The 60,948-nt window shown below is 36.3% G+C and overlaps 1 protein-coding gene across 3 annotated transcripts; it reads left to right on the plus strand.

Moving 5' to 3' along the window:
- Nucleotides 1–15,540: 15,540 nt before the first annotated feature.
- LOC131507508 (transmembrane protease serine 11E-like) lies at nucleotides 15,541–58,621 on the plus strand. Of its 3 annotated transcripts, none has more exons than XM_058722381.1 (11): nucleotides 15,541–15,651; nucleotides 31,265–31,389; nucleotides 35,664–35,785; nucleotides 38,128–38,195; nucleotides 41,051–41,214; nucleotides 43,012–43,071; nucleotides 44,848–44,886; nucleotides 47,021–47,198; nucleotides 48,308–48,567; nucleotides 49,157–49,299; nucleotides 55,002–58,621. In XM_058722381.1, exons 1-11 carry the CDS (start codon nucleotides 15,644–15,646, stop codon nucleotides 55,161–55,163), a joined length of 1,329 nt encoding a protein of 442 aa, XP_058578364.1. In that variant the 5' UTR covers nucleotides 15,541–15,643; the 3' UTR covers nucleotides 55,164–58,621. The 3 variants fall into 3 exon arrangements, with proteins under 3 accessions (XP_058578364.1, XP_058578366.1, XP_058578367.1); XM_058722383.1 differs by having other exon boundaries at nucleotides 43,027–43,071; XM_058722384.1 differs by lacking the exon at nucleotides 43,012–43,071.
- The last annotated feature ends 2,327 nt before the right edge of the window (nucleotides 58,622–60,948 follow it).

Consider the following 60,948-nt stretch of genomic DNA (forward strand, 5'->3'; position numbering starts at 1 on the left):
TTTTATAGCTAAAATTATTAGATTTATTCATTCAATTCATCAAGCACAGATGTAGGACACCCTTCAGGGTTGGTGGATTCAGTGACCCAATGATGTTATCAAGGAACCAGGTGGTTTTACTTTGCACTGTCATCCAAATTATGCATCATCCTACAACTGATTCTCCAAATATGAGATAGATTCCAGGTGCAATTAAGAATTGCTTGCTTCCTCATTCATATTCAGATAGAGAAGTAAAGAATGGCTTTCATTTGCTGTAAATACTGGAAGAGGTACTTTTCTAGAAGTCTCTAGCAAATGTTTCCTCATATATCATTGGCTAGAATTACATCATTTGCTAGTAAAGGGACTGTGATTCTCTTTAGATCAGTCACGCTCACACAGAGTTAAGTAAGGTTGATTTCTGAAACCAGAGTGCTGCTATTCAATGGAGAGTAAGGTAGAATGAGTTTGGAGAGTCAAACACAATTTTTAAAATATCCATATAATCTCTATCTATGAGTAGCTAGAAAATTAATGCTAAAATATGGTAGTGTCTGAACAATAAAATTATATTTCTTATAGATTTAAAAAAAATTATCTATCTCTATGTATAGATAGTCTAGAAAAATAATACTACAAAATGGTAGTATCTGGGTGATGGAATTGTATTTTTGTACATTTTCTTCCTTTTGCTTATCGGCACATTAATTTATAACTAAGCACCTTAGTTTCTTTACATTTTTAGTATGAGAACTTTCAAATAAATAAAAGAATAAAGGAAATAGTATAATGAAGCCTCAGAGTATCTATTACCTAGTTTCAACAATGATCAATTTGTGGCAAATCTTGTTTTATGGATTGCTTTGTAATTGTTTGTAAGAAACACTTGATTTTAGTTAAAAAAAACTTAGGATCTAGTCACCTATTTAACATTTTCTCTAATTCATAGAATTCACCTTTATGCAAATCAGAAAAACCAAGCTACGGATAGCCCAATACTGTTCTTGTAAATTGCTCAAGATCCCTCTTGAATTGGGCCCAATGTATCTGAAAGTTTGGTTTTGTTTAGCATCTTACCCTACCTATGCTTCTCAGAAATTTGTACTGCTGGATCCCCAATATGAGGGGGAAAAGCATATGCCTCTAGGAACCTGGGCATACAAATGAAGTGTCTCACTGAAAGCTAGAGCTATTTTGAAATCTCATTTTTATTTGTAAAATCTGTGAATATTGGCATTTCACTCTCTATATATTTAACAGAAATAGAATGTTTTAATTTACTCACCATTGAATAAATCTGACTTAGTAGGAAGTTGGTCCATGTTGGTCTTATGGCTTCCTGTCCTCCAAGGCACCCTGACAAATACTCCTGTGAACACAAGGTCCTCAGTTTGAGAGGCACAGCCTAGGATTTCTTTTCATTTAAGACTCTGATTCTGCCATTAGATTTTTGTTTTCTTGACTGTGAAACTCCATTCTTTTTAAGGACTTTGGCTTGAATTTAGTCCTCTTGCTTTTTCTACCACAGACCTCCTCAGTTAGTGTGTCCTTTCCTGGGAAGTAATCCTCAGTTGCCAGCCCTATTGACTCCTGTCCTGGCCAGGCCTGATCCAGTACCCCACAAGAGGATGTTGGGGCCATAAACCCCAAACAATGCAACACTCATTCATTTAATAGATTTTTATTGAGTGCCACCTATGGGTCCAGCACTTGGGCAGGCCTTGGGAATACTGTGGTTAAACACAATCCTGTCTTTAAGGAGCCTACACTGTCATGGGGATACAGATGTACAGACAGTTACAAAGTGGGCTAAGAAGTACAACACTATGTGAAGTACTGTGTCCTATGAAGCACAGAGCAGGGTCCCTTAAGTGGCTCAGGAATGTCTTCCAAGGGGCGCCTGGGTGGCTCAGTCGGCTGAGCGTCAGACTTCGGCTCAGGTCATGATCTCACAGCTCATGAGTTCGAGCCCCGCATCGGGCTCTGTGCTGACAGCTCAGAGCCTGGAGCCTGCTTCTGCTTCTGCTTCTGTGTCTCCCTCTCTCTCTGCCCCTAAACCACTTGCATTCTGTCGCCGTCTCTCTCAAAAATAAATAAACATTAAAAAAAAAAAAATTAAAAAAAAAAAAAAAAAAAGGAATGTCTTCCAAGAATGCAATGTAGTATAATGACAGGAAAGACAAGGAAGGGAGTGGCTAGGTGGTAATTTTCTATATTTGAAAGAAAACTTAGTCTTATACAACCATGCAAAATGTTTTCTGAGAAGTAAAGGGATTGTTAAAAAAGAATTCAATATGGGAACTTATTTCCAGGGTTACTGATTACGCTGAACCAACAAGAAGGGACTGGCACAAAGAGTTTGATCACTTAGGGGTATGGATTAGGAAAAAAAATTGTATTTCTTTCAGATGGAGTCTTTTTTTGGGTGAACTGTAGTTCAGTTATACAGTTATAACTGTAGTGTGTATTTTATCCGTCTCAGTACTTTTGCTCATGAACTTTCTTTGTTATCCTGGTGAAATCTTCATTATTTGTGAGTTTTTGGCTTTCTGTAAAATCTCTGCCAAACAGAATCAATTGCTCCGTTGTCTCCCTTCCCTTAGCCCTTGTTTCCATACCGCACATGGAGCATCTTCATTTGCCTCTCCTGCTATGTCTTCCTGCCAGTGGAAAGCAATTGATCATTCCACCTCTAACCTCAGAACTCAGTATAGCACTTAGATACAATAGATATTTTCACAAATATATGGATTAAATATATTCAAATTTTATTTTATTTTCATAGTCTACTGATTATTTTGATCACTTTATCATTAAAAGTCTATACTATCTCAGGATTCAAAAATTTTAGGTTTATTTTCTCTTTCTTGTTTCTCAATACAAGAATGAGGTATTGGTGGTGACATTGGCATTTGTTCTGAAATTGTCTTGATTGGGTGAATATGATGTGAGACTCATTTCCTACTGAGTAATTCAGCAACAATCATTCCCAATCAATGGTGAGCTCCTTTAAGGTGGAGAGAGAGGGATAGGGCTCATCCACACACAGTGGATCAGGGCTGGGTAATAAAACTGAAAGAGAAAACAGATGAAGAAAGGCCTGTGCCTACCCTTTCCAGGCCCTCTATGGATGTATAGCCCTGCACCTCAAATTACTTAGGCAAAAGACTGTTTGATGTTTAGACTTTTATTTTCCAACTTTAGCCCTCCTTTCTTTTCCATTTCAGGTATATATCAGACACAAATATACTATAAGTTGACTCTTGACACTGGATATTTACCTTGAAATATTTTCAGACCATGAAAAAAATGGCACATCCATTCTGACAGCCTGTTTGGGGGTTCCAGTTTTAATAATTTACATCCTATACTTCCAGAAATTCTACACATAGGGCAGGGTCTCATTATCATTTGTGTGTTTTGTTTTAACTTTATTAGGCCCAAACAAACTAAGAGTCACTAATAGGTAGAAAAACATATCACGGTAGTATATTAGGATTTGGGTTGGTAACAGGAAGTTGTGGCTCCCAGAGATCAAAATAGCCTTGTTTGTGACATTAAAAGGAAATCAAAAGAGTTGTTCATCTTAGGTCAGGTTTTAAACAAGTAGAACAACATATTTTATGATAATATTTCTGGTCACTCTGTAAATACTTTTGGGTGAGTCTGTTGTTCTAGGCATTATGCTAGATGCTTTGAAGAATAAAAGATGAATAAAAACAAAATTATTTCCTTAAAAGAGACTGCAATAACAGTTAGCCTTTCCATTCATTATCAACAAGATAATTTTGTAACTCCCAGAGGCATTGTGCCAAACACAACTTGCTAGAACTTATTCGGTCATTGCTAGGTTCTGCAGTCCAACTTTGATTAATTTAGCACCACTTAACCTCCTTTAACCTGGACACTTCTGGTATTAGAAATGTCAGGGGCTCCTGAGTGGCTCAGTGGTTGGGTGTCTGACTTTGGCTCAGGTCATGATCTCACGGCTCATGGGTTTGTGCTGACAGCTCAGGGCCTGGTGCCTGCTTTGAATTTTGTGTCTCCCTCTCTGCACCTCTCCCACTTGCATTCTATCTCTCTTTCTCAAAAATAAATAAAAATTAAAAAAAGTCTTTTATATTATCATCCACCAAATAATTAATATTGTTAAATATTCAGTCCTATCTCTTTTTTTAGAATGAGGCATTACATAAAAATACAAGTAGGTAAGTTTAAAAAAGAAACCAACTAAGACATTGTATCTTTGGATGTTGAGTAGTGATTGCCTTCCCACAGATAATTTAGATAATTTACATATATTCTTTTTCTGGTTAGCCTTATAGATTCAAAAGGGGCAGTCTTTCAGGTCTTGAGTTTAATTACTTATCAAAAATACTTTAATGCTGGAAAACCACCAATCTAGAAGTTAAAAATGCACTATTAAAGTATGGTAGCTAACAACCCAGCCTATAACCTAGAACTAGACTGATTGCGCTCAAACCCCAGCTTGGACACTTACTAGTGTGTCACTTAGGTTGTTATTTAAGTCCTGGCAAAACAAAAATGAAAAAGGGGCACCTGGAGACTCAGTCGGTTAAGCGTCCCACTCTTGATTTAGGCTCAGGTCATGATCTCACCATTAGTGAGATCAAGTCCCTCATCAGGTTCTGCACTCGCAGCACGGAGGCTGCTTAGGATTCTGTCCATGTCTCTTTCCTTCTCTCTCTCAAAATGAATAAATAAAAATAGAAAAAACAAAATCAAAACCAAAACAAAAAAACAACCAAATAAACAATAAACAAGTGGGGATACCCAAACTAAAAACTTCTGCCCAGCAAAAGAAATCATCACTAGAGTCAAAAGGCAGCTTATAAAATAGGAGAAAATATTTGCAAACCACTTATCTGATATAGGGTTAATCTTCAAAATATATAAAGAACTCCTACAACTCCAGCAAAAACACTAATAACCTGATTTTTAAAATGGGCTAAGAATTTAAATAGACATTTCTCCGAAGATTTACAAATGCTTCCCCCACCGCCCCCCAAAAAATTCTATATCAATATCAGGGAAATGCAAATCAAAACCAGAATGAGATATCATCTCAAGCCTGTAAGGATGGTTATTATTAAAAACAAACAAAACAAAACAAACAAACCAACAAAAAATATTGGTGAGAATGTGAAGAAAGGAAACTCTTGCACGCTGTTGGTGGGAATGCAAAATGGTGTAGCTACTATGGAAAATAGTATGGAGTTTCCTCAAAAAATTAAAAATAGAACTACCACATGATCCAGCAATCACATTTCTGGGTATTTATCCCCAAGAATTAAAATTAGGAGTTTGAAGTGATATTAGTACTCCTATTTCATTACAGCATTATTCACAATAGCTAAGACATGGAAACAAATTAAATGTCCACGAACAGATGACTGGGCAAAGAAAATGTGGTATATAAAAACACCATTTTTCACAGAACTAGAACAAATAATACTAAAATTTCTATAGAACTACAAAATACCCCAAATAGCCAAAACATTTTTGAGAAAGAGGAACAAAGCCGGAGGTTTAAATTCCAGATTTCAAAATACACTGCAAAGCTATACTAATCAAAAAAAAAAAAAAAAAAAAAGATGGTAGTGGCACAGAAACAGACACACAGGTCAATGAAACAGAATAGAGAGCTCATAAATAAAACCACATATATATGGTCAATTAATCTCTGACAAAGACATAAAAATATACAATGAGGAAAAGACAGTCTCTTCAACAAATGGCATTGGGAAACTAGACAGCTACATGCAAAAGAATGAAACTAGACCAATTTCCTACACTACACACAAAAATAAACTCTAGCTGGGTTAAAGACCTAAATGTGAGATCTAAAACCATAAAAATCCTAGAAGAGAACACAGGCAGTAATTTCTCTGACATTGGCAGTAGCAAATGTTTTCTAGATATGTCTCCCAAGGAAGGGAAACAAAAGCAAAATTCAACTATTGAGATTACATCTACATAAGAAGATTTTGCACAGTAAAGGAAACCATCAACAAAACAAAAAGGCAATCTACTGAATGGGAGAAGATATTTGCAAATGATATATCTGAGAAAGGGTTTGTATCCAAAATATATAAATAACTTACACATCTCAACACCAATAATAATAATAATAATAATAATTTAATTAAAAAATGGGCGAGGACTTGAACAGATAGTTCTCCAAAGAAGACATACAGATGGCCAACAGACACATGAAAAGATGCTCAACATCACTGGTCATTAGAGAAATACATATCAAAACCAAATGAGACATCACCTTATACCTGTCAAAATGGCTAGAATGAAAAACATAAGAAATAACAAGTGTTGGGGCGCCTGGGTGGCGCAGTCGGTTAAGCGTCCGACTTCAGCCAGGTCACGATCTCGCAGTCCGTGAGTTCGAGCCCCGCGTCAGGCTCTGGGCTGATGGCTCGGAGCCTGGAGCCTGTTTCCGATTCTGTGTCTCCCTCTCTCTCTGCCCCTCCCCCGTTCATGCTCTGTCTCTCTCTGTCCCAAAAATAAATAAAAAAATGTTGAAAAAAAAAAAAATTAAAAAAAAAAAAAAAAAAGAAATAACAAGTGTTTGCAAATATGTAGAGAAAAAGGAACTCTTGTGCATTGTTGGTAGGAATGTAAATTGGTGCAGCCACTGTGGAAAATAGTATAAAGATGCCTTCAAAAATTAAAAATAGAAATAGTATATCATCTAATAATTCTACTATTGGGTATTTACCAAAAGAAAATGAAACACCAGGGGCGCCTGGGTGGCGCAGTCGGTTAAGCGTCCGACTTCAGCCAGGTCACGAACTCGCGGTCCGTGAGTTCGAGCCCCGCGTCAGGCTCTGGGCTGATGGCTCGGAGCCTGGAGCCTGTTTCTGATTCTGTGTCTCCCTCTCTCTCTGCCCCTCCCCCGTTCAGGCTCTGTCTCTCTCTGTCCCAAAATAAATAAAAAAACGTTGAAAAAAAAAATTTAAAAGAAAATGAAACACCAGTTTGAAAAGATATGTGCATGCTATGTTTATTGTGGCATTATTTACAATAGTTAAGATATGGGAGCAATGTAAGTGTTTATCTATAGATAAATGGATAAGAAAGATTGGTACACACACTCACACATGAATACTATGCAGCCATAAATAAAGAATGAGATCTTGCCATTTATGACAATGTGGATGGACCTAGAGGGCATTATGCTGAGTGAAAGAAGTCAGAGTGAGAAAGACAAATACCATATGATTCCACTCATATGGAGAATCTAAAAAACAAAACAAATGAATAAGCAAACAAAAAGCAGAATCAGACCTATAAATACAGAGAACAAACTCATGGTTGCCAGAGGAAAAGGGGTTGGGAGGATGGGAAAAATCAATGAAGGGCATAGGAGATGCAGGCTTCCAGTTATGGAATGAATAAGTCATAGGAATAAAAGGTACACATTGAGAATATAGTCAATGATGTTGTAATAGTGTTGCATGGTGACAGATGGTAGCTACATTTGTGGTGAGCATAGAATAATATACAGAGTTACTGAATCACCAGGTTGTACCTTGGAAACTAATGTAATGTTATATGTCAGCCATACTCAAAATTTTTTTACACATTAAAAACTTTTAAAAAATTAAAGAGGTTATACTAATACCATCCCTTTTGCTGAGATGAAATAAGTATTCATATTTTTAAAGGTTATGGTGTAATATGTTTCCTGATGAATGTGTTTTAAATTTAGCTTAAAAAAGACAAACTACAGTATATCAACATATTGAAATGCGATTTAGCCTTAAAAAAGGAGGGAAATCTGAAATATGTGACAACACGGATGGACCCTGAGAACATTATGTTAAGTGAAATAAGCAGTCACAGAAGGATAAATATTACATGATTCCAATTATATGAGGTATCTAAAATAGCCAAATCCATGGAATCAAAGAGAATGGTGGCTTCCAGGGACTGAGGGGAGAAACAGGGAGTTACTAATCAATGGGCATAAAGTTTCAGTTACACACAAGTTGAATAACCTAGAGATCTGCTCTGCGATATTGTACTTATAGTCAACAATAATGTATATTCAAAATTTTGTTCAAAGAGTAAGTTTCACATTAACTGTTCTTACCAAAATAAAGATTTTTAAAAATTACATAAATCTTTGTACCATAGTTCCCTTCTCTGCAAGATGGACATAAAAATGATGCTTGCTTTACAGGCTTGTTGTGAAGATTAAAACATACATGAAGTGTCTTGAAGAGGATATGACACAGGTAAACATTTCATAAATGTTACCTATTATTATTTTTTACTTGAAGATAAAAACCTGCTACCTAATTATACCAGTAGTCTCCTATTGGGACACAAAGAGATTGGGTACAAAGAAATGCTCAGTAAATAATTCAATCAATGAGTATTTTTGAATGCCATGTTTCAGGTGCTGTCTAGGTAATAGGATAGAGCCAAAGAAAACAATATAAAGATCTTAGTCTTAAGGGTTTTCATCCTAATGGAAGAAACTGTAAATGATTTTAACTATTAATAAATATTTTGAAGAAAAAGATGGCAGGCTAACAGGATGGAGACAGATGGGAGATATTAGTGGCACAGACTGTTTTAAATAGAATTGTCAGGACTCCCTGGAGGAAATAATATTTGAGCATAGACAAGAGTGAAGTGATAGTGTAAGTTCTGGGAAAATCAATGAGAATTCTAGGAAGTGAGAACAGCCAGTGTAAAGACAATGAGGCAGAACTAAATTCAGGGGTCAAGAGCAAACAGAAGGAGTGACATGTAGCATTTGGAGATAAGGTGGGAGTAGCCAAATAATTTTGGATTAATAGTAGATACCTTCAATGGATCAATAGAAATGATGGAACTGATTTAAAAAATACTCCAAGAAATATAAAATATTATGGAAATTAGGGACCGCAATAAGATATGTTTTTTTTTTAATTTTTTAATGTTTATTTATTTTTGAGAGACAGAGAGACAGAGCATGAGTGGGGGAGGAGCTGAGAAAGAGGGAGACACAGAATCTGAAGCAGGTTCCAGACTCTGAGCTGTCAGCACAGAGCCCAACATAGGGCTTGAACCCATGAACCATGAGATCATGACCTGAGCTGAACTGGACACTTTAAGCAACTAAGCCACCCAGGTGTCCCTACCATTAGTTAAGTTTGTAAGAAAGACTTTAGGATATTGAATAGAAGGAGTTTTTCTCTTGTTCATAACTGAAAAGAAGAACTAAGTCCCACCCTTCCTATGAGAAACTGCAAAGAGATACCAAAAATTGGGGCCAGACCCCATCCCTCACCAAGAGTAGACACACTGTGGGAAGAAATAACTTGTTCTCCTAACAGTACCCAGTACTCAACTCTCAACATGTATAAAGAGGAAACTAGGGAAAAGAGTGGTGAAATTCAACAAACTCTTGGACACCACAGTATTCATAGGAAAAGGTTATTCCTCTTTCTCTTCCTGAAGCTCAATGATAAAAGCACATTGGGAGAATCACATGTAAAGATCACATGTGTGTCCACATGTGTGCAAGTGGGGAGATTGGTTTCTCTTTCCTCAGCTGGATGGATGATAGGCTATTGAACACACAAGTCTTCCTGGAGCTTCTATGGCAGAGTCGTGTGGTGAGAGTCTTCTTGGAGAATTTAAGAACTTGGCACTGAAGTTGGGGAGCCACTTGTGAATCAAACATAGCTGCTCACTTCTAGTCTTCAGATTTGAATAAGAGTTCACTGGAGTAGCTCACACTAACAGGGTAGGAAAGGACTGTGGTCCAGAATTTGTTCCTGACAGGGAATAAATAGCCTCCTCTACCTAAGGCTGTTATTCTGTGGTTTTTGAAGGTTCAAAAGGTGGTTATCAATGGTTACCATAGCTATATGCAGAGCAGCATGAAGGAAAGGAAAAGGGCAGGATAGCTTCTAAGTGAAAGGAAACTCTAGCTAGAGAAGGAATTAGGGGTAGAACTGGTATCAGAGCCCAGAATGGACATGACAGATTCTCTCTGAGGCATTCCTCAATAGCTGAGAGAGCTAGAGAAAAGATGAAAATCATCCAAATAAAAACAAGCACATCACCAGCACCGAGCTCTCAATTGTAGAATCTAATAGCCATAGACAAACTGGACTGAACCAGAGAAAGACCTGGGACACTGTCCCACACCAACAGGCCTGATTATGTAAGATTTCTTACCTCTATCTCCCCCTCTGACCCCAAAACTAGAGGAACTAAGTAGTGAGGAGAGAGGAGCCAGATCTTCCAACTTCTCTACTCCAAGCAGTCAGTGTCACAGTTTAAGCTTATGTTGAGGGGAAAGAGAAGGCAAACTTATTTATATTAGATTCACAGTTGAAATTTTATACTAGACAAAAATTCTAGCAACTGAAATTAGTAGAAAATGATCACATGTGCCAAGATTTTATGAAGAGTTATGAAAAGGAGATTCAATCCATCATGGTTGGAAGCTTTCACTAGAATAAAAATAAAATGATTTAGCGTTTATGCTCCTGTTGAGATGTAACCAAGCAATAAAACATAATAATACAAAGCACACAGGATCTACTAAGGAGGCAAATGCACTAATCTAAAATCATAATCTTGTGGAATTTTTAAAACATTGAAATGTAAATTTTCATCCAGCTCCTCAGTTTTGATAAAGCATTGATTCTGTCAACTGTCTTTTTGGTTTAACAAAGTAAATGTGAACTTCCCTCAATCAGCGACAGTAAGATGGAGCCCTGAGACAGGCTCTGCACTGATAGCTTGGAGCCTGTTTGGGATTCTCCCTCTGCTTCTCTCTCTCCCCTTCCCCTGCTCACGCGCTCTTTCTTTCTCTCAAAGTGAATAAATTAAAAAAAAAAAAAAAGATCAAAAGTCTTCCAAGAGAAATGATGTTTCAGAAATTCATCTAAGGAACATGGGTACCTCTAATCTAGGGACTTTGAGTTCTACCCTTGGGTCAAGCTAGACCAGTGGAAGTATACCCTCATTTATGAGTATACCCTCATAAATATATTTCCTATACAAATCTGTCACCAACCTTAACTTCAAAGTTATGTTCTCAGTCTTCTTTGAATTTATTATTAAAAACAGCTATAAAAAATTCTCTTCTGTTTTTTGGTAAAAATATTGCTGGTATTATTCAATGCATTGCTCAGTATAGCCCCTCTCTGGGAAATGTCTTCATCAACTTAGTGGCAGAAAAAAATCTCTCTGGATGTGATTTTTTCTTCCAAAGATGAGAATTGTAAAACTTTCTAAGTTTCCTTTGTTTTCCCTGTTGCCAGGATGTTCAGAGCCATTTTCATCTTTATCAGAGCAAGTATGTCAAACGATATATAGAACATACGTGCATTTGTACTTTTTTCTTGAATTTGATCCCCATTTTATCAATTTATTGTATGTTTGGGGGAATGTCTACTTGTAGAGATTCATATCCCAGAAAGGGTTTGCTTCATATCCCAGAAAGGGTTTGTTTAGAAGACTGAAAGCTGATCTCCTAACATGAAATCAATTAACCTTAAAAATGTTTTTCAAAGACTAATTGCAAAAAATTGTTTTAAAAGAAAATGGGTCCAAAAATCTTCATTCATTCACTAGTGTAACAACACTAACTAATCTGTATTGTATATTCTAACAAATTAAACAATGAAAAGATTGTTTTAGCTTGTTATTGTGTATTAATTATAAAAATTCATGTCTTATTTTTACTATAAGCATCATTAGGTACTGTAAAGCTTAGTAAAACCTCACATCAATACCCAGAAAAATTATTCCTAGCATCATGAAGATAGTTGTACCAGATGCAGAATATCTCATGGAGGAATTTATTTTTTCATTTTATAATACTTTTTATTTGAAAGAATTTGCCTTCTTTGTGTACACTGGAATGTTATATTCTCTATGTATTTTACAGGAATTAAAAACATGTCTCATTTTAAATATTATCCCAAAAATAATTTAAGGGAGAAAAAGTTTTTGTGAAACTAAACTTTAAAAAAATCCTCTGGGTAAGCACCTCTCAAACAAAAGACTGATAATAAAATAATCTAGATTAATAGGATTTCTTGCCTACCTAACTACATGACAGGTTTCTTGTCCTTCCCCTTCCTGAAACACCTCAAAAAACATGTAGAAACCAAGCTAGAGATAAGGATTCTTCCCTGATACAGGTAATGCAAAGGAAAGGACCAGAAATTTCTTTGGCAAACGATTCCATCTCTGGCCATTTGTGTGTGGCTGCTTTAATGCCAGGAACCCCACGAAGTGCGATACTGGGTTAAAAGCCAACCCTGGGCTAGCTGATGTAGTCTTCTCTGTTGAAAAAGTAGTGGATGAGATAGGCTGAGAAACAACCATCACATAGTGACACTCGCTAGGAAAGACATAGAGGCAAAAAAGGGTTTCACAGACAGGTACAGATAGGTTAATGAAAAATCACATTTTGGTTAAGAAAATAAGACAGAAAAAAGGAGAGTCGGTGATCCAGCAGCATTTTTACATGATCTCCTTACTGAGATAGAGTCCAAAGGTTAATTATATTGATGTTCTTTGTTTTCTCAGCTTGAACAAATTAAGGTGCATGAGTAGCTTCAAAACAATACATGATAGGAGGAAATGGAAACACAACTGACAATAGCTGTGTGTATTCTGATAACTCGCTCATTCACGGGTTTAACATTAGTCAATCTGTAATGCTAACCCAATAAATTGACCAACAAAAGGATTGCTTTAGCATTACAGAGACGTAACCTAGGTATAATTTTGAGGGCTTCCATAAATTAATTATATTATTATGCATAAACATCCATATATTATCAAGCATAAAAGAACTTGACTCAAGCTAGGGGATATTTAAACAGTGATAAAAATCATCCATGACTAGCCATGCTGGCACTATACTTCTTCAGCATACTCATGCTTATGGCTATTAGATGCCTCATTGCTATGACATTGCTAAGTATAGGAAGGACTACGGAAAAGTTTGTTGGCTGGTAAAAATACCTGTGGTTCAAGTTATTATTTTACTAATTATGCAATGTAACATATCTATTGTGGGTTTCCAAGAGACTCAAGTGGACAAATATATTTCATCTTGACTCTGCCTCCACTTGGCACAGAAGGACACAGGGAAGACAGACTGCTCTGATCTCAGTCATGAAAAGGAGGGTAACTCATTGAATACATCTTCTTTCTTTCTTTTTTTTTTTTTTTTTTAATTTTTTTTCAACGTTTTTTGTTTATTTTTGGGACAGAGAGAGACAGAGCATGAACGGGGGAGGGGCAGAGAGAGAGGGAGACACAGAGTCGGAAACAGGCTCCAGGCTCCGAGCCATCGGCCCAGCGCCTGACGCGGGGCTCAAACTCACGGACCGCGAGATCGTGACCTGGCTGAAGTCGGACGCTTAACCGACTGCGCCACCCAGGCGCCCCGTGAATACATCTTCTTTCTGCCACAGTTTAGGGCAAAAGGATCACAAAATAAAATTTATGATTTAAGGAAACAGCAATGGAGAAAATAAATATTTGAATAAAAGACAAACTTTTGCTCTAAAATCCTTTTTCCACCCTCTTAGATATCAATTAACTTAAAAATGATTGACTTTGCTTTTGTACCCTACCTCTAAGAATAACTGTTAAGGAAATGCCTAAATACATGAAAAGCTCTATTTGGTGGATAATTTAGTCTAATGTTTTATTCCTCCCTCTTTCTCTGTCACTCTTCAAATGTCTACTGAAGTATAAGCAGTACCATGAAATTTGATGACACATACAAATGCTCTCTGAGTAGACTGAATGAAGGTCATTAATACAGGAAGGGTATACTTAGACTTATCTTTTGGTTGATAACCACTCATCCTCTATTCACATATCCTTAATCTCTGGTTTTCTATAATTCTAGGATTTATCCATGGGTTTTTAAAAAATCATGAAGCCCTCTTATTTTTTGCATCTACATCTTTAGATGTACATAACCCTAAGTTTACACGACCATCGGACCTTATAAAGAATTTGAGTTGGAATCTGGATTTTAGTAAAGAAAAAAGTCATGAGATTCTGTTAAAATGAGTCTGACCTGGTCTTGGCCCAAAGTTATACTAGAGAGGAAACTTTTTTCTTTTGAAAGCAAGAGTATAGTCAATATTTTCACAAAATATGAAATAAAATAGAATATAGCATTATTAAGCCAGTATTAACATTTTATTAATGAGGATTTCACTTTTTAAAGGCTGTGTAATAGGACAACTTAATCTCATAACCTGGAAGTTTTTACTTCATTATTATTGCCTCTTTATTTTTGGCTAAATTGTACTTTCAAGTGAGTAGACAAAAACCTGATACTATAACTTCAAGTAAATATACATGCTATTCTTCAGTGTTAAGTGATCTATTGGGCTGAATAAAAAGGGTAGATATGACGGTCTCTCTAGTCCCTAGAACAGTTTGCCCCAACATAGAGGTTTCTTGGGTTATTGCTAAGGAATGATTCCAGTTCTTGGTAGCCTTACTACAGATCCCAATTTCTGCATCTGTTGAGATAAGCCAGTGGCTAAATGGATGTTTGGTAATATTAAACAGTACCAATCTGCCTTCTGTATGGTGATTTTTAGGACTGGTCACACATACCCTCTTCCTCTTTCCTTTCTGTCCTCTTTCCATGTATATTTTTGAGATCCCATACATGTTAAGAATGGGGTTACTGTCTGTTAAGAATTCAGCCTAGTGGAGTTGAGATACAAGAAAACAAAAAGTTCTAGCTCAATACAGTAAGTGCTATGATACCATGAAAGTACAGATGAGATACACCTAGTGTCATTTATGGGGATTAGGGAAGGCAGTTTAAAGATTATACCTGACACAAATACACAGATATTTGTATATACATGTATGAAAACACATTTTTTAAATACATCACTTCCTTTGCAGAAGTAAGACAGTAATGACTGTGTTGGCTGATATGCCTTTCTCCAGTATAATGAAAGACATATACTATCTCAATTGGGGGTAATATCTATAAACTACTTGGTTTTTCTAGAAGAATGATGCCACATAATTTTAAGGTATTAATACTTTTTTAATCTCTACTATATTTTCAACAGATGACTTACAGTCAATACCAAAGGAGAATTTTCATTATATGCATGGTAGAGTGGAAAGCATGTTAGATAAATTAAAAAATATAGCTGTTACTCCTGGGTTGGTGGGTCATAAACAATGTGATTTTGACCAAATCATTTAACTTAATTAAATGATTCTTCACTGAAAACATGAGGAGGCTGAGCAATATGATTTAAAATTTCTTCCTAGATTTAAACTTCTGAACTTTACAAAACTCCTGGTGCACGTTAACACTTTTAAGCTATTATGATCTTAAGGCAATAACTTTTAAGTTTCCACTCTTAGAAAGTGCTTATAAATTATTTATGTTCTCATGCTTCCTATAAAATTGACTTAGTCCTGCTCCCCATACAAACAGTCCCCACTACACTTGCCAAGACCCGTCAGACTGGTTTTATTTACATCATTAGTGACTTCTTTCTTCACCTCAATCCAGCCCATGAAATTGCTGATATAGTTTGGATGCACACACTTGATTGCAGACCTCGGTCTCCACAGGGCTCTTCCCTGTTGGTCAGCGATGTATCGGTGAGTTCCTTTTTTCTTTGTCTTAAATTAACTTGTAGTTCAAAATGGCAAAAACCACACCACAGAATGTGTAGATCTCTAATTTATTATTTGTTTAAGAAAATATTTTTGATTTTAACATAAAATTATGTCAAGAAATACATTTCTCTTCTTTCTGCATTAGTGTTCCCTGGGATGTAAGGCTTCATCCCCAAATATTTTTGTATATATTTTCAGATGGATTCAATAAATGATAAATGTAGATGCGGTTTGACAGCTGTCTTTTAGTTAACTGGTTAGTTAGTTTCAAGAATAGAATGTGTTCTTAGCTTGGGCTTTGTGCTATTGAGAAAATATTCTTATTTTCAAAGGTATACGTGAGAAAAAATAAATCTGAAATCATGCAGTTCAAAATTACATTCATTTCTAGAAGTAAATAATTTAAATTTCAAAATTATAGATGTTTTGAAAGGAAAAAAATAATTTAAGGAGACAGTCTGATCAAATTATTAGAGTTGGATTTAAAAAATAAATCCAGTGATATACCTGGCCACAATCACTTCTCTAACAGATAAATCATAATTATTTTGAAGTTGTTTTCATTCAAAGTTAGAAACTAAACAGTAACAAAGTTTCTATGTACTAGTTTGGACTCTGAAAAATAATTTTATCTTCAGATTAAGATTTTATTTTCTCTAAGTGATATATTGGCATGTCATTTTTTTTTTTTTTTCTTTTTTTGATTCTACTTTGAGAAGGAAACAGTTCGGAAAAACTTCCAGTAGAATCTTAATAGGGGCAAACACTCAGTCTCTGTCATTGATAGAAAGCTCCACATACTTATGAAAAGTTTAATACTCTTCTATACACATTGATGAAGCAACTAAGAGCTACAGACATAAATTTAGTCAGACTTCAAGGCTCCCTACCTTTTGCAAGTACTTCCCTATAATCCATGATGATTCTTCTGTCCTACACTTTTTACTACATTATCTTTAAGAATATTACTGTAAAAAAGAGTGCTTTTATTTAAACATATAATCTCTATCAAACTTAAGGTACTAAATAGATTTCAGACTTTGTCTATGCTAGATATGAGTGAGTCTAGAAATTGTATAGAGGAGCTATAACATGGGGGTATTGGAATGCATTTTTCTGAGTAGAGTCTCTAATTTGAAGGAAAAGATGTATCTATTTTTTGGTCCTACTTCAGAGCAGAGGGAAGATATCTCTCAGGGAAAAACAAAATAAACAAACAAAAAACTCCTCCCTGATCTAAAACTGTAAAAAAAGGGGAGCATATCTATGTTTGTCAGCCTAGGAGGTGTTAAGAGAATGGGCTAGAGTGGAAAGGGACTAAATTTACTATGCACATTTGCACCAACAGGAACGCTTTGAAGAAAGAGGTGTAATTGAAATACGTTCTTTCTAAGGACATTGGTTCATAGCTGGGCAAACATATAAGAAACACTGGAGGGTTTTATCAAATGTCACATTCCTTCCTTGTTAGCCAAATTTCTGAGAGCCCCCTCACTCACTGCACCTGTTCTAAATGAGAACCACTATTTTAGAATTAAAAGGTAAAAAGAAATTTGGACCAGGTAAATATTATTTTTCATATGCTACCGTTTCCCCCAAATTCTTATTTTATACTATCCTTTGAGCACGAAGAGAATAACCCATGGATTTTATAAACATACACACAGAGAGCAGAAGGTTAAAGAAAAATTTACTAGGAATAAGTTCATAGGGAAGAGATTGGGAAGAGAAGAATATATTTATTAAATATATTTATTTATGATGGGATGTATGCTAACTGTAGTTATCCGCAACCACTGATAAGAATGAAAGATAAACAGACTGAATTTATAGACAGTATCTACACAAATTTAGATGCACAAAGGCGAAATGAGTAATATTCAAATTAAAAAAATGGACAACTTTAGTTTTTACTCAGTAGGGTGAGAACTACCTCTCAGTTTGTGTGTGGCCCATGGTCCCTTTCCATTAGATTCAATGGGGGCTTATTAAAAATAGAAAAGCCCAATTCTCATCCTAGAAATTCTCATCAATCTCTGGTTGAGGCATGGGAATCACATTTTTTAAAAGTTACACCAGGTAACTCTTATTCACTCTAAAGTTTGAGAAGTACTGATTACAGTGTAAAGCTATAAAAAAGAAAGGAACTTGTAAGGTGGAATGGAATTAAAGCACAAATGAAATAGGTCAGCTTTTAAGAGAGCTATAGCCCTTTGTTTTATTTAAATTGGTATAATTATATCATAATGGGAGGTAATCTCTCCCTAGTCACTTTTCCCTCCAAGGGAGAAGAGTACTCATTTATGCAATGTAGTGATGATTAAGGAAGAGAAGATAATTTCAGAAGGTATGGGAAACTGAAGGGTGGATACAGACATGATTTGGGTAGTTTGTGTCCAACAGGGAGGGTCTTAATATGGATCAAAAATATGTTTGTTTAGAGGGAAACCTTAACGTAAAACCAATCAAGCATATCCCCCTCCCCCACCCTCTAACCCAAATCAATTCAGAGATAGTGATACTGAAAGGTCACCAAATTGAGGTTTAGGCCCAGAGTTGCTATGGGATCCTGAAGAAAGAAAACTATCTGTTGAGCACCTATTATGTGTTGTACATTTTCTAAAATACTATCTTATTTAATTCTGGAAATACCTTGAGAAACACTTATTGAGTGGCACCTGGGTGGCTCAGTTTGTTGAGCGTCTGACTTTGGCTCAGATCACGATCTCCCAGTTTGTGGATTTGAAGCCTGCGTGGGGCTATGTGCTGACAACTCAGAGCCTGGAGCCTGCTTCGGATTCTGTGTCTCCTTCTCTGTCTCTATCCCTCCCCACTTGCACTCTGTCTCTGTCTCTGTCTCTCTGTCTCTCTCTCGAAAGAAAAACAAACAACAACAAAAAAAACCACACAACTTCCCCCTCTCCCCAACTTATTGTGATTGCTCCTTTAAGAGTTGAAATAAGTGTGGCTCAGATTGTCCAGGGTTAGTAAATATTGAATCAGATAAGAATCTGATCTTAGCCTTCTTGGCTCTAAAGTCTATGCTGTTACTGCCATAACACATTGTCTATCATGTGCGGGGAGCTAAAAGAAGAGTCTTTGGAAAGTTTGCATTCTAATAGAGAAAGGGAAAACATGCACACACACCCATATACAGATCTGGAGAAAATGTGCATGTATGTGTAGGCATATATGGCTATACAATGTCCTAGGCAAAGAAACAGATCGTATACAGATTGATATGAAATAATGTACACAAATGCTGAAGGAGGAAAGGTGGTGGCATGTATTTTACTTTCATTGGTACATTTTTAGAAACATTTTAAAGAATGCATGGACTGCCCTTATTTAATTTTCTTAAAACTATCTTTGTACTAAAACAAGACGAAAATGTGACCTAACTTTTCCACACTGTTTCAAAGGTGAGCAGTGACTGAGAGTATAATACCTCAATTACATCATCACTGTTTTCTAAAAAGGATTACAACATTTGCTATTGCATGAAAATCAAGTTCAATTCGAGCGGCATATCATGGAAAGAAGTCACCTGTCTGTTGTAACTATAACTGTCTGAAGGGACCTTTGTTATTTTTTTCATTGTTGTCGGCTTTCCTCCAAAAATATGCCATTGTTTCAATACAAAGAGGGAATAAGTAGAAACATTCAAGAAAAAAAGCAACAGCATGTGCTTCAGTATCGTCATTGAGCTTTATAAGTATGCCTGATGGCTTTAGTAATCGAGAATGGGGTGAGTTGGGTAGCTGTGGAGCAGGTCTTCTAAGACAGAAGGTGGTGAAATGGGTGCTCTGGCTGCTTTCCATGGCTTTGTCAGCATTAGGATTTAGAGGAACTGCATGAAGAACTTCATAAAGCACACTCCTTTGGACATATTCTCATCAAAGACGGTGGGTGAGAATTAGGAAGAATGCCCTCACAACTGCAAGCATAATTTAATATATTTGAAATGAGTGGATTAGAGAATAGGAAAGTATTAAGAGGTTGAGAAAAAAAAAAATGGGTTGCAGAGATATCAAGTTATGCCAGAATCTGCAAGCCCGAACTTCTCCCACTTACTTACATGGCCTGTGTGGTTGGGCAATTTGTGAGACTTTTAGAATAGTAGCTCTGAAATAATAGAACTAAGCTAGGGAAATCAGAAGTACCATACATCATCACTAAATTCTCTCTTGCAATCTTTTGTCTAAAGATGTCAGGTGATGTCTCTTTTTTGAAGCTGCAAAAGGAGATACAGAAGAATTTAGCACTTTGTTTCAAGTCAACCTGTGAGTCAGTGAAGAACAAAATAATGATTGCCATCATTTGTTTTACATGTCCTATGTGCCAACTACCGTTTTATTTTATTTATTTATTTTTTTTTTCAACGTTTTTTATTTATTTTTGGGACAGAGAGAGACAGAGCATGAACGGGGGAGGGGCACAGAGAGAGGGAGACACAGAATCAGAAACAGGCTCCAGGCTCCGAGCCATCAGCCCAGAGCCTGACGCGGGGCTCGAACTCACGGACCGCGAGATCGTGACCTGGCTGAAGTCGGACGCTTAACCGACTGCGCCACCCAGGCGCCCCTACCGTTTTAAAATATCATGAGTATTTAATCTTTATAACAACCTATGATTATATTATTATACCCATTTTATGGGTGAAGAAATTGAGGCTCAGTTGGTAACATTATTTGCTCAGAGGTAACACATGGCAGAACTGGGAGTTAACCTAGATCTACCTCTCTCTAAACCTATGCTATTAACCACAATGTTGTACCATCCTCCCGTCTCCTGTATCTACCACAATGGTTCTACAGCAAGGATGATTTAACTGTCTCATTGTGTCAAAAGCTATAGAAGCTATAATTATAAGCAACAGTGTTATTATTCAATGGGTAGTCTTCTCAGTTTTCCTCCTGGTAGACAGGCAGCATTGCTATCTGTGTTCTATAAAGTAGGGGATTCAATGTTCAAAGATTAGGTAATTTGCATGTGGTTACAGGAATGGGTGAGTCAGTCAATAGTAGAGAGAGGATCTGTTTTTCCTGTTCACCTGTAAACTGAATCCAATATTGTCAAGTAGAAGAGTTAAATTAACACAGGTGTCTACATTATCTAGGAAATACTACTGTTATTATTATTATTTCCATTTGAATATGTACAGAAATGTATGACCTTTTAAAAATTAGTTGTTTACTTTAAAAGCTTGTCAGGTTGCATTTAGCAAAATTCAGAGAGGGTACATAGAGCAGGAAAAAATATATATAGATGATTCCACCATATATTTTCTTATTTGGTACTTATCAACTACCCTGTAAGGTAGATAATTTTAATAGTACCATGAATTTACAGGTAGGGAAACCAAAGATTAGGAAGACCGAGACTTCCAAATCTCTGAGTAAGTGATTGGTAGAGCTGGAGTTTAATTCATCAGTTGAATTTCTTTTTACACATGAGGCCTAAGCAAACTCCTGATACATGGAGCAGAGTTGCTGTGGGTGAAGTGGCACTAAGGCTTGGGAGCCTTACTTGCTTTGTCTTCTTATCCCCTTAGGCATGCATGAGGCAACTTGAGGGATTTTTCAGCCCACTTTTAAAACAAATTAATTTCTCATTATTATGGTGGAAATAATGACAAGAGCCAACAGTTGTTGAACCTTTATTATGTGCCTGGTCTGATGCCAATTGCTCTATAGGTGTTATTTTGTTTAACCCTCAGAAGAACCCTATACTTAGGTCCTATCATTAGCCCCATTTATAGGTGGGGACATGTAGACTTAGAGAGAGTGAGTAATTTCAGAGCCACTTAGCTAGTGAGAGGCAGAGCCAGGACTAAATCCAAACTCATGGATGCCAATGAGTTTGATGCCAAAGCCCAGACATGGAAATGGAAGTCCTTTGTTTAAAGTCATAGAGCATAATCAAGAGTATCTTAAAATCAGCTGCTAGACAATATTAACTAAAAGTATTTTATCATCTTTTCCATATACAGAAACTATAAAAAAGTTAGTAATATATTTCTTGATGTTCTCTTTTCACAAAGATAATTACATAAAAGTGGCAATTTACCTTGACTGCAATTAATCTGTTTTACATATTTTAATAGCATTGGATTTCTCTATGTAGGAGTGACAAGAAATTTAGGGTAACAGAGGTTTATATAAAAGGGAAATAATATAAACAAGTCTGGAGGCAAACAGGTAAACCTGTGAGGAGATTAACAAAGTAATCAGGAATTTAGGCTCCTGCTGTTGTGCTGTCCCACTAGCAATGAAAATACATCCTCTAAATCACGGTCCAATATGATTGCCTGAGCTCCAACTAGCACATATGCATTCTAGCTATGAAATGCACATCAGGATTCCACCCACTGGAATAGAGACTCATTAGTCAGAACTTATTCACATGGTGACTCCTATGGACAAGGGACCCTATTCTATTTTCCAGATGGCCACGTACTTAACCAAATATCAAAAATTCTATTAATAAGAAGAAAATATTTGGGATATACATTTACAAGTATCTACTACAGACATGTTAAGTTTGAACGATGGTAAGTGTATCCTATTGTGATGAACAGCAGGCAGTAGACATATGGGTCTGAAGTTAGCAAAGTGATCTGAGTTGCAGTTATGGATTTGGTAGCCATCAGCATATAGATATGAATTAAAGCCGTGGGTGTTGGTAACTGAAAATATTTTATTCTTTTGGATAAAAAAACACTGCCTTTATAATTTTATGGTATTGATTTACACAGCAAATTCTACCTTATTCTAACATGAATCTGAGCATATTTCATTATCATTAAAATGCCAATATATTAGGGTATTATTAATGTAATTATATAATGATCAATTTTATAAATTCTGTGTTCCATTAAAAAGTTAAGACCCAATACTTTTCTATATTACAGGTCAACAACTGGGGCAGGGGATTCATTAATCAAGAAATCTCACATCTGGAAGAATAATATAAATATTAACAGAATCAGTAATTTTCCAATTGTTCTTCATTGACAAATTAATTCAGATATTATAAACAGGAGTTTCTAGACTACTGAAGGGATTCTTTGTGGCTAACAGTGTTTGCCAGGAAAACAGCAACCTGGAAGACACCACAGAGTCTTAGCATGTGTTTCAATGGATACGTTCCAATTTTAAGGGCCATTACTGTTTTATGTAAAATGAAATGTCATGGGTCTAGGGATTTTTAAACTGGCTTAGGAGGCAAGCAGTAAAGACATTTTATGACTTCCTCTTACAAAACTTGGATCACTTGCAGTCCCTTACTTGTAATCCCTTACTTTGTTCCAGTTATCTGGCATGTGGCAACCAGAGAAAATTATGTGAAAGCTACTTGTTTGATAAATGCTGAATTTTTATTACAAAAATATTAAGCATTTTTAAGTCATGTGAGACATGGAACACTAACTTTGCTGGAAATTAAAGAGCATTTAGATCAGTTAAAGTCCCCATTGTTTTTTTAACAAATGAAGAAAATGAGAGCACGTGCAACAATGGTGCAAGTTGGAGATTAAGGGATGTTGGAATTTGTGTGATGTTGCATATGCTCTCAGGTTTTTCAGCTGAGAAACTTCAGGCTCAGATGAAAGGACTTCATCCTTAAAATTTTTTTAACGTATTTTTTTGAGAGACGGAACACTAGCGGGGGAGGGGCAGAGAGAGCGGGAGACACAGAATCTGAAGCAGGCTCTAGGTTCTGAGTTGTCAGCACAGAGCCCCATATGGGGCTTGAACTCACGAATCACAAGATCACCACCTGAGCTAAAGTCGGGGGCTATCCTGACTGAGCACCCAAGCGCCCCAGAAAGGACTTAATCCTTAAGCAAGAACCCTCAGGACTAAGATGCAGGTCACTGGTTTTATAGTTCAGAGCTATTTCTACTATATCATGCCAACTCTCATAGGAGACATCTAAGCAAAGTTATGAGAAAGATTTGGTAGGAAGATATCTAACGTTACAAAAAGTTTCTGAAAGTCTATATGTTAGCCTCAGAGCAGCCCCAAACTGAGGTTTCTCAACTATTTTTCTTCTAATAACACCTGCCGCCACATACTCACACACTTCCTGTGAATTCCTATTTTCTTTTACACTTTTAAGTGTGTACAATTCCCACGACTAGTTGCAGTGGCATCCCTTGTCGACATTTCTGTGGGAAACTGGCTTTTCAAGTTCCTTACTCAGATCGTGCCAATTTAATATCTTGAAGTGGAAAGAGTTTGAGGAAAAGAAAGCAAATATATCTGCGGAATTAAAGATTAAGATAGCTCAATTTATAAATCTATAAACCCATACCTAATTTCTTAATACTATCTTTAAGTTCTGTTTCACCACATCTACCTATGATTATATATTTCTAGAGGTCAGGCTAAGTGTCAACCTGAATTTCAGTTTGTGGTTTCCTGTGCTGCACCATATCTGTCTGGGAACTTAATAAATACCTTGATGATCACACAATGGAGATCAGAGACATTCCTTCCTGTTGAGTTGCCACTAATACTCGCCACTAATATAACATGTGTATTTAACAAAGTCTAATGATCACATGTGTGATTTTCACAACTTCCATTTAAATTAGGTGCCAGAAAAGATATTATTACTTGAGTTTATGGTTGGTTAAATATAGGAATGGTTAAGCTATGGGTTTTGGCTAAGTTAACAGTTAATGAGGGGTAGGGTTTTCCGTCAACAATGTTTATTCACAATATCTATTTAAAACTTCCTACTGTACTAAGTACTGTATTTATTGCTGTACTAAGTAATACTATGTTTTTGTGCCTACAATTTCAATAATCTTTAGATATTTTACAATGTGAAATCCCATTATGGAGTCATTTCAGTAATAATCAAGGAAGTGTTGTCAGATATGTTAAAAATTGTTGTAGAGCTTGGTATGAATGATTTTATACTGCTCCCCTCCCTTCCCCATCATACTGCTTTCACTAGGTAGTAATTGGTGTCACCTGCCAATATTGAAGGAAACACTAAGAGTGTTACAAAACTAATTTTTGTTTCAATGTAGGAATATTGTGGAGAATAGAACTTATTACATTATATACGTTGTTTTTTTTTTTTTTTTTTTTTTTGTGAGAAAAATGTGGCGTTGCTACTGAATAATTGATCAGTATTTATTTTATGGTTGCCATGAAGAATGTACCTGAACATGGTTGGCTTGTTTGCTCTGTTTGTTTATTTTTGTTTTTGAGTTGGTTGCTGGTAAGCTACAAATTTTGTGGCCGGACTTAAGGAAATGTCTAAATGGGAATTTACATAGTTTTAGTATTACTCCCATTTTATGTTTTCACTCATGTTTGTTTTCTCCTTGCAGAGAATTTAAATTCTCTCTAAATTTAAAACTTTAAAAAAAATGCTTATATTTGAGAGAGTGGAGGAGAAAGGGCAGAGAGAGAGGGGGACAGAAGATCTAAAGCAGGCTCTACGCTGACATTAGAGAGCCTTATGTGGGGCTCAGCCTCACAAACCGTGAGATCATGACCTGAGCCAAAGTCAGATACTTAACTGATTGAGCCACCCAGGTGCGCTTTGCATCTCTAAATTTAATTTAATACCATATATACTATATTATATCTATATCTATATGTCTATATCTATATCTACACCTAATGTCCTTTTAAGTTACCTTAAGCCAATCTAGAACAAGATGGAATATAAATAAAAACATTTATAATAAAAACAATGAGCTTCTCACCATTTACCTTAGCTGTAAGGAGAAAATGGAAAAGATTTTCTGGTAATTAGACTACCACCTTGTTGTAATTGTAACTTCTCTATGTGAATTTTTCATAGTTATCATTTTTGAGAATGCACACATAATTCAGTCCAAAGGCCTGACTGATGTTATTAGACACTTTATAAATTTGTGTAACAGTTGACAGGACAGAAATATGTTATTTGCAATTTTATAAGAAGTAATTTGTATTTCTTTTAAAAAAAGCAATGAAAATATATGATCCATGCACACATATACAAATGTTAATTCCACCCTGTATATTTTTATAGTCTCATTCTACAAACTTTAAGAAAGATTAAAGATCTCTCCAATGCCTACTGGTATGAGTTTTCCACAGAGGAGAAAGCACCTGAGGTATTTGTGTAGATAGAACAAGCAGGCACAACTCAATAAGCTAAAGAAATAAACAAGTGCCAAAAATGTAATAAAAATTGAATAAATAGTTATTACTTGATATTTGAAATCCTAAGTGCTGACTTAGGGGATTAGCAATGTCATAAGGTACCAGGTTGTTACTTTATTGTGGTATCTTTCTTCATGCTTTTCTTTTGATATTATAATATACAGACCTTTAATAGCCCCAGATAACATGTTTCCTGAAATTAATGTCCCTCATTTGCATTTATCACTTTCTGTACTATGATCACACTTTACAGTGGATAGATCAAATCACAGTTGGAAAATCATATGTTTTCAGGTGAAATAGAAATATTAACCACAAAGCTTGATCATTACATAAAGTGTTTTATGGAAATCAGGTTTTACTTAATAGTAATTATTCTTCACAACTTCTGACCTGTCTTTCCTTGTGTGTAATATGCCAAGTTCTTTTCCAAGGCTAAGGCAGACTAGAAGTGCTTTGAGAGAAATTAAAACCTACACTATGGTGTTGACAAACATTCAGTTTAATTTGGTTTAGTCAATTTTAATTCATTTCCCTCTGTGAATATATCTAAGTCAGAGAATATAGATATAAGTAAGGCTCAGTCCCTATCCTCAAGGAGTTCAGAATACATACTTCAATGTGATGCTCTGATGCTTGGCGGGGGGGGGGGGGGGGGGGGGGGGAGGGGGCGGGCAGGGGGATAGACCTAACTAAGGGGACTTTTTGAACTGGCTCTTAAATACACATGAGTTTTTATGATGCAAGCAGAGCTTAAACTCTGTTACTCCACCTAGGAGGCAGCAGAAACAAAGGCGAAGAGCCTGAAAGCTCATGGGGAAAAGGGGAATGTCAGTTTGGGTTTCTAGTAGTCTCAACTGGCTATATCACTTCTAGAAAGATAGCTTACTGAAATGGAGAGTGATCCAGAGATTGGGAGGACAGAAAAGAAAACTTGTTAAGCTACAGGAAAAATTTTAATGAGAATTCCAGAATAAGGTCAGTGACAATGGGATTACAGACAGACTACATTAAATTTGCCATGCAGATGAGACTGGAAAATTAAAAGATTATTATAGCTTCCCAACACAATTTGCATTGACTTGTAGGTTATTGCTTAAGTCAACCATCAGTAAACTATGGCCCAAGAGCCAAATCTGGCCCACCACCTGTTTTTGTACAGTGCTTGAGCTAAGAATGATTTTTATACTTTCATGGTTGAAAACAAATCAAAAGCCATGACAAATGAAAATTATATGAAATTCAAATTTCAGTGTACAGAAATAAAGTTTTATCGGAACCCAGCCATGCTCATTTGTTCATGTATATTGTCCATGGCTGTTTTGGGCCTACAGGGGCAGAGCTGAGTAGTTGCAACAGAAAATGTGTGGCCCAGGAAGCCTAAAATAGTTTCTATCTGAACTTTGACAGAAGAGTTTGCTGACCTGTAGTTGAAGTAGTTGATAATAATGCTTTGGAACCATCAGCTTTACAGATACTGTGCACATGTTCATTCAAAACATCTCAGCTGGACTGGTCTGGTGAAACATGCAGACTAGGAATATCAGTGCTGGTTACCGTTACAGAGAATAAGCAAAGAGTTTGAGATCCACTGTTAATCAGTCTATGATGGTGGTGTGATGTGCGGGCTTGTGCTGATAAACTTTCCTTTGAAGCACTGTGAGCCCTGACTTACTCTCCAGTGCTTGCCATGAGGTTTATTTGCCTTAGTGTCTTTTTTTTTTTTTTTTTGCCCTTGCCTTTTTGTTGTTATCTCTGCTTTTCTTTTTTAGTACAATTCTAAACTGACACATTAGGAAGTGATAATGATAATACAACTCTGGACATATTCCTTATCTTTTGGCCATTTTAGGCTTCTAAAAATGTACCCATATTTTATTTGCTGTATTCACTTGCTATATTCATTGTCTAATCACACATGTCCTCAAACCGAAAAGAAAAATCACATAAAAAAGGAAATTTGATGCCACTGAAACTATTAGAATTTATCTAGTCTGTCTGAAGGTGTGATTTTACATGAAAAGGTTCAGAAAAGTTTCAACAGGCCACAATAATCGTTGGACAGGATTTCTGTACAAGAGGGGTTAATTACATTAAGTGTCTATTGATAGGCACTTTATTCCTCCATTTTACCTATTTTTTTTGAGCATACTTCAACCACATGTAACTAGGAATAATTCAGTATTGGATCTCTTGCTGAGAGAGCAACAAAAAAAGTAATTAAGAAACAGGGTCAATCAGTTTGAAAAACAATGCCATATAGACTGGGAAGAGAAGAGATAATGTTTCAAATGACTAACATCTCAGCAATGTGGTGATTACCATTATTATTAATAATGAAAATAACAATACTAATAATAGTCCTTGCTGACTGTTTTCTACTTGTGAACCCAGAGTAATAAAAAAAAAATTATCATTTTAATCTCTATATAGCTCAACATGTTAGGTGGGGTCTGAAATTATTATCTCTGGTTTTGACCTGTATAAAATAAGAGCGAGAATAAGAGAATCTATTGGTACAAGATTATACAATAAATAAGTTGGTGGCAGGACTCAGAATCAGACTCTCTTATTGTTTATTCAAAGTGTTTTTGGTAGATTCCCTTTTCTCTTTGTCCCATGCTGTCCCTGTTGTCCCTTCAAATTACCAAAGACAGAGCATCACCAAAATTGTTGTGAATCGTGGGGGTTAGGACAGTACCTTGGGCACAATAGTGATGGGAAATCCATAAAAAGACAGGTATAATCTTCCTTGTTATTTTTTTTTTTTACCTTTTTAAAAATCTCTCTCTCTTTTGTTTAATTCAAAAGCTATTATGTTTGTGGTTTTAAGAAAATGAATGCATCATAACACAAAAAGTAAATAAAATGAAAGTCTCTCATATTTCTGCTATTCCACTTCTTGCTATTAGTAAATTTGTGTCTCTTTCTCTACATTTTGCTATGCACACATGTAGTTTCATTATTTAAAAACAACCGGAACATAGAATGCATATATTTCTGCAACATTTTTTCATTAAAATATATCATTGACTATTTGAATGTTAATACTTCTAGATTTACCCCATCAATTTAACAGCTGCATTGTTTTACTTTGCTGTCTTAATTAAAAGTTATCATAGAGTAATTAGAATTTCTGCCATGTTTCACAACTCTACATAGTGATCATATATTTTTGATAATTACAGCACATTTCCAACAATTACAAATTCATATTCTTCATCTGGCATGTTTTGACATTAGTTGAGAAGCCCTTCCCTCCCCACATTACCCCCAAAGTTTTGCTTACGTCTGCTATATCCATCTCCTTTCTTCTGCAACAGGTGAATAGCAAGCATTCAGAGATGAAGCAGCAGGGATCAGTTTTTAGGTTTCTTAGGCACATTTGCACATGAAAAATAATAACCTCCTCGTAAAGCAGTCTTTTTATATTGCAGTAATTGCCATTCTAGGATCAGGTGTTTGGAATATCACTCAAGGGAGGACTGAAGATTGAAGAGACTGGGGAGAGGAAGATGAAGTTTCCTTGGCTATAATCCCATAGGAAAATCACAGGAACAAGGGAGGAGACCAAACAGAGTCTCTGGAGTCTTTCCCTATATCTCTGTGTTTTCAGGAGGGGCAGAATCATATCTCAATGATGATAGTATTGATTTCTGTGACAGTGTTCCCACAGAATAAAACATCGAGACAGAGCCAGGGTATGATGAGGTATGATAGGGACCAAAATGATATCACTTCCTCGTCCTACATAACTGGAAACAGAGTCCCCTTGATTCCTGTAAGCAAAAATTATTTATTGCAAAATGCTTTCCAGTTTGCAAGAAGTTTTCACATTCCTGACCTCATGCAGGATTCCGCAATCAATCATGTGCTTTAGACAGAATGGCTATCCTGTCCCTTATCAATGAATGGGCAACTTTCATTGGGCAGAGTTTAAATGATTTTTCCAAGTTTCATAGCTACTAAGGAAAGAGGTGGACTCAGAGTCCTCCTTATTTTGGTTGAACTTCCCGTGTTCCTCCAGGATAGCACACTTTCTCACCAGTCCTCATGTACCAGACAGTGCTCTGGAGACAAGCATACGTGCCAATGATTCTACCAGTATCTCAAGACATTTAAAATAACAGCATCCTTATTTAAAATAACAGCAACTCTGGGGCGCCTGGGTGGCGCAGTCGGTTAAGCGTCCGACTTCAGCCAGGTCACGATCTCGCGGTCCGTGAGTTTGAGCCCCGCGTCAGGCTCTGGGCTGATGGCTCGGAGCCTGGAGCCTGTTTCCGATTCTGTGTCTCCCTCTCTCTCTGCCCCTCCCCCGTTCATGCTCTGTCTCTCTCTGTCCCAAAAATAAATAAAAAACGTTGAAAAAAAAATAAAATAAAATAACATAAACTCTGACTTATTATTTTATTTTCTCCAACTTTTGAGTTTGCTTAGCAACTATTATAGCACAAGGGAACAGCAACTGTGATAATTAAACAAAAACCTGGTTGACAAACATTTTTCAGTAACATGCTTTTGAAGAAAGAACAAATGGGAGAGGTTGAGGGAATCTTACACAGAAGGGATTTCCTGCAGTGTTACTGAAATTTGGAGTCAAACAGGTCCTTTGGAAGAGAGTTCTGGGTATCTTTTATGTGTATCCTCAAAGTTTGTTTGGAGACAAATTAGAAAAATGGAAGGAGAATAGAATTAGAAATTCTATCTGGAATAGTATAGATCAAGCTGTAATGCGTTTCATGGACCATTTAAGATTCTAGAGTGGTAGAAATAGGCTTTAAACATTTTTATAACCTCTACAGTGCCTAACTCAGTATTTTGAACCTAGCCAGCTCTGTAAATCATAACTAACACTTACACAGCACTTTCTACATGCCAGGCACTGTGGTAGGCACCTTACATATAGTAATTCATATAATCCTTACAAAAATCCAATGAGGGGCGCCTGAGTGGCTCAGTCGTTAAGCGTCCGACTTCAGCTCAGGTCACAATCTCGCGGCCCGTGAGTTCGAGCCCCGCGTCGGGCTCCGGGCTGATGGCTCAGAGCCTGGAGCCTGCTTCCGATTCTGTGTCTTCCTCTCTCTCTGTCCCCCCTGCCCCCATTCATGCTCTGTCTCTCTCTGTCTCAAAAATAAATAAACGTTAAAAAATTTTTTTAAAAATCCAAGGAGATACGTACTGTCATTATCATCTTCACGTTATGGATGAGGAAACAGGCACAGAGATGTCAAATTACTTGCCTAAGGTCAGGCAACCAGAAGCCAGGATTGGCTTCAGCAGCCTGGGACCAGGGCATGTTCTAAACCAAAACAGTACTCTACCACCTGAGTGTCCTGAATTCCCCAGAAATGTCTGCTTTAACTAAGGAGTACATGTGGCGCATACTGTGACATAACCCATTTATTTGCTTTCTTTCTCAGGCGAGCTGCGGTGAGGGCCAGGAAGAGAACTTGTTTGGAGCCCTGGGCTATTGGCCTTATCACCTTTATATCCCTGATTATCCTGGCAGTGTGCATTGGACTTACTGTTCATTATGTGAGATACAGTAAGTATGGGCTGCCCTGGCATCATGTGATTTACCCCTAAATATTTCCTCTTGTGCATTCCAGTTTTGATTTGCCTCAGGCCTATTCATTCATGCCCACAACTTATTTGCATAGCTGGTACAAAGAATTCTTTACCTACCTGTCTCTTACTCAATCCTCACAAGCCAAGAAGGATTCTTTCATCTATCTTTGATGTAGCAATGCTTCCTGCTGGGAATAGCATGCTAGTTTTAATATTCGTTAATAAGCAATAATCAAATATTAAATAGGAAGACCATAGGAGAGTTAGAGTCCACTGTGTTGAGTTGTTTGAAGACATAGGACAATCACCTTGATTTAAAATTATTCCAACTTATTGAAATCCTGAGAGCCCAATAAATTAATTACATAATCAAGGATCAGAGAGAAGTAGGCTCTATTCTTTACGAGTAAGATAGAAAAATGCTCATAATGATATATTGTTGAATAAGTGCCCATTTCTGTTATTTTAAATCTAATCTCGGAATATATTACATGTGATTAAAGAGGATAGGATATGCTGAGAAGGTTAATTATAAAGAGGTTCACTCTGGTAGTCAGGTGTCTCACATCTAGATGAACCATGAGTGTGCTATGTTATTAGAAAGGTCCCCAGGGTGCTTTAGCACTATTCTTCTATAACAACCCTTCTGAAGTTTCCCTCTACTTTGCTTGGGGTTGTAATTACTTGACTCCACTATGACCTATTGGCTTAATATCTCCCTTAGTGACTAACTAATTCTTTGATGTCAAGACACTGTAACCAAAGAAGCTAATCACTTGATTCAAATTTAATTGCAAATTTGCACAAGTTGCTTTACTATAAAGAGACAGTATGATCAGTAAATTGGTTATCTACTTCCACTAACAGACATAATCTCAATTCCAATCTCAAATCCAATCTCAATTTCTAAAGCAAGGTGGACCATTTCTGGGTAGTTTAAAGTAAAAATATTTAAAGTAAATACTTGTTTTGGTAGAATTTGCCCACACACAAATCTTTAAATTTGGAGTATCTATATTTTGATGATTTCTCTGGAGCATGTTTTTAATTAAAAAAAAAAAAAGAATGGCTAAAATAACTTAATTCTATAGTTCTGTTAGGAATATATTGAGTCTCATTATATTATAATCATCATTATTTCTCTCTACAGATGCCTAGCACTGTATGATAAAGATTAGTGAGGGGTATCTAGGTGGCTCAGTCTGTCAAGTGTCTGACTCTTGGTTTCAGCTCAGGTCATGATCTTATGGTTTGTGAGTTTGAGTCCCGGGTTGGGCTGTGCTGACAATGCAGAGACTGCTTGGGATTCTCTCTCTCCCTTTCTCTCTCTGCCCCTCTTCTGCTCATGCTGTCTCTGTCTCTCTCAAAATAAATAAACTTAAAAAAAGATTAGTAAATCATATGTATGATATCTTCATGGGGGCATACTTTGGTTTGTCTGACTTCACAAGGGATTCCTAGTAATGCTAGAGGTTTCATTACTGGAGTGAGAGAAAATGTTTCTTACTATTTCTCCTTTGCTTTTTCTAAGCCATGCATTATAAGGCTTACAAATCTTACTCACATGCATAAAATGAAAACCTGGCAAGGTTTTTCCAGTAACTTGTTCCTGGATCCTATTGTCTGGATGATCAGTATGGTAATATGGAACACTCAACTTCCACTGCCCACACAGCACATCTGAATAAATAGTGATTGTTGTGATATGTGTTACTGTCTTACATGTATGACCCGCCCTCTGTTTGGAGATATAAACAAAGAACAGAGTGGATATAGCACATGAGCATTGAGGAGTTGGCACACCTAGATAACCAACTAAACCAAATAGTTACGGAAACAGACAGGTTAGGAGGGAGGTAAATCACCTTGAAAAAAAACATCATTTTGGCAAAAAGTCCAGGACGGCATAGAATTGTGTGGGTGGCTTCTATCCAGTGGCCTTTAGGTCTGCCTTTTTGCCCTTTTGTAAATTGTCTGACAGGAGGTGACTCTCTTATGAACAATATCCTTATAGGTTACAGATTCAGGAACTTGTTAGAAAATTATCAGCAAACTAGTGTTCATCCTTATTTTTCTTACTTTTCTGTTAATATTCCTCAATAATATTTCCTAACAACTACACATGCCATATAATTTTGGCAACTGGGAATATATTTTGACTCTTAGTGACCTATTTGAGTCTCTTCAACAAAGTAAAATATTGACTACAGATAAGTTGTTCATTTGGGTGAAACATATGAAATTGTCATATTTGAGGATATTTGGCTTATACAAATGGCAGTTTCAAAAAGTCAATCTAATAATTTAAAACAGAATAAGAATAATATGTATAAGTCAGTTCTCTCTACTTTTCAGTGAGGGGATAGGTACCCCACCAGTAGTATTACATGGGAGCTTGTTAGAAATGAGGATTATTATGCCCAATTTAGACCCAATGTTCAGTATTTCAATAAGTTAAAAACCTTCTTTGGGATTATGTGTATTTCCAGGGAACTTCCTGGATTTCAGGTCATTCTGGCCTTTCAGGGCAAGACCGTTCAGTGAAAGGGAGGTAAGGAAAGAGGGAACAAGGCAAAACCTCCCTAGCACCTCACTTTGGTGGCTCATTTCCAGGAGGTCCTAACATTTCAGGCTGCCATGCAACATCTTTTGCATCACTGACCATTCCTTAGCCATTTCCTAGCCTTGCCAACCCAACCAAATCCTCTGGATGGCTTGGATGTTCTTTTGAAATTTACCAGTAGTTTTTTCCCAAAACTCTTATGTATGAGAGACTTCTTATACAGCTTCAGTGAGTGGGTTTGGTTTTTCCCACCCAAAAAGTGGTATGTAAAGAAAGTTTGTGTTATGAGAATTAGAGCTTGACTTGAAATCCAGTTCTGTCTTTTCTGGCTATGTCATGTTAGAGTTGGTCAATTTCCTTACATTTCTGAGACTGCAGTCTTTACCTGTTAAATGTGGACATACTGCCTTCCCATGGAGATTATAGTAAATTAATGTTAGTTTCCCTTTCCTCTGGGGTTCAAGTGAAGAGGGAAAGAATGAGAAGCAAGAGAGAAGAGGAAAGAAATTGAGATTGGGTGAGGCACACTCCATTCTCCTACAATAACCACACACAACTGTCTTGATCACCATTATATTCCTAATACTCAACACAGAGTCTTTCATAGAAGAATTAATATTTGTTGAATGAATGAATCTTCTTAAGGTCCCATGCTTGCTTCAGGTATAGAAGGGTAGATGAATACTGCGTTAATTTTCAGCAGGCCCAAAATGAGGGCTGCTTAAAACCGGATGAAGAAAGTGTAGACAATGGCTAAGGAAACAGGACACTCCTTATGGCTGGTGGGAGAAAATAAGTGGAGTGAGAAGGGAGTCAGGTGAAATTAAGTGTCCCTGGAAGGTTATGTCAGATGGCAGCTCTAGCTCTCTACCTGAACTCCAAGCATTTTCATCTCTACTGTTATCTCCTTCTTTAGCCCCAAAACATTTTCTTACACTATGGTCCCTGTGGCCAGAATTGATATGTAGTTTCCTGAATTGGAAGAAATCTACTTCTGGAATATAAAAGTAAGTTTACTCTTTGGAAACTTCTGAGTCCATTTTATTTTGACACTTCTTTAAAAAAATTAAATCCAAGTAAGTTAACTTATAGTGTAATGATGGTTTCAGGAGTAGAATTTAGTGATTCATCACTTATATATAACACCCAATTCTCATCCCCACAATTTCCCTCCTTAATGCCCATCACCCATTTCGCCCATTCCCCCACTCAACACCCCTGTAGCAACCCTCAGTTTGTTCTCTGTATTTAAAAGTCACAAATGGTTTGCCTCCCTCTCTGTTTTTATCTTATTTTTCCTTCCCTTCCCCTCTGTTTATCTGTTTCGTTTCTTAAATTCCACATATGAGTGAAATCATATGATGTTTATCTTTCTCTGACTGCTGAGTCCATTCTTGTTTGTACGTTCTGATGGTGTAACTTGCTGCCTCTCGTGGCTAATTCAGGAATGGCTAACAAATGACTAATCAGCCCGCAGGATCACCAAGCATTTCTTATGGCTTTTACACTCTAAATCTTATGATGATGAGTGTTGTTTTTTATTCTGAGATAACCAGGAAGCTCAGGGCAAGATAATGGAGATGACGACCTGGGGTAGGACACTCTTTCTGGTCTAAACAGGGAAATAATGATGCTTTACACACATCTAATTAAAAGTATTATGGTTTTTTTTCCCTCTCTCCTCATAGACCAAAGGAAGACCTACAATTACTATAGCACATTGTCATTTACAAGTAACAAACTATATGATGACTTTGGAAAAGAGGCTTCTAAAAATTTCACTGAAATGAGCCAGAAAATTGAATCAATGGTAAGCACTTTTTTCTCCATTTCTAGGCATTTGCAATCACTTTATATCATAAGTTTTGGTACCTAGCTTCCAAAACATCCATTCAACTAATCTTGTGTATCTTTGAAAAATGGGAAGCAGCCCTGCCTGAAAGATATAAAACAAACTGACAGTACATGACTTGGAGAGCACACCTTGCAGGGCTGAGGCAAGTGAACTGTAGACTTTCCTTTATGTCCCTCTTACTTGCTCTTCCATAGCTAATGCTACAATCTTGATGAGTGGAGTCCAGGAATTTTGGGAATGTGAGGGTGACCCAAAATATGACTGTTGTATCCTATAGAAGACACCTTGAGCAAAAGACCATGAGACTGAAACTATTCAGGCACATACTTGAATGGTATTTTGGTATTCAAAAATATCTGACCTTGGGCTGATTTTTGGTATATGAGTCTATAGGAAATACATGGATACTCATCTCTACCTTTAAGACATCAACATTCATCCTCAGAGATGAATCAAATATTTTAAAAAGTGGAAAAATTATCAGTTTAGGCCAAGAGAGCAACAGTCTTTGTGATGATTCGAATCATTATCAGATTACTTAGAGAATAATTTGGACTTTTCCTGACAGTGTATGAGGTAATTTGTGGCATATGATGTGATGGAAAATACCCTAAACTAGAAGTTGGGACACTTAGTTTTAGAACCACCTGTTACCAATTTTCATTCTGGACAAATTTTCTTATGTGAAAATTAAGGTATTAGACTAGATAATTTTAAAATTGTCTTCCATATCCAATATCCTGAGTAAGAACATAATGGCAGTTATGTGCATAGAAACTGCCTAATAGACTAGAAGCCTGAGGATTTAAATACATTTGTAAGGAGGGGGTCAAATCCTGGTTGAATTTGTATTTATAAACAACAAATCAGGAAAATATCTGAATATACTCTCCTCTAAAACTGTATTATATATATATATACATATATATAGACTGTATATGAATATACTCTCTTCTAAGACTATATATATATATATGTATATATATATAATAAAGAAAAGAAAATGGAACTAAAAAGTTCAAAAAAGATGCAACTATTTGCCTTGTTTTTTGTGACATTCACTAAAATAAATTTTATAAGATCCAAAATGATTTACGAATGAAGGAATATAGATAGGACTCTTGAACACTCTTAAAATTAATAATAATTTTTAAATTATTTGATTAAATATAAGCCCTTAAATAAAAATATCCAAGTGAATGTTGTCATTAGAGGACTCACTTGTACTATGCTGATCTGTCTTATAATTGAAGTAACTGCTCTTGGGCACAAAGAGGAGTCAGCAAAAGATATGAAAGAATAAAAAGGCTCATTGTTCCTGTCAGTCAATCACTAGCTTGTAGTAACTGTGTTTGGTTAATATTCACACACTTGAAACCAAGAAATACTTGACATGTTTACCTTGACTTCTAATTTAAAATTTTAATTTGGCTAGAATTCTTTTAAAAAATTTTTTAAAAAATGTTTTTATTTATGTTTGAGACCGAGAGACAGAGACAGAGACAGAGACAGAGCACGAGCTGGAGAGGGGCAGAGAGGGAGAGGGAGACATAGAACTGGAAGCAAGCTCCAGACTCTGAGCAGTCAGCACATAGCCCCACGCGGGGCTCAAACTCACAGACCATGAGATCATGACCTGAGATGAAGTCAGACGCTTAACCGACTGAGCCACCCAGGAGCTCCAAGTTGGATAGAATTCTTAATTATAGTAGTAAGAAATATCTCCACAAGATACATTCTGGTATCTTATTAAAGTAAACCTTACAGAACATATTAGGCTAAGTATCCTAGTTCACATGGGCCTTTCTAAGAGCATTTTGAGTACTGAAGTGGGTGCAGATAACGCCAGGATATTTGGTAACTTCTTCACAAGGTTTAAGAACAACATGACACTGTCATACACCCACATCTATGATCCAACCATCAGTTGGCGGAACTATTCAATTTCCTTTGTTTACCTACAGTAGAAGTCTGTATCTCAGGGTATGAATATTTACTCTTTCTTTTCATAAAACAGTGTGTTTATTCCTTTTTAGTCTCTTTCTGAGTGTACGCAGCAGATGTCATTCTTGGCCAACTACTGTGGTTTCCAGATAACTCCTAAGGCAGAGTTCAGTTGAAATCACTGAGTAGAATACCAGAAAAGATTCTTTGAGATTCTTCAAGTTGAGTGAATTGTGAAATGTTGATTAATGTTTCTTGTTTTGCTTTGTTTTGTTTTTAAATTTTCCATAGAGCTTTAAATTGACTTGTAGAAAATTATTCTTGCTGATGTATGTTGAATATTTTTGGAACAGGTAAAAAATGCATTTCATAAATCTCCATTGAGGGGAGAGTTTGTCAAGCCTCACATTATCAGGTTCAGGTACGTAAATCTAAAATGCTGACTTCTGAATATAATTTAAAACTAAAGCTGTTAACTTGGCTAGTAATAAATACTATTGGAAATATTAATGATATGATATAATTCAATTAAACCAATATTCATTTGACAACTGTTCTAAGGCATGGATTATAATTTGCTTTACTCATTCTCTAAATCCATAAGAAAGCATTTGCAAGGTGAGGTAAGGGACGAGTATTATTGGTGGCTATATTATTGAATTGTTCTTTGGGAATCTAATTACAAAAATAGGTACCTAAGCCATATTCCTTAGTTTAATAACCAATTGTTCCCTCTATAAAATAGCATAGTAGATGAGGTTTGTCTTACCCTCTTCATTCTCCTCTTTATGAATTTTGTTTACTTTTTTCATCTCTGTCTCTTTCTGCTCCAAATATTTATTTAAGAAAATTCCAGATCTGATCATCTACCATCAATAAATAGAAGTTCAGAGCACAACATTTTAAGCAAAATACTATATAAGTATCTTAAATAATATATTGTCTTAATAAAAATTATTTGTATTTTTAAAAAATAGAATGAGAGCTGTTTCCAGTATCATTTCAATGACAAAAACTGCAAGTTACCTCTCAGTCTATCATTTAGCTGACATCTCTAAATGTCTAAACATCTCTAAATGAGGTGTTACTTTGACCACTTTCTTCTGAGAAGTCTGTATTCCCTGGGATTTGAAATACTATTCTTTCTTGATCTGTATCTACTTCTCCAATCCTTAAATTTTCACTCTCTCAAGGGGACTTCATGCACCCACATGACTTCATACTATCGAAATCCAAATTTCTATTTCCAATCTAAACTGTTTTTCTAGAGCTATCTGCCTGCCCATGCACATCTCCACATGTAGGTTCCACAGAAAATTCTCTAACTCAAGTGAAACCCACTGACACTAATGGGAAACCTGGACATCATCCTACTCTCCTCCATTTCCTGGGCCCCTCACATTTTATGAATAACCATGTTCTTCCAGTTCTACCTTCCAAATCACTTTCCAATTTGTTTACCTCTTCATCTTAGTAACCTTCTTACTCATTAGTATTTTTTCTACAATCAGTGGGAAGAAATGCAAGTTTGTACAAAAGATGAAGTTAGTCTTACAGATTTTAAGCTGAGATACTAGGGGACATGAGCCTGAAATACGAGTCTCACTCGGGGGAGGAAAAGGGAGCTGAGTTGAAGATACGCCTTTGCTCATTCTCAATCAAAGTACTAGAGAGTGTGGATGTAAACAGAATTTTTCAGAAAAAGGGTAATGCAAGGAAAAAAATGATGATGAAGAAAGCCTGAAGAAAATAATACGTAAGGAGATGGGGAAAAAATAGGAGCCAAGGAAATAGGGAAGGAGAAAGAAAAAAGAGATATCATGAGAAAGGCACCACTGATACAAAAGACAAAAAGTTTCAAGCATGGAATGGTCAGCATTGACAAATACTCCTGAGAGACCAAGTAATATGACCAGAAAGAATTAACTGGATATGCCAATGAAGAAGTCATTTAGTGTACAGAAAAGACTCAGTGGGATGGAAAGGGAGGAAGTAGATTGCAAGGAAGTAAATATGAGGCACAGTGTAATTTACCCTTTCAAGAAGGTTTGTTGTGATAAGGTGAGAGATAAGTTGAATAGCTGGGGTAGAGAGACAGTTTTGTTTGTTTTTGTTTCTATTAGTCAACCAGTATAGGAATAGTTTAAGAGAAGGAATAAAGAATAATTGTTGTACGGTGTTGCTGAGTCAGTGAAAGGGGTGAGATACATAACAATATTCTCATTACAGTCCTATTTGTTTTTTCAGATTACAAAAACAATATAAAATATATAAAATTCAAACAACACAATATCACATAAAATAGAAGGCAAAAACTCCCTCTCTAATAGTTCCATTTGCAGAAGTAACATAGCTTCTTAACAATTGGTTGTGTGGTATTTCACTACAAGTATGTGTCAGGGTTGATTTAGCCAATGCCCTTGTGATGGACACTTGGGTTGTTACATATTTTTTTCTGATTTAAAAACAAGGTTATGATAAACATTTGTATAAATCTCTTTGCACACACAAAAGTTTATTTGAAGGGAGTGCTGTATCAGAGAAATGGATCATCAAATGTATAATTGATAAACAAAACTGACCTCTAAAAATAAGGTTCTAATTTACATTCCCATTTACAGTTTATATGAGAAGTCAATACACTGTATAGTGGGGAGTAAACTTCTTTGAGAACTGATTATATATGAAAAAAAAGGAGGTAGAGTAGCTGACAGAAAATGAGAAAGAGAAGTCAAGGATGACTCCAAGAAGTAATTCATCCAAACAACACTAAGGCTAATTAATGCTCTATCTTGAAAATATAATCACATGAAGTAACAATTTGGTCAAGCTTTCTACTATCCTTAGGATTAGAAGTTGTTTAGGAAAGCATGAAGTTGCTTAGGAGATTTCACTGGATTTAAGCCACTGGGAATTAAACCTGGAGGCCAAACCCAGAGTTGATTTCACATTGATCATATGGTATATTTAATAGTATTAAATGGTTGACAAGAGGGTATCTTTTTATATTAATAACTAGATATTTTGGTGTTAAGGGACACCGTGAGCATGCTATCTTACTATCAGGGAGGCTAAGTTGGAAGTTTTATATGTGGAAAACAATAGGAATATAGAATGAAACAAATTGGATCTTTTAAATTACATTATGGATTTGTTTTGTGTGTGTGTGTTTCAAATGGATGATAAAGAAAAAGCTAGATTGTGATATTACCACAAATCTAATTTTGAACTTTATCTTTAAAACCATTTTTTTCTGTTTTTCTTTTTGATCCACAGTCCAGAGGAACATGGAGTGTTGGCTCATATGCTGCTGATTTTCAGATTTCGCTCTACTGAGGATCCTGAAGCCATCAATAAAATTATTCAACGTGTTCTAACTGAAAAGCTGCATGATGCTGTAGGACCCCCTAAATTAGATCCTGAATCAGTTGAAATTAAAAGTAAGTTTCTTTCTGTTATTTAGTTTAATTTTCTTACATAGAACAGCTCCATGTTAGTTTTGGTCTTAGGCACTGATTTTATTTATTTATTTATTTATTTATTTATTTATTTAAAATCCAAGTTAGGTAACATATGATTTCAGGAATAGAATTTAGTGATTAATCACTTAAATATAATACCCAGTTCTCATCCCAACAAGTGCCCTCTTAGGCACTGACTTTTAAAAATTGTTTTGGATATCCTTTAATTATGGAGTCTTGCCATCAATAGAACATTTATTTGGGACTAAATTGGTCCTAATAAAGTATTTTAATTTTAATACTACCCTAAACTTATGTCTCCTATGCACATCTCTCATTAACCCCGGGTCTGTGTTCTTTCTCTGTATTGGGACTTACACCTCAGCTCTAGCATCCAATTATACATGGAGAAAGTGGTTTTGTACATTCTTCTTCTTGTTGCTTCCACTTTATGTTCTGAGAGTATGATGTATGGAAAGGTTCATGCCATTCACACATTTGCCTTCAAGTTGCATTGATATACCTTGCTATAGCTTCTTTCCTTAGACCATTTACCAATGAAAAATTTATAATTTATTTATACTTATTTTTTATATATTTTACAACTAATTTAAAAAGTCTGAGCTTTTTGTGTGGAGGATAGGGGAATGAAATAAGCAGGAGTATGTCCTCATTACCAGAAAGGAAGAAATATAGGAGATCCTCAGTGGAAATAAATGTTTGGGTAAGAGTTGTGTGCTATAGAACAATGCTAGTCATAGAAATACCATGTGGGCCAACCCTATGATCTTAAATTTTCTAGTATCCACATTAAAAAAGCAATAGTAAACATGTGAGCTTCATTTAAATAGTTTGATATGTAACCCACTATATCAAAGTATTATTATTTCAACAAGTAGTCAATAGAAAATTATTCATGAGATATTTTATATTCTTTTTTTTGTACTAAGGCTTTGAAATCTAGTGTATATTTTGCTATTTATAGCACATTTCGGTTTAGACTAGCCACATTTCAAGAGCTACTAGGCACATGTGGCTAGTGGACACAGTATTGAACAGCACTAGAAAATAGAGAAGAGGGAACAAGTAGAAAGTATGAACATAATGTGCTAACATAAAAGCTGATAGACCTAACTAGCAGCATGACCTAATGGTCACCTACCCTGTTTGCTTAGGAAGAAAGACTTGGGTAGTTAGGACCAGCTACATAATTTATGAGGCCTAGTGCAAAATGCTGGACTCTTTTCAAAAAGCAACAAAAACTTACCACTAAGAGTATTAATATATAAGATTTCTTTCTTCTACAGTCTCTCTTGACTCGTCATGGTATTTTTATTTGCTAATTAATGCCATTCTATGTGAAAAAATTAAAATTTTAAATTACTAGCATGAGATGTATCATTCCTCTTCATGTTGTAAAATATTAATTTCAAATGCAAATATAAAAGCATTTAAGTATGTGGAATTATGAAAATTATACAACAGTATTTCACACATGCATGAATTTGGCTCTAATCAGATCAATAGAAAAACTATACAAGACTAGCTTCACAGTTTTTTTTTTTTTTCCCCTTGTTGATATGTGCACATTTTACTAATGTTCTCTACCTTCGGCTTAAGTAAGAAAGACCTGAAAAGTCCTTGTGTGTCATAATTTTCAGCAGAAGCTGTTGGCTAATATAAAAAAGTAATGGGAGCAAGAAAGGATATAATAGGGCCCTTGGGTGGTTTGTGTCTAGTAGAATGCTATTGCTTTCTTTCTGTGTTCTGAGCAAGTCCTGCTTCAAACAGAAAACATGGTCTCCTGGACTGTCACTGCGTCCTGCTTCCTTAATGGTAAGCATCACACACTTATTTTGTACTCACTTTGAGTTTGCTGAACGTTGTGGATCCACTGGAATTCTGAGTTCATTGGGTATCACAAATGATACATGCAAATGGGTGCCAGGAGCCCATGGACACATATATTGTGTGTTATCTCCTCTGTGCATGTCATACCCCATTGCTCTTCAGACTTCACTTTTATTTATTTTTAAGTTTATTCATTTATTTTGAGAGATGAGGGAGGGGCAGAGAGAGGGAGAGAGAGAGAATCCCAAGCAGGCTGTGTGCTGTCAGTGCAGAGCCCAGTGCGGGGCTCTATCTCACAAAGGGTGACTTCATAACCTGGGCCAAAACCAAGAGTTGGAGACTTAACTGCCTAAGCCACCCAGGCTCCCCCAGACTTCACTTTTAAAGCACAAATTATAAAATATAAAATATTAAGAATTTCAAGACAATGAGCATTAAACCAAATGCACAGTCATGCTGAGTGCAGAGCCCAATGTAGATACACACCCATTAAGATGGCCCTTTAAGTAGTATCAAGAGCAAAGCCAGAACTTTCTCTAGGAAAAGTCTGAGCTAGAGAAGAACAGGTTATTTGAAACAAGGAGATAAGAGGTGATGATATTTAATATCTACAGAGAATAAATAGTCACTTCTTTATTTGAGCCATTTCCCCCCAAAATAGCCAGAATGGAGAAAGTCAGAAAGAAGCTTTCTAGAACATAGATTCCTGGCATATAAATACTATTAAAGACTAAAAGAAAAATTAACATTAACATTTTTGTATTTAGAACACCCATTCTGCCATGTTCAAAGAGAATAGTTTTGGTCATTGGAAATCTACTGAATCAGGACATTTAACTGTGTGGAGTTTTATGTATCTGTTGGTTGGCTTAATGCTTGCATAGGGTTAGAGCCTGATTGTTGAGAAATAAATAAGCTAAGGAGCCATGCGCTAAAGTTGAAAAGAGGGCAAATTGTCTTTGCAAATTTCAGCAGAAAGAAAAATTAGAGAGATAACATTCTTTTTAAGTGAGAGTGAGGATGGATTTATGGACCTGCCATTCAAAAATGTTATACAGGGGCGCCTGGGTGGCTTGGTCGGTTAAGCGTCCGACTTCGGCTCAGGTCATGATCTCATGGTCCCTGAGTTCGAGCCCCGCGTCCGGCTCTGTGCTGACAGCTCAGAGCCTGGAGCCTGTTCCAGATTCTGTGTCTCCCTCTCTCTCTGTCCCTCCCCTGTTCATGCTCTGTTTCTCTCTGTCTCAAAAATGAATAAACGTTAAAAAAAAATTAAAAAAAATGTTATACAAATGGGACTATGCCTGTGAGTTTAGTGGGGAAAAAATCTGAAATAATGGTCAGCAAAAATATCATTGCATTTAGGGAATCAATACCATGGTTTAGAAAAGTATTTCCACAAAAGGGGGAAATACTGCATCTTATTTGTGGTATGAAACTCAGATTCCTGGGTTTCATCATAAAACTACTGAATCAGAATTACTGGGAAGAGGAACAGGAACTGACAGTATAAAGACGCTCTCTCTGTGACTGTTATTCAGACTAAAGTTTAAAAACGCTGTTCAGATCTCCCTTTTCTCCAAGGTAACGAACATGCTCTACATATGATAAAATAACTGTGTTGCTTTTTTTTTTTTTTTTTAACAATCTAGAGGTTCTGTCTTATAACGGAATTAATCAGCCTTTCCTATTTAAAGTACTCAGAGGCATTATGAAATCCTGATGTGCTGGCCCTGTTCTATTCACCATTTCTGTGTATTTCAGAAATCAACAAGACAGAAACAGACAACTTTCTGAACAGTTGTAAGTGTAACATATTTATTAAAATTGCATTACTTGAATGTTAACACTGGATCATTTAGGCTTACTTTGTGTGATATTATAGGGTCAGAATAAAGTTTGATTGATCTGTGCACAGCTCATGGTGCTTTATCTTATTGTTGAAGCACATTTTATTACTAAATAATGAAAAAAATTGGGAGAACTTTGGAGTGGATATATGGGTTTCTGTGGCACAGGTATAGTGGAAATGAGTTGTACACTTGTTAAAGAAGGGAAAAAAGACTCAGTGTTCTGGCTGCAGATATCTATAATAATACTCTTACAAACATTTTCTAAAGATTATATAAAAGTAAACGGCATGTTGGCATTTTTCAGCTATAGGCAGAAGCTCATTGTTACTCTAAACAAAATCTTAATGATGATTTTTTAAAAAATTTTTTAACGTTTATTTATTATTGAGAGACAGAGAGACAGAGCATGAGCATGGGAGGGGCAGAGAGAGGGGGAGACAGAATCTAAAGCAGGCTCCAGGATCTGAGCTGTCAGCACAGAAACCAATGTGGGGCTCGAACCCATGGACTTTGAGATCATGACCTGAGCCGAAATCGGATGCCCAACTGACTGAGCCACCCAGGTGCCCCTTCATGATGATTGTTAATCCCATACTATGGAAATATCAGGCAACTATGGGGTTGGGTATATATTGATAAAATTACTGAAGGCTCAGATAGTATCTTTACCCATATTTTAGTTATTATTTTTTTTAAGTTTATTTATTTTGAGGGAGAGAGAGAGCATGAGCAGAGGAGGGGCAAAGAGGGAGGGAGGGAGAGAGAGAGAGAGAGAGAGAGGGAGAGGGAGAGAGAGAGAGAGAGAGAGAGAGAGAGAGAGAGAGAGAATCCCAAGAGGGCTCCATGCTGTCAGCACAGAGCCAGACGTGGGGTTGAACTCTCAAACTGTGAGATCGTGACCTGAGCTGAAATCCAGAGTTGGACGCTTAACTGACTGAGCCACCCAGGCACTCCTACCTATATTTTAAAAGTACTGACTCTAGGCCTAGTATTTCCCTTCACCTACAGCAGATTACTCCACCATGATTTAGAGGATACATTTGATAATTATGAAGTTAGTACATAATATATTTTTCTTAAATGATGGAAGGAAATGTGCTACTCACCAGCTTAGAATATCCGTTAATTCATGAGCTTGATTAAACATGAGACCAAAGAATAATCCTGTTACGTAAATGGCATGTATTCTTGCCACTGATATTTATTGTGCTAGTGATGTATTAAGCAATAGAAATATAAAATGGATGAGATATAATACCTGTGTAAAGCAGCTTTTACTCTAGTGAGACTAGATGTATGAGATTAATGTATGAACACATACTTCTGAAGCAATGGGTCTCAAGCAAGAGAAATTTTGACCCTCATGGGATCATGACCCACTGTGACTTTGGTTATCATGGTTGTGGGGGGGATGCTACTGGCATCTAATATGTATAGGCCAAGAATTCTTCTGAACATTCGATCATATACAGGATCATATACAGGATACAGTGAAGAATTATGCATCTCAAAAATGTCAATAGAGCCAAGGCTGAGAAACCCTGTTATAAACAATATATATACACATATATAATATTATATATGTATATGTATAAAATTGGTGTATATATTATTAGTGTATCTATATATAATTAGCACATATAATAAACCCTGTTATAAACAATGCTTATATGTAAATAATATATATAATTAGTGTATATATGATATATAATTATATATAATTAGTACTGGTAACTCTACTAGCATATATACATGAATATATAAACAGACATATATACATATATATGTATATACACAGAGAGAGAGAAATAATGATGATGATAGAAGTATGAAAAAAGCCATAACTAATCCAGTTTGGGGGCAGAGGAATTGTTAGAGAAGGCATCTTAGAGGAGGTAATGAATGACTTAATCCTACAAGATGAAAAGATGTTAAATTAATGAACCACTATAGTTTAAGGAAAAGTAAGGACAAGAGAAAATGTTTGGTACTATTGGAGCACAAAGTATGAAAAACATTGAGATAGTAACGCAATTTGATACTTAGAAGCAACTGCTAAGTAAGGCATTGTCTCTCTTTGGCAGGCTGTGGGACACGAAGGAATAAAACTGCAAGACAGAGTCTCAGGATCGTTGGTGGGACACCTGTAGAGGAGGGAGAATGGCCGTGGCAAGCTAGCCTGCAGTGGGATGGGATGCATCGCTGTGGAGCAACTTTAATTAATAGCACGTGGCTTGTGAGTGCCGCTCACTGCTTTAGAACGTAAGTCTTGAAACTTGTGAATGACTGGGGTAAGCAAAGTGCACTCGTGCACTCGGGCTTGGCAGGAAGGAAATACCTTGCGAAGTTTGAAAGAGATGAGTTTTTTTTTTTTTTTTTCTGTAATGTTTATTTATTTTTGAGAGAGATAGAGACCGAGTGCGAGCGAGGGAGGGGCAGGGAGAGAGGGAGACACAGAATCTGAAACAGGCTCCAGGCTTCCAGCCGCCAGCACAGAGCCTGATTGAGCCTGATGTCAAAGAGCCTTATCTCTCTGCTCTGTATCTATCAGGAATGGGGGCTGGGTGGATTGCAGATTTGACCTCAAAGGAGAAATTCTACATGGCAAGAAATAATTAAATATGAAGACATTTGGTAGTAACAAATTATACAACTGAAGTATTCCAAGGAATGAAGACCTTTCAACCTAATGCAAAATGCCTATGTATATAGGATAGTAATGTTTTGTTAAATTTATGTGTAGCCTTTTCAGTTTTCAGATAAATGTGTATGTTTGTGAGTAGGGAGCATGGTACATAGAATACATTTGTTCCTGCATCTGTACAAAATATGCTTTCTGTATGTCTCCTGGAGTCACTGATTCCTAGAAATGTCAAAAGGCTCTAGGATCTGGAGTAAGCGATTCAGTGCAGAGTGGCATGTATTTCCTAAAAACCACACCACTGTGGCATTTCCACCTCACCTTACTCCTGAGCCAGATTCTCAGATTGGAAAGGGTTTATTTTTATACATAGAAACTGTAATTTTATTTTTATTTTTTTAAAGGTTTTTACTTAATTTTGAGAGAGAGAGAGAGAGAGAGCAAGCAGGGGAATGGCAGAGAGAGAGAGAGGGAGACACAGAATCCAAAGCAGGCTCCAGGCTCTGAACTGTCAGCACAGAGCCTGACGTGGGGCGTGAACCCATGAGCCACGAGATCATGACCTGAGCCGAAGTCAGACGCTTAACCGACTGAGCCACCCAGGAGCCCCAGAAACTGTAATTTTAAAAAGAAAACTTATGTTGACACCAGCAGCCTAAAATGTGTAATATAAGTCCTTACATTGGTAGCATAATAAAGTGGAATTTGCTGTTCATATTTTTTTCTTCAGGTATAAGGACCCAACCAGATGGACTGCTTCCTTTGGAGTAACAATAAAGACTCCAAAGATGAAGCAAGGCCTTCGAAGGATATTTGTCCATGAAAAATACAAGTATCCATCACATGACTATGATATTTCAGTTGCAGAGCTTTCTAGCCCGGTCCACTACACAAATGCAGTACATAGGATTTGTCTTCCTGATGCATCTCATGAGTTCCTACCAGGGGATGAGATGTTTGTGACAGGATTTGGAGCACTGGAAAATGATGGTGAGCATCTGAAGAGAAATCAAACTATAGTAGCCCAGTTTGGTATTCTAAGCCTTTTAAAGAATGGAATGTCATTATGCCAAAATATGCTGGTGCATTGGTCCTGTGGACCTGGGTAAGTCAGGCCCTGTTTGTAAATTAGGTCTTTTATAAGACACAAAGATTCCTTCATTGCTTTAGGTTACTATCAAGTGCCTCACTACTACTGTAGTCATGGTGCTTGGTAAGGTGTCTGAAATAGTAAATATGTCTGAAGTTTTTACTAGGGATTTAACTGCATAGGAGATTAGGAATCACTAATATACTCAATTGTGAAGATGAGAGAATCGTATAGCCACCATTCTCCCTACTGAAATTACATTCTAAGTTTCACAATGGAACAGAAGTCACTTAAACAACATGATGCTCTCTCATAAGTATCTAACTTTTCATTTAAAGTAGTAAGGAAATCATTCTTTTCCCAAATATTACTGTACCTGAAAAAATACATATCCTAAATTGCCATCTTATCCAACAATTATGAAAGATTTTCTCAAGGTTTATAGAATATATGTATATCTACACATATAAAGAATTTTTTTGTCTTTAGGTAGTGGTCAAAATCATCTTCGGCAAGTACAGGTGGATCTCATAGACACTAAAACCTGTAACGAACCCCAATCTTACAATGGTGCCATAACTCCTAGAATGTTATGCGCTGGCTCCTTGAAAGGAAAAAGAGATGCATGCCAGGTACGTGGTTTGACCAGAAGTATGCTGTGTAATTTTTTGTTCATCTTTTATTTTGAAATCATTATAATTTGCAGAAGGTTTACAGAGGGGTCTCATGTATTCTTCACCTCGTTTTCCCCAAACATTGCATCTCACATCCTATAATACAATATAGAATCTAGGAAATTGACATTGGTGCAATGTGTGCTTCTAGTTCTATGGCATATTTTTTTACATGTGTTGTATGTTTGTGTAACCATCACTCCAGCTGAGAGATATTCCATCACCACAAAGATCTCCTTTATAGTAACACTTACTTCTCTATCACTTTCTTTTTTTTATCTTTTTTCATTTAAATTCCAGTTGGTTAGCATACAGTGCAATTTTAGTTTCCAGTGTAGAATATAGTGATTCAACAGTTCCATATCACACCTGGTGCTCATCACTACAAGTGAACTCCTTAGTCCTCATCACCTATTTAACCACCCCCTCCCCCCCCACCTCCCTTCTGGGAGTTTGTTCTCTATAGTTTGTTCTCTATAGTTCTCTATAGAGTTTGTTCTCTATAGTTAAGAGTCTGCTTCTTGGTTTGCTTCCCTGTCTCTTTTTTTCCCTCTGCTCATTTGTTTTGTTTTGTTTTAAATTTTTTAATGTTTATTTTTGAGAGAGGGAGACAGACAGAGTGTGAGTGTTTTGTTTTGTTTGCTTTGTTTCTTAAACTCCACTTCTGAGTGAAATCATATGGTATTTATCTTTCTCCAATTTATTTTACTTAACATAATACTCTCTAGCTCTATCCAAGTCATTATAAATGGCAAGATTTCATTCTTTTTATGACCGAGTAATATTCCATTATATATACATTATATATATAACATATGTATATTATATGTATATAATATGTATATATGTATGTGTATATATATATACACACACACTATGTGTATATATGTATATATATATATATATATATATATATATATATATATACACTACATCTTCTTTATCCATTCATCTTCTTTTTTTTTCAACATTTTTTATTTATTTTTGGGACAGAGAGAGACAGAGCATGAACGGGGGAGGGGCAGAGAGAGAGGGAGACACAGAATCGGAAACAGGCTCCAGGCTCCGAGCCATCAGCCCAGAGCCTGTCGCGGGGCTCGAACTCACGGACCGCGAGATCGTGACCTGGCTGAAGTCGGACGCTTAACCGTATCCATTCATCTTCTTTATCCATTCATCAGTCAAAGGACATTTGGGTTGTTCCATAACTTGGCTGTTAAAGATAATGCTGCTATTAGGGGAACATGTATCCCTTTGATATTTGTTTGTTTATTTATTTATTTATTTATTTATTTATTTATTTATGTATTTATAAATTTACATCCAAGTTAGTTAGCATATAGTGCAACAATGATTTCAGGAGTAGATTCCTTAATGCCCCTTACCCATTTAGCACCCCCCTCCCAATCCCTCCAGCAACCCTCTGTTTGTTCTCTATATTTAAGAATCTCTTATGTTTTGTCCTCCTCCCTGTTTTTATATTAGTTTTGCTTTCCTTCCCCTATGTTCATCTGTTTTGTGTCTTAAATTCCTCATATGACTGAGGTCATATGATATTTGTCTTTGACTGACTAATTTCGCTTAGCATAATACCCTCTAGTTCCATCCAAATAGTTGCAAATGGCAAGATTTCATTTTTTTTATTGCTGAGTAATACCCCACTATATATATATATATATATATATATATATATATATATATACACCATATCTTCTTTATCCATTCATCCATTGATGGATATTTGGGCTCTTTCTATACTTTGGCTGTTGTTGATAGTGCTGCTATAAACATTGGTGTGCATGTGCCCCTTCAAACAGCATTCCTGTATCCCTTGGATAAATACCTAGTAGTGCAATTGCTGGGTCATAGAGTAGTTCTATTTTTAGTTTTTATTTTATTTTATTTATTTTATTTTTAGTTTTTTAAGGAACCTCCATACTGTTTACCAGAGTGGCTGCACCAGTTTGCATTCCCAGCAGCAGTGCCAAAGAGATCCTCTTTCTCCGTATCCCTGCAAACATCTGTTGTTGCCTGAATTGTTGATGTTAGCCATTCTGACAGTTGTAAGGTGGTATATCTCCATGTGGTTTGATTTGTATTTCCCTGATGGTGAGTGATGTGGAGCATTTTTTCATGTGTTGGTTGGCCATCTGGATGTCTTCTTTGGAGAAGTGTCTATTCATGTCTTTTGCCCATTTCTTCACTGGATTATTTATTTTTTGGGTGTTGAGTTTGAGAAGTTCTTTATTGATTTGGATCTGTGCCTTTATCTGATATGTCTACATATCTTTATCTGATATGTATTTTGCAAATATCATCTCCCATTCTGTCAGTTACCTTTTAGTTTTGTTGATTGTTTCCTTCAATGTGCAGAAGGTTTTTATTTTGATGAGGTCCCAGTAGTTCATCTTTGTTTTTGTTTCCCTTGCCTCCGGAGACGTGTTGAGGAAGAAGTTGCTGCGGCCAAGGTCAAAGAGGTTTTTGCCTGCTTTCTCCTGGAGGATTTTGATGGCTTCCTGTCTTACATTGAGGTCTTTCATCCATTTTGAGTTTATTTTTGTGGATGGTGTAAGAAAGTGGTCCAGGTTCTGCATGTCGCTGTCCAGTTTCCCCAGCACCACTTGCTGAAGAGACTGTCTTTATTCCACTGGATATTCTTTCCTTCTTTGTCAAATATTAGTTGGCCATGCGTTTGTGGTTCCATTTCTGGGTTCTCTATTCTGTCCCATTGATCTGAGTGTCTGTTTTTGTGCCAGTACCATACTGTCTTGATGATTACAGCTTTGTAATACAGCTTGAAGTCTGGGATTGTGATGCCTCCTGCTTTGGTTTTCTTTTTCAAGATTGCTTTGGCTATTCAGGGTCTTTTCTAGTTCCATACAAATTTTAGGATTGTTTGTTCTAGCTCTGAATGCTTGAGTTATTTTGATAAGTATTGCATTGAATATGTAGATTGCTTTGGGTTGTATCAACATTTAAATAGTATTTGTTCTCCTATCGAGGAGCATAGAATATTTTTCCATTTTTTTTATGTCTTCTTTAATTTCTTTCATCAGCTTTCTATAGATTTCAGTGTATAGATTTTTCACCTCTTTGGTTAGATTTATTCCTAGGTATTTTACAGTTTTTGGTGCAATTGTAAATGGGATCGATCCTTGATTTCTCTTTCTGTTGCTTCATTGTTGGTATATAGGAAAACAATCGATTTCTGTGCATTGATTTTATATCCTATGATTTTGCTGAATTCATTGATTGGTTCCATCAGTTTTTTTGGTGGAATTTTTTGGGTTTTCCATATAGAGTATCATGTCATCTGCAAAGAGTGAAAGGTTGACCTCCTCCTGGCTGATTTGGATGCCTTTTATTTCTTTGTGTTGTCTTATTGCTGAGGCTAAGACTTCCAGTAGTATCTTGAATAACAGTGGCGAGAGTGGACATCCCTGTCTTGTTCCTGACCTTAGGGGGAAAGCTCTCAGTTTTTCCCCATTGATAATGATATTAGCATTGGGTCTTTCATATATGGCTTTTATGATCTCGAGGTATGATCCTTCTATCCCTACTTTCTTGAGGTTTCTATCAAGAAAGGATGCTGTATTTTGTTAAATGCTTTCTCTGCATCTATTGAGAGCATTATGTTGTTCTTGTCCTTTCTTTTATTGATGTGATGAATCACATTGATTGTTTTGCAGGTATTGAACTGGCCCTGCATCCCAGGTATAAATCCCACTTGGTCGTGGTGAATAATTTTTTAAATGTATTGTTGGATCTGGTTGGCTAATATCTTTTTGAGGATTTTTGCATCCATGTTCATCAGAATAATTGGTCTATGGTTCTCCTTTTTGGTAGGGCCTTTGTCTGGTTTTGGAATCAAGGTAATGCTGGCTTCATAGAAAGAGTTTGGAAGTTTTCCTTCCATTTCTATTTTTTGGAACAGCTTCAAGAGAATAGGTGTTAACCCTTCCTTAAATATTTGGTAGAATTCCCCTGGAAAGCCGTCTGGCCCTGGACTCTTATTTTTTCACAGATTTTTGATTACTAATTCGATTTCCTTACTGGTTATGGGTCTGCTCAAATTTTTTATTTCTTCCTGTTTCAGTTTTGGTAGTTTATATGTTTCTAGGAATTTGTCCATCGCTTCCGGATAGGGCACAGACACCTTTAAAATATTTTTTAAAAATAGAGCCCCAAAGACTTCTACCTGTGCAACAGCTCAGTTGAGAGCTTTTTTTCTCTTTTTCTGAATGGCATAATTTTACTCCCATTGTTCTGGTATCCATGCCTAAGACAAAACACATATAAACCATCACAACTTCCATCTTATAATGACATAATTCCCTGATAATGTGTGAACTAATTAGTTTCAGTAGGACAGACTGTCTTTCCATTTTTGATAATTGCTGGTGGACATCACCTGATGCATCTTGTAATCTGTTAGCTATTCTGATTTTTCCATTAATTGCTTTATTCTCAGACTCATTTTTTCCCGTCTCTTAAGCAGATTTAAATTTTGTTGTCTCTGTAATGTCTATTTCTGCATCCTAATCTGCTCTGCCTTCATATAGGCTTGGGTTTTAATTATCAAAATGATTTATTTGGATGCTACCTGTACTTACACTCTTTTTGTATCTCCTACCACCTACGAGGCTATACATCAACACTTATTGGTGGATTGATTTAAAAATTACAAACACGTTATTCCAAATTCAGTTACTATTAGCATTAGTTAACATGTTTACATGAACAAAAGAAAATGCACAAAGAAGTTAGTATAATGCAGAGGGGAAAAGCCAAATGTCTGAGTTAGAGCACTCTGGATTCAAATTCAATTCTGCCACTGAATACATGTGCCATCAGGCAAATTACTTAATTTCTCCAAGTTTTGATTTCCTCATTGTTAATATGGAGAAAATGAAACCTTGCTCCATGTTTTGTTGCCAGAATTAACATGAGTGAATTAGATAATATGTTAATTCAGAGCTCCATAGAGTGCTGAACACCTAATGGATGGTCAGTACTAAAGACCCCATGATTCTGAGGCAAGGTCAGCCTGTTTGTTTTTCTGAGCTATATAAAGAAACAGCCCTCGGGAGTTTACAAGGCATAAACAATCGGAATTTGTGGTTTTAAATATGTATTTACTAAGTTCTATTTTATGCCAGGCTCTATGCTAAGCACTTTATATTTACTGTTCTATCTAATCTTCAAAATTATCATCAGAGGTAGGTATTATTAGGAGCATTACAAATATATAAATCAAAGGTCTTAGCCGGCTGGAAGAGCCAGACTTGAGATTTAAACCCAGATGTCTGACTCTAGTGTCTGTCCTTTTTATCAGTAATAGACTCTCCACCCTTCTTTTGGGAGCTATGTCACACTGATAAAGAATATGAGGAATTATAGTCTCAGATGTACCAGATAAGAGTACTCTTCTCCAAAGAGATGGCTCCTTTAATCTCAGTGTACCCACCTCTGAATCTAAGCTAATGCTTCAAGTAGTGGATCTCCTCCCTTATGTGAATTACTGACACAGGGTATCACTTCTGCATCTGAGCACACTGATTTTTGAAAACTTCCCTTTCATTAAATTCAAATTAGAAAAATAACAAAAACTGCCATAATGAACTGAATTATTAGTTACCAATCTCTCTCTTCTCCTTTAGGGTGACTCTGGAGGACCACTGGTTAGTCCAGATGCTAGAGATATCTGGTATCTTGCTGGAATAGTGAGCTGGGGAGATGAATGTGGACAACCTAACAAGCCTGGTGTTTATACTAGAGTGACTGCTTTCCGAGACTGGATCCATTCCAAAACTGGTATCTAAGAGAGAAAAATCTAGTAGAATGGAACACATTTTTGTGTATAGGCCATTCTCAAAGATACAGAATTGCAGAAGTCTTGCAGGTCACTTGGATATGACCCATCTAACTAACCTGTTTGCTTGATGCACATATTTCCTTCCTACCTCTGCTCCACACTGAGCGTCCTGCTTCTGTCAGACAGATTCTGTCCCAATTTGCGTTCATTTGTTTTCTAGAAGCTTTTTCATCAAAATTTTGGCTTGTTGACGTAAATTTCTTATGCATATTATGCATATATATATATATATATATATATATATATAATTTGAAGCAATTCCTTCTTTCATTTTTCCAACTTCTCTTATCTCAGATCTCTGCTTTCAAGGTGCAGAACAAAGGGTCAAAGGAAATGTAAAAAGGAAAGAACTATATTTTTATGTACAAAAAAGTACAAAAGGAATTTCTTTTTCCTTAAAGGAATGAGGAAAATGATAATACTCATTATGACAGGTCAAGCAAACAGAAAGCAGAATACAAAACACTTAATGATGGAGAAAGAATGGGAATTAAGGAAGTACAGAGAAACCAAGATATAGTTTTATTTTCATTTCTAGCTAACATCTACAGTGATAAGTGTGGGGACAATTCTGTTTTCCTGTGACCTACAATAATTATACAGATTCTATATAATGTACTTGTTCTAAGTTAAAGCAAATAATATTTATTTAGTCTTGCATTACTGAAAGTATCAATATATTATAATGAAAACATCATCCATTTACTTGATATTATGATAGCCCATGAAGAAGGGGAAGATGGGAAAATATCACTACTCGATGTATTGCAAATGCTTTAAAAATCTGAGGTTATGAAAATTCATTTAAGAACAACCAGTATACCTTACGTATTAAGATTTTTTTGTGGTTGACTAGACGAGAATGAAGAGAGAATTAGTATTTAACGAAAAGGAATTATCACCAAGGGCTTGTGTGCTTGTGATTAAAGCTTTTCCAGCTACAAAGCCTGGAAAGGAATAAGGTCCAGGTGTTAATGTATAGTTGTAGTCATGCAAATGGAAGTGAGACCTCCATTGGAGATGATTACACATCTTTGCCTGCTACCTGCTTTACCAGCCCGTGGCCTGAGCACTTCCCTGGGCTTGGATCAGAAGATATCCTCCCTGCTGTGTCTAGTATGGCACAGAATTGCTAACTGCTTACATACAAAACTGAAGACGGAAAGCCAAATATCAGCCATTTTCATAATTTTATTTTTGGTAATTTACTAAGCTGTGAGAGACATAACACGCAAGTGATCTAGGCCATCATGAAGTTAGAACTCATGCCATGTTAATGGTGAGATTTCACTAAAGTTTTCATTACCCTTACCTGCTCATATATAGCTATTCACCAAATTCTGTATTGGGCCATAACCACTTTGAAAACCACAATCAGTAGGAAAAATTTGACTTTTATTGACCTGAATAATATTGGCATATGAACTGGTAAAATTTAGGCACTTGGCTAAAATAAGATGAAAACTGACATGAATGGACGTGTTTGATATTTTGCACAAATTATTTTTGTTTCATTTAATATTCTGAAAAAAATAAAATTGAGGCAAGTGATGAATTTTAAACAAAGATTTAAGTACATTTCAAACTAAATTACTCTTAGTGTTCTATTCAAAATTGACCCCCTGTTTCAGTACCTTCTGTAGTTGGGCCTCTAGATGGCACCTGTAAGCTGTGGGAAGATAGAAAAATATGTCTGGATCTTCAAGTGCTAAAAACTGTAGTAGAAATTCTGTGTTAGGGATTTTTTTTATAAAAGCAAAAGAATACAATTCCTCTCTTTGAAGGCATTTAAAAATAAGTACACATAAATTGACATCATGGTCAATATTTTCCAGATTTCTGGAGGCGAGTTTCCAAACTAAAAATTTATAACATGTGATGTGAGGAATTTCTTCTGCAAGCCAACTTGAAGAGATTTAAATTAAGGAGAAATTTTAGGAGTTTAATTTCACAATGGCATCATAGTCCTCAGAGAAATACTTTTGATACTATCTTTTACAAAAGATTTGAGAAACAGAGGTTGGGTCACAGTGAAAATATGAGCAGTAGTTCAAACTTTATGTACACAGAGAAATAAATAATATGATAGGTCATATTTTTTAAATAACTTCTTTTGAAAAAAGATAACATATGGAGGGTTTCAGCATTTTTGAACATGTCTATTTTAACTATGTCATTGGAGAAAGTTAAGTCATGACTGGAATAACATTTATTAATTGTATAAGCGGTATGCAGTTCCTTTTATATCTTTTATCTCTCTTCCCACAGTACCTAGTAAAGTGCTTTGTATGTCATAGTCTTTCAATGTGTTGCTTTATTTTTATATTATGCAGAAAACATAGCTTTATTATTGTTTACACATTGACTTTAAGAAGTAATCCAGATTTTACATTAACTGTGATTTAAGCCAGGTGATTAAACACTGTAAACCTCAATATACTCCCTTATAAGACAGGGATAATAATATTACCTCAAATGATCGATTGTAGAGACTACAATGAGATAACATTTGAAAGTGCTTAGCAGATTTCTTGGCACATAGTGGGTGCTCAAGAAATGGTAGCTATTATAATTATTACTTTAATTAAACGGCAATCTTCTTTTAAACAATTGGTACTTGATCATTAGATAATTAGATAATTAGAATAATAGAATAGGCCAATTTCTTGTTTAGTTAGGACTCCTCCTGGAAGTCTTTCTTGACTCCCTCAAGTGAATATAACATCCTCTTTTCTGAAATTCCTTACCATCTAAAAAAAAAAACACTTTAAGATTTTCCCAGATAATCATAGATTCACATATAGTTGTAAAATATAAAACAGAGAGATCATGTGTATCATTTACCTAGTTTCCCACAATGGTAAACATCTTGCTTAGCTATAATATAATATCACAGCCAAGAAGTCAACATTGAGACAATCCATCAATCCATCAACCTTATTCAGATTTCACCAGCTTTAAAAGCATGCAGTTATATGGGTATGTATGTGTTTAATTCTGTAATTTTATCATGTGTAGATTTATGTAATCCCCACCACAGATGAGGTACAGCATAGTTTGATCTCAAGGATCCCTCAAACTACCCATAGCCACCTGGCTCCTTCCCTATCCCTGTCCTCAGTCTTTAACTCCTGGTAACCATTAATCTCTTCTATATGTTTATGATTTTGTCAATTCAAGAATGGTAATGGAATCATACTCTATGAAACCTTTAGAGGTTAGCTTTTTCACTCAGCATACTTCCATTGGCATCAATCCAAGTTATGTGTGTCAATAGTTCATTCTTTTATTACTGAGTAGCATTCTATGGTATGGATGTACCACAATTTGTTTAACCATTCACTCACTGAAGGGCATTTGAAGTGTGTACAATTTTTGACTATCATGAATAAAGCAACTATAACATTTGTGTGTCGGTGTGAAGGTTTTGTGTGAACATTCATTCCTATGGGACTAATACCCTAGAGGGCATTAATGGTCATATGGTAAGCACATGCTTAGTTTTCAAAGAAACTGTTATATTCTTTTCATCTGGTTTCTTACCATTTTTTTAAACCTCTCTGTACCTACACTCTCTCCCCATGTTTTCTAAAACTGTTTTTAAAGTTTATTTATTTTCAGAGAGAGAGAATAAGCAGGGGAGGGGCAGAGAGAGAGAGAGAGAGAGAGAGAGAGAGAGAGAGAGAATCCCAAGCAGGCTCTGTGCTGGCATCACAGAGCCTGACACAGGGCTTGATCCCATGACCCTGAGATCATGACCTGAGCTGAAATCAAGAGTTGGATGCTCAAATGACTGAGCCATCCAGGTACCCCTCCCCATGTTTTTTTAGAGATGTGTGAATAGATCTGATACAACAACTAGACCATAAGCCCTCTCAGGTGGGGACCATGGCTGTTTCATTTTTATAACCTTTATAGTTCATAGGAAAGTATAATATTTATGGCACATACTCAATAAAGATTTATGAAATAAAGATTGAAGACAGTAATAAAAGAAAGCAAATATGAATACATGAGAAATTTTAAAAAAGGAATTACTTTGGGGAGAAAAAAATTAACAGTGTTGCCTTCATGAATTCATTATGCCATAATTTTTATAATTCTGGACTTTACCACAGTACCTCCAAGTACCTCATATTGCTTGATATATAATCTTGCTCTCTGTACTCTCCCACATGGTATACAATCAAATACAGACTAAAAGACATAGATTATGTGATAATCTTATCCTTGTGCCTGTTTATTTCCTGATACATAATGTCTTTGATGGTTTTCTGATGAATCTGTATCAATTTCTACACTGTATTTGTGGAGTGGATTCAAGTACAAGGATATATCTTATATCTGTGTTGGTATTAATTTTTATAACCCTGACTCTACGAGTTTTTTGTTCTAGTAATGTTTTTATTGTACAACTCTCAAGGTGGGGTGGAAGACAGAGAGGCCTGTGACATAATTAGATGTGCCTTAGTTGACACTGATCCATTAATCAATACTTCTTTGGCACAGCTGTAGCCAGTTTAAATAAATAACAGTGTCAATCACTATAATCACTGCCCTGCACATACCTTTGACTCCTGCTTTTCATTCTTGCTTCACCACCCTATGACATTTGCTTTTTACCACAACCCTGATAAAATCCAGATCTCCACCTACTCTTTTCCTATAGTGTGCCATTGAACGTGTTTGGAGAAAAACACAAAACCACTCTGACAGATCTGACTTCAAATGCATGATCACAAATCTCCAGTGCACTCTCAGTGCTTCCCCAACATCATATGATACTTCACTGTTCACCTTCCCATTCTCCCAGATTTCTGTTTCACATCTCTTCCTCTCCTCAACTCCCCTATCACCTTCTTCTGCATCCCATTCTCCACTGATGATCTCGCTTCTCACCTCCTTCACTGGAAATCGAAGCATTCTGAAGAAACCCTCCACCACCTCTATTCGCGTGTCAGCGGCTACTTCTGCACACTTGGCCTTCCTGCCTGTTGCCCCAGGTGCTCTGATTGAAAGCCAATTTCCCCACCTATACACTAGATCCCATATTCTCTCACCTACGTAGGTAATTCGCTCCAGCAACTCCTCCCTCCCTCTCCTACATCAAATTTTCTTTTTGTTATTTTCCCAACCTTAAAACAGACACACACACACACACACACACACACCAAAATGATCTCCACTCAACTTTTTCTACCCGTTGCAGCTCCAAGACTTTGCAGGAAAGCTTTTTGAAAAAATCACTCTATATTTACTACCTGTTTACTGCCTCCTATAACCTCTGCTTCTGTTATTCCTTAAGCACATTTCAATCAAATTTTGGCTTCGTAATTTCTCTAAAATTGCTCTTCACAAGGACACTAATAGTCTCCATGTTGCTAAATCTAACGGTGAGTTCTCATCTTACATGTCTCATCAATCGCATTTGGCACAGTTAATCCCTGCCTCCTCCTTGTTAGATCCTCTTCTTTTTCTTTCAGGTCACTACATATTCCTGATTTCCTGCTACTCTCAGACTTTGTACTCACAGGTAGTCTCATTTTCTGGTTGCCACCCTTGTCCTTGCACTCCTAATGTTAGCTTACACCAGGGCTAAGACCTTATTATTCTTCCTTGGTGATCTCATTCAGTCTCATGGTTTTAAATACTATCTATATGATGACATTTCCAGATTTTTATCTCTGGCTCAGACCTCTCTTCTCAAGTCCAAACTCCTATGTCCAATGGTC

Source organism: Neofelis nebulosa, chromosome 3 (genome assembly GCF_028018385.1).
Source record: "Neofelis nebulosa isolate mNeoNeb1 chromosome 3, mNeoNeb1.pri, whole genome shotgun sequence".
Taxonomy (NCBI): Eukaryota; Metazoa; Chordata; class Mammalia; order Carnivora; family Felidae; genus Neofelis; species Neofelis nebulosa.

Coding starts and splice junctions, on each gene's coding strand:
- LOC131507508 (XM_058722381.1), top strand. Junction 31,390..35,663: donor TGTTCATTATGTGAGATACA/GTAAGTATGGGC, acceptor CTCTCCTCATAG/ACCAAAGGAAGACCTACAAT. Junction 35,786..38,127: donor GCCAGAAAATTGAATCAATG/GTAAGCACTTTT, acceptor TTTTTGGAACAG/GTAAAAAATGCATTTCATAA.